At 38.5% G+C, this 63,865-nt stretch overlaps 2 protein-coding genes across 4 annotated transcripts; both read left to right on the plus strand.

The window, feature by feature from the left end:
• The first annotated feature begins 3,527 nt into the window (after positions 1-3,527).
• sall3b (spalt-like transcription factor 3b) lies at positions 3,528-12,615 on the plus strand. Its single transcript, XM_062436500.1, has 4 exons — positions 3,528-3,609; positions 8,081-11,089; positions 11,213-11,550; positions 12,223-12,615. Exons 1-4 carry the CDS (start codon positions 3,528-3,530, stop codon positions 12,613-12,615), a joined length of 3,822 nt encoding a protein of 1,273 aa, XP_062292484.1.
• Positions 12,616-14,380: 1,765 nt separating this feature from the next.
• atp9b (ATPase phospholipid transporting 9B) lies at positions 14,381-58,192 on the plus strand. Of its 3 annotated transcripts, XM_062435690.1 has the most exons (30): positions 14,408-14,470; positions 14,913-14,984; positions 20,774-20,947; positions 24,298-24,448; positions 25,569-25,682; positions 26,183-26,291; positions 26,992-27,050; positions 27,842-27,893; positions 29,319-29,413; positions 31,115-31,195; positions 33,266-33,341; positions 34,727-34,803; positions 38,119-38,279; positions 38,630-38,772; positions 40,351-40,463; positions 42,755-43,006; positions 46,351-46,512; positions 46,805-46,897; positions 48,707-48,790; positions 50,482-50,652; positions 50,927-51,025; positions 51,144-51,233; positions 51,626-51,770; positions 52,192-52,256; positions 52,610-52,765; positions 53,041-53,105; positions 53,365-53,473; positions 53,591-53,648; positions 55,104-55,307; positions 56,251-58,192. In XM_062435690.1, exons 2-30 carry the CDS (start codon positions 14,977-14,979, stop codon positions 56,385-56,387), a joined length of 3,303 nt encoding a protein of 1,100 aa, XP_062291674.1. In that variant the 5' UTR covers positions 14,408-14,470; positions 14,913-14,976; the 3' UTR covers positions 56,388-58,192. The 3 variants fall into 3 exon arrangements, with proteins under 3 accessions (XP_062291673.1, XP_062291674.1, XP_062291675.1); XM_062435689.1 differs by lacking the exon at positions 14,913-14,984 and having other exon boundaries at positions 14,381-14,470; XM_062435691.1 differs by lacking the exons at positions 14,408-14,470; positions 14,913-14,984 and adding an exon at positions 14,497-14,524.
• Positions 58,193-63,865: the final 5,673 nt, after the last annotated feature.

The raw sequence follows: 63,865 nt of genomic DNA on the forward strand, positions 1-63,865 counted from the left end.
AAACTTCCCAAACTTTCTAATTAATCTATGCAGATACTTACAAAATAGACGTCCATTTGAAATGAGTTTTCCCTCTTACTTGCTAAATCCCTCAATTTGAATGGATAAGAGTCTAAGTCTTCAGCAGTCTAAGTCTTGTCATGTCTTTTGTCTGACACATCTCTGCAGAGCACTACATTTTTCCTGTGGCTGATCTGTGTCTGTCTGAGCAGGCGGGTCAGGGGCCATTAGCTTGTCATATCTCCATCTGAGGCCTCATGCTCGGTACAGGAGCTCTCACATTCCTCAGCTGGCACAGGCTGACAGCACGCGGCTGTATCTGCTCCTCCGTTCAGCTGCTAGTAAATCAAAGCCTATACTGTAATTTTCACATGGACAGAAAGTGGTCGCAGGGAATTTTCTCAATTCTGCAGACTCAATTTTCAGTTTTATATGGACAGTATATCATCCTTGATGACAACCATGTCACTCAAAAATGACTCACTACAAGGTTGTGTACTTACAGAGAGGAATTTAGAAGTTACTTAATAAATATTTAGCTGCTATTTTTTCTTACGTTTTTAAATGAGTTGGCTCTAGAAAGTGAAATATTATTTTACAATGAAGGAGTAAGGCTAGATTTGTATTATATTTGCATTTACTTTGAGCATTTCAGAGTACTTCATTAGTGTTAAGGAAGTCCAAGAGAGTGGACAGAATACCATGTACACTACACAGTGTTCTTTTATGTATTATTTCAAACAAATGTTGGTTGAACTTTTAGGTGATTCTGTGGTGCTGTTGTATTGGACTATATTATGTTGTATATTATCATTATGTTACATTATTATTATTATTATTATTATTATTATTATTATTATTATTATTATTATTATTATTATTATGTCTAGAGGGTGGACAAAATAAGAGAAACAATTTGAAGTGTAATGAACTATTGCTGTTCTGTGCATCCCCTGGACAAATTAATTTATTCAAGGCTGTAGCTTCCACTGTGGCCACTGACATCATGTCCTCAGTATTTCAGGGGAATGAGGGAAAGTTTTCACTTTTTAGTGAAATCAGGTGTGGAAACAGTCAGCCACTGACTACATCATCTCATATTTTAAAGCTTCCTCCTCTATTATGTCAGATCCCATTGTGTATACAGCTTTATATAATCATGTAATTTTGTGAGATTAAAATGAACAGTGTCAGTGTACCTGCTAACCCTAACCCTTTTTTGCAACATTTATATATAAAAAAGAAGATATTTAGTCACTTAATAAGACATTCTACAACGTGATCAAAGACTCTTATCTATAAGAGCCTCATCCAAGATTTATGAGTTTTTTCTAAAATCCTATGGCCCTGCTTAGATTGCAATCTAGTACAGCAACTCCACTGACCACTGCCTCAAAATTCAGAGAGTTGAATCAACATGTCTCTTCCACACTGTCTCCAGTTAAACCTTCATAGTGGTAATATGTGTTACATGACTATTTATTCAGATACATATCATTTTAAATGTCTAGATTTTGTGTAATTTCATGTATTCACAGACTTCATGTAGTACTTTGATAAATCTAAAAGTTATTCAAATGACTTGAGTCAACCCCTGCATATACAAAAGCCCGCACCTTCTATTCACTTCTGTTGTAAGAGATAGATAGAAGATAAATTTCCATAGCTCGTCATGCTAAACAATACAAATGAATGTATTTGTTCCTCTCACTAACAGATGTACACAATCATTTAATTCAAGTGGTGCTTTAGGCTGTGAGCATTGAGTCTACGTTGGTGCAGGCCAAGTTAGAATCTGGAAGAGATCATGGTCAAGTAGTTGCTAGTTTGATTTTGTGTGCCGACGCTGGTTACAAAGAATCAATATCGAATCAAGGAGGGTTGAGTTTCTAGATAAGCGCTCTTGGCCACTCTGGCTATTCATCATAAGTCTGTAGAAACCTGATAGGTCAGAAGAAATTATATTCCAGCAGGAGTGGGGCCTCCTTATCTCTCCATAGCAGGGGAATAGGAGACATGCCGATCAATACCAGGCTGTTGTGTAGTACTTGCAATTATCAACAGCTGATTCTGTCCTCCCCCTGCTGCATCTTTTAATACCACATAATTACAAGTTTTGGGACAATGCCTGATGAAAAGGGATTACAGCTCCAGAGAAGTATGCTTCGTTCTTCGCACAGCTTTGAAATAGCTACAGTCTGTGGAAGAGGAGGATCAAACAATAACATTAAAACAGATTCTGTTATACACTTCATACTCGTATTTGGCTTTATCTATCATTTTGACTTTTTGGTGATATCTTTAGTGCTAAATAATCAAAGTTTTAGGCCTATTTTAAAACATTGACTTGTAGTTGGTGAGTGTAAGTCACCCAACAACCAAAACTTAGCCTATATAAAACTACAAAAATGAAAGTCTGGTAGGCCTAGTTTTTGTCTTTTATATTCACATAAAACTTAAGATTATAAACTGAGTTCACTGAAATCTTTCATCACTCACAGTAAGATGTCTTTTACAGCATAGAAACATTTTTCACCCTCTTATGGCGCCAAATTGTGGGAGGTCGTAACAAATGAAGCAAGGGCTCCAACACCTCCTGTGGTATCCTGGCAGTAGCCTATCGCAGTCGGCTGAAGGGCATTTAATGATGGACCGGAGGCGGAGGCAACAAGGAGAGCGCCGGTGCCTCGGACAAACCAGGGAGTCGGGCACTTCCGACAGTCACCAGTTTGAGGTCGGACCTCTCTGCGACCTGAGTGAGCTTTTAAAGCACAAAGTTTGACTTTACGCACGTATTTAATCCGCCGACTACTGGTTTGAGAGGCTTTTCATCTTTTTACGCAAGAATCACCTCTTCTGCCTCGTCGCTTCGGGACTTTACGCTTCTTCTTTTTTTGAAGACGCGACATACAGCCTGTCCTCCTGTGGAAGGATAACTGCTTCTGCTAGGTGGCTCTGCTGTCTTAACTGTGTGTGTGTAAGGCGAGAGATTCAACCGGGACATCTTCCCATCCACAGCCCAAGAAGCCAGCTCAAACTAGAGCGTCTCTTTTGATATAAACGCACCTAAAAAAGCTCAGGTGGAGGCAAGGGAAAAAAAGTACATCTTAAACATTTATGGACTATACCAAGATGCACCATTTGAGCACAAAGTTAAAGCCAAGACTGCTCCAAAACGCATGAGACGCCTCAGGACTATACCATGATGGAGCTGCTCGGAGTTGTGCGTAAAAGCAGCTGCTCACCGGACAGGAAGTGAACTAATTATTATTAAACCCCATCCCTCATTTCCATATCTAGTGTGAGTTGGCTGGACCGCAGCCAATCACCCACTGAAGGGCAGCAAGAGTCGTAAAAGCATTATCCTTCCTCCATCATAATTACACTGACATGCGCAATCTGCACACGGGCATCAACACCAGACACTGTTCGCTTATTTCACCGACCCCGCTCCCTCTAAAGGGTCCCATTCGCTGGTTGTAGATGATCCGGCGAAAGGCAGCAGCCACTCGCAGAGAAAGATCAACATGTCCCGCCGCAAGCAAGCCAAGCCGCAGCACCTCAAGTCAGACGAAGAAGCGCCACAGACCGGACTGCTGCGTAAAAATGGTATGTGTCCGGGAGTCTTTAAGCGACTATTTTTACCTCAGCTGCTGTTTGACACAGCTGAATATCTGTTTGGATCACCAGCATAAAGAAAAACAAGAAATGCTTCATTCAAAGGATTATACTACACAGAACACGTTTAGGTATAGGAATAGACTAAGACAAAACGGTGTTTAGAAAATGTAAAAAAAAAAAAAAAAAAAAAAGTCGGCAAAACTCCATGTCGCCAGTCAGACGAACGATAGAGTGATTCAACTTGCTAAACTTTTCAGTTTCTGTCTGACTTTTAAACGTTTAATTTGATATTTTTTAACATAATTTAGTTTCCACAAGTAAGATTTCAGTTTTAAAGTGTGCCAAATGAATCTCTGCCAGACTAAAAAAAAGTTTATGATCAGGTCAGGAAAAGAGAATTGACTGACTTATATTTTAATCAGTTTTCAACGTGTTTTTAAAAAAAAAAACATCCAGATTTATTAACTCGTGGAGAGGTACAAACAAGCAGCTGTGAAGATGATGGCACTTCTGAGGAATAACACCAAATAAAACCATCATCGTGTTTTAATTTAATTTACGTTCAACAGTCTTAGGGGCGGTGGAAACAGGGCCTAATGTGAAACGCACTGTACCGCCAAAAACATCAAAATACACAATGAACCCACATAAATAGCCACTAACAATCAATGACATATATCTAATGTTATTTAATGTTTTAATTCTGCAGATTATGTCCAAAGTTATCCTATGTTTTGGCTCGAGGCCTTCCTGACAATTTATTAAACTTAAATTGAAATGAAAGACATTGACATTATAAACCAGGAAAAAAATTACATGAACATGTAACATTAAGAAAAGCAGAATCAGTTTGAAATGGTTTTTTTATGTTCACAACAGTGTATTTACATGCCTGGGGACTCTTGTATTTTAATATAATGCCTTATTAACATTGCTTATATATTGAGTGAAAATAATTTCATAAATAATATAAAAAACTAAAGATTCAATGGTTCACAGCATCTATTGTTTATAATCTTAATGTTTTGTAAGGAGACAATACTGATAAAATGATTATCAGTAATTATCAGCATTTTTAATATTATTTGTAACCAGACCTCACTTACTCAATCATATTAGCAGCCTGTGTTATGAAACACCAGAAGCCTTACATAATTTCTAATATTTTAATATTTAATCAAACAATTGTATTTTCTCTTCGTGTACCTGCAGGAAAGCCTGGATGTTATTTGAACCTTTTAATCAGCTCTAACAGCTGAGGATATCATATCTGCAAGAACATTTTAACCATAAATTGACCTTTAAACCACTGAGTTGATTTCAAATGTTTATCCAAAACTGACTGAATTGTAAAATTGAATTTGGCCTGAGATCTTTTCCTTTGGTGCAAAATCTATGAGACCACGGTTTTGCATCCTAGCAAACTATAACTGGCAGTATATACATTTAAATTAATCTAAATTAATATAATGTAATATGATTCATTTCGCATCTGTGTATTAATTTATATTATTGTCGACTTTGTTCATATTTATGGCGACATTGTCTGTTTATTCTCAAAAGCAAAAGGCCTGTAAAACAAGAAACCATTATAACACGTTAATTCAATTCACACTCACAGTTCTTCTTATGTGTCTTTATTTACAGTTTTATGTCACTTTCTTATTATTTGTAGCTGTGCAAAGGTGTCGAGTGTGAGAGGCCCTCCTCACTCATGCCCTCCCACAGTCCTGCAGCCAGGCGGGGGGCTCCGCCACTCTGAGATGGGCTTTGATAGAGCCTGCTGACTTAACCTTTGTCAGCCTCACCCTGTGAGGGGCAAGTGCTCCGTGTCTGGATCATAATACAATTAGTACATCTGAACCATCGACCTCTGAAGCCCAGAGGTCACACAGAGAAGCAAAGAGGCATTATCGCTGGGCTGAGAGTGTGTTTGCTTTGCAGCTGCAGCTTGATCTTTTTTTTTTTTCTCTCATTGCCAAACCACACAGCAAGAAACAGACATAAATCTGTTTTCTGCTCCCAAAATTATGGATAGAGTGAATTACGAGAGTGAAATTTTTAAATAAATTTCTGTCATTGTTATTATATTTGGACATATAGTCAACGCTTTAAATCAAAGCTGATCTTTTCTTTGTTTTCTCTGGAAGTAAATCTTACAAAGTGCAGACAAAATGCCGAGCTAAAACACGGAAAGCGTTTTCGCTCCTGTGTTTGCTGAATCGCCTTGGTGATCTTCAGACCACCCACTTGGTTAGCCAACGACTGATTATTTACTTCTGACAGGTCGTACTTTCAAATAGATTTTGTTCAGTCCACACTCATTGCACTCTGCTTTTCTGAGCTGAAAAGAGTGTAAATCAGGTTTTATGATCTCAGTTAATGCAGGCATTGCACAGTGTGTTTGAATGAAGATTTGGTATAATTGTTAATGTACCTAATATGTTTGGCTTGAGCACACTGGGACTCATTGTTTCAGGTGGTAAAACCTGGTGGTAATTGGAGTGCATTGACTACAACTGCAAACACACATGAAGACAGACATATATATTCATCTTCACTCCAACACAAACATATACATATGTTTAAATAGTTTTTTTGCCCAAATTTACTGTGTTTAAGATATATCACATACACACACACACACACACACACACACACACACACACACACACACACACACACACACACACACACACACACACATACACACACTGCAGTGTCATAAATTATTTTGTTATTAAGAAGTGGCAGAAAAAATTCTTTCAATGGATTTTTATCTTTAAAATAAGTATTTAATGTCATGGTGCAACAAAAATGTTTGCAAAGTGATTTAATTCTAAAATCCAATTGCATAGTCAAACCTCCACAATCTCATAAGATCCATCCCACTCCTTTACTCGTTATGAAATGGTTATTCATTAATTGGTGTGGGGAAGCCCGAGTGTATGTAACAATGATTTACTATTGATTTCCCCCAAAATCTTTCCATCTGCTATCGCTGTCTGTTTCCTAATGGGGCAGAGCCTGAGCAGATGCAACAGTGATTGTAAAGTCAAAAATCTTTTCAAGAAAAATGTCACGTATCAGCTACTGTACCACAAGAGGAGAAAGCAAGCTAAGATGTCAAAAGTTCACTGTAAAACTGAAAGAAAAAGAGTTTTCTGAAACTGTGTTGTAAGATTTAGACATAACCAAATGTAATAATCTGATTAAAAAAACAGTGGGCTAACATAACAATACTAAAATACACATTGCATAATAAAAAAATGTAGTTAGGAAGAAATCACGTATGCTTATTTGTCCATTTAGTGGCTTTATCTTGTTTTTCTTGCTTTAAATGTAGATTTTGTTCCAGTAAAACATGTTAACTTTACAAATAAACTTTAGGTATTCAGATGTAGTGAAGAATAGAAATAACCCCACTTTCAATTAAAGGAGTCAAATAATAAAAATAGTATAATATTAAGAATATTACATTATTTGTTGCCTGCTGCTGCTTGTCTTACAATCATTTGATACAAAAAGTTGTGTTCTTCTGGAAATGGAAAAAGACAAGTAAGTTAATCAGAGCTTCGAGTACGATCAATAATTAAACAACAAACCTCAGTCACAGGAAAGTGTGAATCAAAATAGTGATTGTCAACTGGCTTCACATTATTTGATTAAACTTCTGGATCCCTAATCAGGGTAAAATGAAGACAAAATGTTGTGAGCGCACTTTTTGTTTTTTTTGGATGACAAGTTACTAAATTATATAAATGTTCACAAAATCAATACACGGTATGAAATTTCATTATCTGTCTGAATGCACAATTGCGATTTATTGATTTTTCTAAAAGATTTTAACATTTAAAAACAGCCAGTGTGATTTAAAAACTGTTAATACTTTAAAGAAATGTTCTTATAGAGCCTGTTGAATTTTAAGTTTTACTGTGGTATCATGTAATAAAAATTAACTGTCATGCAGCTGCACAAGCTATAAACTTTAAGTGCTTGGGAAAACATTTACTTTTCCAATTCCGCATATAAATTCAGAAAAATAAAGTGGCTACTCTTTGCAATTAAAACTTTTTAAGTGGCTTCAAAGATTTTAAAAAAGAACGCTGTGTAAAAATACTGTACGTACAGTATACTCTCCCACACTCCCTATGTATATGTTTGTATTAGTAGAAACACAGATGTTTTTGTCATTGTAGCAGCATTACATCAAATGATCTGTTCCAAGTTGTGCTTTGCATCATTTTATAGAAACCTCCTTTTAATTCAGCTTGACATGTTTGTTATCTTTGGGATCTCTGGTGGAATTTACAGTTCTGTGTGTTTTAACAATGTTTGGAAAGATGGACTCGCTGGTGGGTCTGTGGGGATTAATTACAGTGTGGTAAAGGATATTTGTCTATGCAATTAATGATCAATTTTATATTCTTAATATTTCTTTTTTTCCCCCTGGTTTCAGGCCTCACAGAAAGTGTTGAGAGAGAGGAGACTAGTGGAGTTGAGGGTCACCACAGCAGTGAGGAAACACACATTTGTGACAAATGCTGTGCTGAGTTCTTCACTTGGACTGAACTGAGGGAACATCAGAAAGTCTGCACTGAGGATCCCTTGGTGCTGATAGTGAAGGACAATGAGGGGATGCATGTTCCTGAGGAATCTTCTATCGGACCCTCTCCGGTCCCTAGCATGGCATCCAGTGACTCGTCTGCAGTCGAGTCAACAGACGCTGGCTTTGAGCTGGGAGAGACACTGGTGAATGACAATGACAGCCTGGATAATTTAGAGGAAGGGAGAGAGCGGGAAGAAGCCATGGAGCTCGAGCATTGCCCGCAGGACAAACACACTACAACCTCCAGCCCTCAGCCTACAGATTCAGCTGAGCCCACATCACCCCAGATGTCAGCTGCTGGCAGCTACAGCCGGCCGAGTACAAATGTGACGTTGGAGATCCTTCATAGCACCAGGGTGGCTGTTGCCCAGTTCTCCCAGGGGATCAACAGCAGTGGCACTGGAGGAAAGGCAGCTTCAGCAGCCATCCCAGTGATCCTGGAGCACCTGCTAGCTCTGCAGCAACAACAGGTCCACCAGCTGCAGCTTATTGAGCAGATCTGCAGCCAGGTAGCCATCATGAACAGACAACCAACCCAGGCAGCGTTAAACCCAATGTCCAGATCCCTGTCTCTAGCACCTATCCCTTTCCCATCCCAAGGCATCATCCCTCCTCCTATCCTGCCACTGTCAGGAACGATGCCCTCAACCATCAATGGACAGGCTGCTGTTTCTTTGTCTTCTGCGCTTGAAAAGTCACAAAGTCTCCCCTCACAAACTGTATGTAGGCATTCCACCTTTAGAGACGTTACATGTACCTCAGCCTCCTCAGAAAAATCAGCCCCACCTCTTTCCAGCTGCAGCAGCAGCAGCAGCATCTCCACATTATTGCCTCCATATCCAGGCTCACACACGTCCAGCATTAGCTGTACTCAGACACTGAGCTCCTCCAGCCCACTCTCCCTGGGGCAGAGCAGTCTCCTCAGCTCATCCTCTAGCCTGCCATTTCTACCTCAGAGCCCCCCAAGCAGTGTCATTTTTCCCAATCCCTTGGCTAGCATTGCCGCCACAGCTAATGCACTTGACCCTCTTGCAGCCCTGATGAAGCACAGGAAAGGAAAACTGCCTAGCGTGTCCTTGTTCGAAACGAAGCCCAGCCCAGAGGATCCCTTCTTCAAGCATAAATGCAGGTTCTGTGCCAAAGTGTTTGGCAGCGACAGTGCTCTGCAGATCCACCTGCGCTCCCATACAGGAGAGCGGCCCTTCAAATGCAACATCTGTGGCAATCGCTTTTCCACAAAAGGGAACTTAAAGGTGCACTTCCAGAGGCATAAAGAGAAGTATCCTCATGTCCAGATGAACCCATACCCTGTGCCAGAATATCTAGACAATGTGCCAACAAGTTCTGGGGTTCCCTATGGGATGTCCATCCCCCCAGAAAAACCTGTCTCCTCATGGCTGGATAACAAACCTGTTGTAGCAACTCTGTCAGGCTCAATAGGTCTTCCGCTTTCCTCCAGTGTTACCAGTACTGGAGGCTCAAATTACCCTGTAAGTGTAACACCATCCATTAAATCTCCCTACCAGTCAGCTACTGGTGAATGTGTATCTTTGTCACCTAACCACAGAGGCAGTGAGGCTCATTTCTCTCCTGTTTCAGAGTCTCCGCAGTCTAACCGTGAGACAGAAGCATCCAATATACTGAAAACCGAGGGGGTACACCTGCCTCAAAACTGCACCCTGAGACTGAGAGCCAACCCAGTAACAGAGGCAACCAGCACCACAATCCCATCTGTGGCCACCACACCTGAACCTGTCACTTCAGCATCACCTGTCTCCAACTCTCCACCTCTCTCATTAAACTCAGAAGAAAGTACATTCACAGCAGGTGGCCTCATGGACTCTATGCAAACATCTGAAACCTCAAAGCTTCAGCAACTGGTGGAGAATATTGATAAAAAGATAACAGACCCCAACCAGTGCGTCCTCTGTCACCGTGTCCTTAGCTGTCAGAGTGCGCTGAAGATGCACTACCGCATTCACACTGGCGAGAGGCCCTTTAAATGTAAGGTTTGTGGCAGGGCTTTCACCACCAAAGGCAATCTAAAGACTCACATTGGCGTTCACAGAGAAAATCCTCCAGTTCAAGTGCAACATTCATGTCCCATATGCCAGAAGAAGTTCACCAACGCTGTTGTTCTTCAGCAGCATATCCGTATGCACATGGTCGGGCAGATTCCAGACTCAACTCTGTTGGACGGGCTGCAGGAGATGGATGGTGACGTCTGTATCAATGAGAGGAACTTTGACAGTCTCAGCAGCAATGGAAATGACCTCAATGATGATATTTCCATGGAGGATGATAATGAAGATGATGATGAGGAGGAGGAGGAGGTAGAAAATATGGAGGAAGGTGTCAGTCTGTTTAAACCAGTGAGCTTTGTTTGCGTTTCGCCTCCTAAGTCCTCTGCAGTTGTTTCAAGTATAGCAGCCCTGGAGAACCAAATGAGGATGATTGACTCTACAGTAAGCCTAAATCACTCCTTTGGTATTCAATCTCTGACAAATGGTTTTAATGACAGCCGCCAACTTAATACTAAAGGCTCTTTATCGGAGAAAAGGGTGGAGAGTTTTAGTGCAAACAGCCCAAATGTGTCCGAATCCTCCTATTCACCTGGTGTATCAGCGTCTCCTATTCAAAGCAACTCAGAAGGCATGATGGTGAGATCACCTGCAGTGAACAACAGGCCAGAATCTCAAGAGTCTTTGGCAGTCTCAGTGAAGAGAGAACAACCTGAGTCTCCAACCTCTGCATCAGCAGCTTCAACCGCCCAAGAGCTGAGAGGAATACAGCCGGGCAAACTATGTGTGAAAGAAGAGACTCCTTATAGTACGTCACTCCAACTGAGCAGAGAAAGAGGTACATTGAAATGTCTTGTTTCCTTTTAGTGAAATTGTCAGCACTTGTGAAAGTTCAGTTTGGTGTTTAAAACATTTTAATATCTGTTGAAAGTTTGAATAATGTTACATTTTATTACTGCAGGTCAAACCATTCCCAGTCTGGTTACCAGCACATCATCAAGCATGATAAAAACGGAGGTGAACGGTCACAGTCAGTCAAACAACCCGACCGAAGGGCAGCACCCACCTTTCAGTGTCCACATCCCTGCAGCTTATCCATCAGTCGCCAGCCCAGGAATGACCTCCCTGCTCGGCACTGCGCCTCCTCGCCGAACACCGAAGCAGCACAACTGCAACGCCTGTGGAAAGAACTTCTCGTCAGCCAGCGCCCTTCAGATCCACGAGCGCACACACACCGGCGAAAAACCGTTTGTCTGCTCCATCTGCGGCAGAGCTTTCACAACTAAAGGCAATCTGAAGGTAGATTTGAATTAATTACTACATTCTAAAACTAAATCCTTCAAGTGTTTCCACTGCACGTTTCAAACTATGTGGTGTTGTATAGTGGACCATACTTTCATCACAGGGCAAGGCAGCATAGAGTACAGTACATGGCAACAGTGTAACCTCTCTGCAGCTGTAGAGAAACAAAGCATTCACAGGGTTTCTCTTGCATAAATGGGCTGTGTACCTTGCCAGGGAAAAGTGCAGAACAAAAAAAGAGAAAGTAAAGCCAGTTCATAAAGCAAGTCATTAAACTGTTAAAACATAAAACATTCCTGGATACATATTCTACATTGCATACTCACATACTTATTCTCAAAAAATACATGCTTTTATATTTACAAAAATTATCACAATCATTACAATTTCTCAGAAAAAATAAAAAAATGACCAGTTATCAAAACAGTTTAACTCTATATCAGAAAAGCTATAGGCATTCAAAAACCCATTAGTTTAAATTTTTTTAAGTAGGCATACCAATATATCAATAGAAAGTGTGACTATTAAGTAGTTTAATGGAGAGAATAAAGTACTAACTGTTCCATTGGAGCTGGCCTGATTACTGGGGCCATCCATGCTTAATGTTTTTTGTATTTTGGGGGGGAAAAAACATCCACCACATGTAACATGTTCTGATTAAATCTGCAGGTTCATATGGGAACTCACATGTGGAACAATGCACCGGCCAGGAGAGGCCGTAGGCTGTCGGTGGAGAACCCCATGGCCCTGCTGGGTGGAGAGGCAATGAAGTTTGGAGAGATGTTTCAGAAGGACCTGGCAGCTCGAGCAATGAATGTAGACCCTGGATTTTGGAACCGGTACGCGACAGCTATCACCAACAGCCTGGCCATGAAGAACAATGAGATCTCAGTGATTCAGAATAGAGGCATCTCTCAGCTTCACCCTATAACTGCAGGCATGGACAGAGTGAGCACCGCAGGAAGTCCAATAACGAACCTAAACAAGACTGGCATGGACCTGGGAAATAATAGGCATTTTTCTATGCTGATTGATGACAGTAAAGAAATTGGAATCAATTGAATAAAGCTAAATGGTGATGAAATACTTATGCAAACTATTATGGACATTAAAATATTTGTAAAACATATTGTTTGTTCTTATATATTATATATAGACTTAAAAAAGAACTTTTTATCAATTGACAGAGAACAGTAGGGTATTCACATTTTGCTATTTTACTTTACAGTCATTTGTGAATGTTTTTCTTTTCTATACAGTACATAAGTTGTTTAACTTGTACCTGAGAATTCCTACGGTGCTTTGACGTATGGTTGCTCTGAAGAAGGGAACATATGTTCAGATCAATAATGCAAAGAGTCTGCTCTCTTCTGGACAGCTGCCCAATGCTGCTAGCTGGTGCAAAGCACAAAAATATGCTCATAAATATGATCCACAATTACAAACTGCAATGATCTGTTGTCAATGGTATGGTGAAAATTTGTCATTCTTGAACAACAGCTGAACAGAATAAAAACTAGAACAAACAGTCTGTATGTTCAATTCACAACCTCACACTGTTTAAATACTGAATTTTTTTTTTTTACTTGTCTTTGTCATTTAACACACTACTTCAAAGACACTGGAGTAAAAAGTCCAACATGAACAGAGCTCTTGCATTCATTTAATTTCATGTAGCTTGACATGCATAACTAATTACTACTTTTACTTCTCTACTGGACCTCATGCATTGTGCAATCCCTTAAAGTCTTCAAGACAAAAAATGTCTTCAAAAATCTGTATAAGGACAAACAGAAGAGGCTCAAGATTGTTCCGATTCAACTCAGACTAAATGCATTTGCAAACATGTTATTCCTGTATTCTTATTTATCTAAATGTTTTGATAGTAGCCCTACAGTGAACTGTACCTTTCTCAAGCATACTACAAAACACAGCACTCTGGATAACAACAACAACAACAATATACATAATATATAATAACAATAATAATTATAATTTAAATAAACCATTTTATCATTTTGGTGCAATAAATACGTTTTGTATCATTTGAAATGGTCTCTTTTGAAATTAAACCTACTGATGTAAACAGATGCACGTTCCTGCAGTCCATCTCGACTGTGAACGGTGAAATGAAAAAGTTTATTTTTTTCCTAAGAGCAACTCTTCATTTATCAGAAGCACATCAGAAAATAAAATTCTGTGGGGGGGGGGGGGGGGGGAGATTTCGTTGGAAATGGCGGTTACAAAGTCTGATGGGAAACACGGGCCGATTAAAAACTCATTAAACCATATATGGAATATAACATGATGGGCTATGAAAAATAAACAAAGTAAGATAAAGTTGATAGCTTTAAACTTTAAACTAAAACAAACCGGATGGAAAAGGCGGACAAGTTGAAACCACTTGTTAAAAGTCTCCTAAACGCTCCAATGTTTCACATCCTCATTTTATTAGAAACTAAATTGATTAAATAGTGACTGACCAAAGTGAATTTAAGCAAGGGATCGTGCATGGCGCTTTCACTGTCTTCTGGAAAGCTCAAACTCCTCTCTTGTTGCCGTCTCCTACGCCAGATTTTCAGTGATTAAAAACATTTCTATAAATACTCATTATTAGCTCTCATCAGTTGACTAAGAGCTACATTGTGCTAAGGCAACAGAAAAAGACATAGACATAATTCAATAAAATATACCTAGCAGATAGCCTATTATTACATCCTGGTACTTCTTTGTTCGAGAGTTGTCACAGTTACGCCATGTCTGCTCAGTCAGTGAACGCAGCATAATTCCTGAACGTTTTTTCTGTGTGACGTAATGACGTGTCCTGCCCAGCCAAGATGGCTGACAGCATCCCGTTAAATCCAGTGCGGAAGAACTCGAAGAGAATCACGTATTACAACTCAGCCAGATCTTCAAGGTATGGAGGGCCCAGTGTTTCCTGTTCCATCGGTCGAGTACTGAAGAAACAGACGTTTGTCAAAATAACTTGTTTATGTTTCGCTGCGTCGCTTTGCTCCCAGGGTCCGTGTTTGTGTTTATGTGTGTGTGCGTGCGGGTATTGGCTGTTAGCTTGTGTTGCTAGCACTGCCTTCGCATTTTCTGCTCTGTTTTGTTATCTCTCCATCGTCCTCAAGGCTAAAATGTCAAATGTTGAATCTGACTTGAATAGACAAATAGGTATACTACTTAAGTTAAAGGTAGTGACATGTCTTTTGAAGGCTGCACCGCTCATTCCCCCACTCTGGTATTTTAATTCAAAGTCAATGACAGCTGCTGTTTGTTAAACTAAGTTCGTCATGTGCTGTAGAAACTTGTGCTGTATGCTGTGGTCGACATTTACCAGCCTGTTCATTTTTCAGACTGGACGAGAATGAGCTAATAAAGCCATCAGGGTGAGGAATGAACAGGAAGTGAAGTAGGCGCATGACCAGGTACTTTTAAACCAAATAGGAAGCTGTTGAAATCTATAATAGTGAGTTAATATGTGTATTTAGTTGCCCTGAGTGGTGAAATAAGTATTTAGACACTTTATTAAAGTAAAAGTACCAATGAAGCTATGTAAAAGTCTGGCATGAAAAATCCCACTAACGTAAAAGTACATAAGTATTAACAGCAAAATGTAGTTATGGTAGTAGAATAAACATACTCATTTAATCCCTGTGACTGATATGTTATTATATATGACATCATTTGATTATTAATGTTGAAGCATCCGTGTTAGAGCAGCATGTGACTGTTGTAGCTGCTGGAGGGTAGTCATGTGACCACATTGTGGACAATTCAATTCCTAATTGACAGTAGTACAACAAGTACTCAAATCCTTTACTTAAGTAAAACCACTCCATTATAAGAAAAATCCTACTTAAGTAAAAGTACAGTATTATGTATGTAAGTATAATGAGCTTGATGTAGTTAAAGTATTACAGTAAAAGTAGTGGTTTCATCCCTCTGACTGATATATTATTATATATGACATAATTTGATTATTAATATTGAAGCGTCTGTCTTAGAGCAGCATGTTACTGTTGTAGCTGCTGGAGGTGGAGCTAGTTTACACTACTTTATATACAGTTAGCTAGTTTAGTCCAGTGGTTCCCAACCTAGGGGTGGGGCCCTTCAAAGTATCAGTAGGTAAATCTGAGGGGTCTTGAGATGCTTGATGGGAGAGGAGAGAAGAAACAAACTTCTGATTTAGAAAACTTTTCAGTTTTTGGACTTTTTCTCTAAATTTTAGATTTTTGGTGAAATATTGGATCATTTGAACATTTATTGAAATGAAACGATGTGAGAAGTATAGAGGGGAAAAATCACTATTTGATGGAGCTGTTAACAACTCATAGACATCTGAAATGTGACCCTGACTACACTTGGTTTGTACTTGGTGACTTGGTTTTTATAAGACATTACAAGACAAAAAGTTTGGAAACCACTTGTTTAATCTTTAATGTGTTGTATTTTAAAAACTTGTTATATTATCCATTGTGTCAAATCTTCATCTGAAACGTAACTAAAGCTGTCAAATAAATGTAGTGGAGTAGAAAGTACAATATTTACCCCTGAAATGTAGTGGAGTGGAAGTAAAAGGTAGCATCAAATGGAAATACTCAAAGTAGAAGCACCTCAAATTGTACTTAAACACAGTACTTGAGTAAATGTACTTTTTTACTTTCCACCACTGGCTGCCCACCACGAAAGTATCTGCCACGACTGGCTTTGCATGTGAGCATCTCCTCCTGAGTTATGATTATGTTTGTGTACCTTTCCTCTCTGCCAACATCACACTTGATCTCAGATTATGAGGGAAACACCTCTGCCATGCATGCTGTTTTCCTTTCTCTTGCTCTCGGTTATAAAATTCACATGACAGTTTATTGGGCCCCGTGGAGAACTTGTCAAGCCTCATTGTGGAGGTCAGACTTAAATGAAATGTCACAAATGAAGCTTTTCCATGTATGGTTTGCAACAGTGCTGATGCTGCACAGGACAGCTAGCAACACTATGTTTTACAACCAGCCCACGTTAACACTTGTTTGAAAGTTGAATAGTTATGTAATCAATTGTGGGCGTTGTGTGGCAAGGAACACGGTGGCTCACGCAACTTGTTTGCAAGTTTCCACACAACTCTCTCTAAGATCTTCTTTGTTGGTTGCTGGTGACTCCCATGTTGGCTCAAGTGCAACGGTAGCTGAGTCCAAAACCTCAAGACTTGATTTGCAAGTTTACGTCCTAATGTCGAAATTTACTCAGTGCTTGTGTTTACCCAGAGGCGCTGATGTAAGTGTTTTATTTTAACAGTCTGGTTTGGAATCGCTTTTTATATCCTACAGTTTTTTTTGAGGGGGGGATCTTCAGATTTATTTAATTTTTTAATTTTATTACATTTTTTTATTTAAGTCACTTTATTGATCCCAATGGGAAATTTGGGTTTCCAGCAGCTCAATGTAAGCATGAAAGTAATAAAGCAACAAACAACAGACAATAAAAAAGACAAGACGTGTAAGAGTAAATAAAACCAACAGCAAAAACATGTAATGTCTAAAAATAGCCCTTTCACTCCTGAGTAGGGCTAGGCGATATGGGAAGAATCAAATATCACAATATTTTAGTCCAAATACCTCAATATTGATATTTTGACAGTGGATAAAGGCAGATAATAAAACAGCCTGTTAAGCTCAAACTTACATTTTTATTGTAATGCAGCCTTTAAAAGCAGGAAAAGACAACACTTATCATCTCATGATATTACAATATTTAAAATCTAAGACGATATCAATAAAATATCACAGTATTGATATAATATCGATTTATTGCCCAGCCCTACTCCTGAGCACAGTCGAAAAGCTTTTTGCCTCTGACTGTCAGCGCATCCGTGATGACTGGCAAGACCTTAAATAATCCTGTGCCTCTCTTGCCTTTACCATGTCCCCCCTAGTGTTTGGGAGGAACCATTTAACCAAATCAAATACATAGTTCCTACAGTCGGTCTTAACATGTGTCACTTGAGAGTGCCTCAGTAAGGAAGATACTTGAATGTCACATGGTTTTAAACTCTGCTGCTCTTTTAGGCCACTATTTAGAGCAGGATCAGCTAACATGTTGTCTAGCAAGCCTTCATACCCAATTAAAGCAGACATTAAACCAACATCACAGGAGGTTTATTTAGTACTTTAGTGCCTTTTTGGCTGATGTTGTTACAGTAAGTTGTTTTGCATTAGTGGCATGTATTCACTCACTTTATGCATGAATGCAGTGTTTGTATGAGTGTATGTTGTGTGTGTGATTATCTTTCAAAAATTAAAGCACATGATCGTCTTATTCCCAATAAAGTTACATTAGGTGGGGAAGTTTTACAGACAGCTTCACAAATCAGGATTTGATGTTCCAGATTTAGAAATGTATCATCTCAGCACCCAAAGCTTTTTTTTGTTGGTGCCATATTGTCAGATGTAAAAAAAAAAAAAAAAAAAAAAAAAAAAAATCCCTTTGTAAGACTTGTAACACAGCTTTGGGGAAAGTTTAATGTGTATGGGTCAGTGACAAATAAGGGTTGGCAAGATGAGCAATTCAAAAATATCTTAAAAATAGTTTTAACAGCAGCATCAGGTTTGTTAAAATGTACATTTTGTATTTTTGTTGGGTTTATTGCATTTGAAATGACAAAAGAATGATACATATTTTATCCACCTACAGTGTATTTAAGTGTACTTATACAAATAGTTATTTCATTTAAAAACCCCAAATGAAAAGGAAAAATGTATAGTATTTATACATTTAATTTTTCAAGTATTATGTCAATATTGAGATTGACATATCCTAAAAACAACCATTTTCAAGTTTTGACAAATGATGTAAAATTTGTTTAAATATAATTGTAATGTTGGGTTGCACAAGTGAATTATATTTAGTCCACATTTTAGCTCACATAAATTTTCCTATATATAATCAGATTTTTATCATAAAGTTACCGCCACTGGAGCGCCGTGACAGCCACAGATGAAAGACAGGCGCTGCAGCCGGGGTAGCTTTGTAGTATCGACTGGTGACCTGTGAGGATTGTCAGAGAGAAAGGAGACAGATGAAAACTCCGCTCTTCAGCACCACTTTGACAGGGAAACAAAGTCAGGTTTAACAAAGCTCCACAGAGTATAACATCAAGCTTTAACTCTGAATACAGAGCAGCGATTGCGTTGTGTTACCTGTACGTGAACTTCTGCTTGAGCACAATCAAGGATCCAGTTCCTTATTGTCAAACATAGGTAAAAGAAACTGTGTTTGGTTGCAGTTTTTTACCTCTTTATCCTTGATTGTTTCCCAAATTTAACTCAAATGGAGACGGCAGACTCTGAGGTGTTTTGACTTTCTGTGGGCAGCTCTGCCTTGTGTGCAGCCGTGCGGCTCTCTCAGTTCGCAATGATCGAAATGAATGAATTAATGATCCTTGTATACCGGTATGATGTATACCCAGACTCGATAAGGAAGAACGTTTTATAAATGAAAATAAGCCTCAGTAAAGAGATAAAACGCTGCTCAGTCTTTGATAAACAACCGCTCTGCTGGTGTCAAATTCGTCAGTAGTCATTAGACAGGACGTGCGCAGTGCTTTCTGGTTGTTGTAGGATTCCCCTTTAAGAGTGACAGGGCAATCTACAGCCTTTTTTCCCCCAGATTGCTCTAGTCAAAGAGCACCAAGGTAAAAAATAATAGCACTTTTCTACTTTGTAGGTAAGAAACCATCATATTCACAGTGGGCAATTTCCCCTTTTAATACCTAATTTTGTTTTTCTGCATCATAATTAATTGGCAATACATATTTATTGAAAGGATGAATATCTACCAAAGTGAAATCAGTCAGTGTCATTAGATTCAGCAGATTCAGAGGGTACTGAAAGAGTTACAATTGCTTTAATTAATTTAATACATTCAGAAAAACCAGTATAATGTTTTAATGCACTTTTAAAGCTCAAAAAAAGATGAGATTTTGTGAAATTCTGAACAGCATAGGCACTGCTGCATGTCAACAGAAAGAAAGCTGCTTTGACTTTATAGTAACCAAGAGAGCAGCTCTGCTTATAGTGAACCTGATATCCCCTCTGCTACTCAATACTCACTGCGGTCTGCAGTAGAAGATCTGTCACATTTAGCTGTGTTTCAGTAGAGGATTATTGATTTATTCTCATTTAAATATCAAGTTTATTAGGAAAGACTTTCATTTAAGATTCTGTTTTAGATTTTAGACGCATCGTTCTTTATCATCCTCCTATTATGACCAGTTTGTTTTGTTATAAGTTGCTGTGGTTTGTTTTTTTGTTTATTTTTCTCTTTGTGTGTTTCATTGTTTGACAGAGTAACATATGAATTCCTCCTGTGTGTTCTCAGTGAACATATAGCCTGGGTTTATAGTGACTTAGCCCTCATTGTGAGCTCGTGTAGGCTTCTCCCGATGAACAGACGTTCTCAAGTCTTTAGAGGGGCCTCATGAATAAGACATTATCTGCTCCTCAAGAGTGTTTCCAATGTCTTTTTAAAATGTGAATAGGAGGTGTGCTATACAGTACTTAGCCATAGAGGAACTGAGCCAACTGTGCTGACTAGCTTTAATCCGTGCTATTCTTCAGTCTTTCACCACATTTTTCACATCTGGTGGTGTGAAAAGAATTCAACCAGCTACAAAATTTGGCAGGCGTTGTTCACACAGCCTGTGTGTAGATGTGTATATATATTTGTATACTTCATAATCCTTGTAGATCAAGAGAGGATATTAATGTTAAAAAATGCATCATATAATTCTCTGTGCAACTAAGTGTTCATTTAATTTTTAAATAGAAAATCATAATTATTTGAATGTACAGTATATCTTTTTTGCTGTGCTGTTACCTTCATTCATCTCAAGGGAATATTGCTTGTTGTGTTCTTGATTAATGGATGTATTGGTTGGTCTGTGAACCCCTGAAAAACTGGAAAAATACCACTTACCATTTCTTAGATCCCACATTCATACCCTTTGACTCAAGAGTTGTTGATATTTTTGTTTGAAAAATAACTGAAACAATTAATTCTCTGTTGATCGACTAATAGTTGCAGCTCTACATCTAATATTTACATGGCTGGAGAACAGTATGTGTAATTGTACTCCAGCCAAAACATTTTGTCAGTCCTCACTTTCACAACTCTGTCTTAATATTTTATTTTATTTGATCTTACTGTTCCTCTGTCATCACAGATACTCTCTAGAAGATGAGCCCTCTAACCTGGATGAGATGCCTCTGATGATGTCGGAGGAAGGCTTTGAGAATGACGAGAGCGACTACCAGACGCTGCCCCGTGCCAGAGTCAATCAGAGACAGAGAGGACTCGGCTGGTTCCTCCTAGGAGGATGGAAAGTCCTCTGTGGCAGGTATTTATAGATCCATCACATTATTGTTTGTCATATGATTTTTAATGACTTTACTCAAAGAAATTAGGCGCAGATCAACAGCATAATCTTGTATAGCTCTTCGTTTTCCCCTTCTCAGGAGAGATCCCATTTTTAGACAAACAAGCAGATATAATTTCTTAAGAGATTTGCTATTTCTGTTACATAGTTTTATCACCTAAGTACAGTGTCCTTGAGAGCTTTGGATATTCATGTTAATGTAAGATAGTGAACGTATTACTATTATTACACAAAATTATCAAGATTTTAAAAATTGAAACCTATCCATCATATTGATTTCCAGATATAAAGGGCACAGGATATTATGTGAAGTTTTACTTAAAAACTGAAGTTCAGCATAGTCCAAGAATGGTTGCCAGGTCGGGGATTTTAAGAGGAAAATACAGATGAGCAATGCTTTTATCCTCAATAAATTACTCTACTCCTCCCATTCGGACCTTTACTGACTCTGAAAGTTGAGTTTTGTCATTCTGTAAATTTATGTGTAGTGTATATTGTCAGTAAGTATGCTTGTGATGATCAGTTTGGATTTCAAACGCACTGGTAGTTGTGCATGAAGTGCAAAGAGAGGATAAGGGCATGTTTTTGGTCGAGTTCCTCGATGCGCATCAGCAGTCCAAAAAGATTTTCAGGTCAAACAGAACGGTGTGGTTTATTTAGCTAATGATTAATTTGACAGATTTTGCCCTCTAAAGATGCTCCTTTCTGGCTAAGAGAGGAGTGTTTGTTTACGCCAGAACAATAAAGTGTAACATTTGTAAACAAATGTTTGTGCAGCACTTCATTGGCCAAAAAAAAAGGGAATATTTGCTTTTGCAGAATATTGCGTATTCATCGTCATTTTGTTGTTAGTAGTGCATCTCCAGTTGAAGCAGCATATTGATCCCCCCTCCCCATCCCCCCCACTAATGAACAAATCGGATTTTTCACAGCTGACCAGTTTGATGCTTTCCAGTAATTTTATGTGTGCTTTGTGTGGGATTATAAAACACAAATAATTCACACTGAATAAGCCCTGACTGTTCAAATGGCATATTATTTAAATAGCATTCATTTGCTCAAATAATCTCTCTTATGAATCTGGACTCAGAGTGCACAGAGACTGAGAACATTGAGGCCAATACAAACAAGACTTTTACCAAAGTTGATTTATTTAGTTTCATGTTTTGCCAACTTGCTTAAAAAGTGGAAAAGCCAAGTCGATCAGCATGACGGTATACACCGACACTCTCCCTTCTCTCCCCCCCAGGTGCCAGTTTAGGTCATGCTCACATCAGGCTGCTCTGATTGTAATTTCCCCCCACACTACAGCATGTTTGCATTTCATGGAGATATTCTAGATAAGCTCCAATGTAGTCATTAGCAGGTTGATAGAAAGTCAAATACTTTTTTAGAAAGTAAACCTCAATCTACAATCATCTCTCTAATCTCCTCATAGAACTTTGATGGTGTCACACTAATAATACAAGTACACAGAGGAACAAATGGTCCTTGCATGTAAGAAACAGTCAACTAAAGGTAAAACTAACAAGGAAGAAAGAACAAATGTTTTAAACATTATGCCATACAGTTTATTTGTCTGCATACATACAGCATGTGTGGTTCTTGACATTAACCGACTCATTCAGCTCTGAAATAAGTCAGTTAACGAGAGCATTAGCAAGGAAATTCCCTCCTGGAGAGATACTAACCTTTTCAGATCACTCAAAGCGGTAGAAATAAAGGACTTCTTTATAAAATTGTGTCAATAGAAGCCTTGAAGATCTAATTAACACGGACAAGCTGGGAGATATAAATAAAACCGGTACTGTAGGATGTAGCAGGGCACAGCTGTGGAGTTTATTGGCCACAATTAAGGAGAAAATTAAGATGAAATAAGATTGTTTCATTGCAAAGTCTTGATATTTGTTTGGTTGTGTGTGTCTGCAACAATATCACAAACTACTGGACCCATCAGCCTAATATTTTTTGTGCACGTTTACGACTGTATGCTCAAGGACCTCTCGTGGTTGCAGTGATTTCACAAATGTTGAAAAACCTATTTTATAACGTGTTTTATACCGCCATTAACTGCCCACTCTCACCCCTGAAACCAGCTGGTATGGGGCGAGAGTGATCAGCAACTGTGGCAGAAGGCACTTCTGTCAACCAACTAGGCTAAAAACAAATCTGCAGACTCACAAACTGACATATTGAAAATTGTGTTCTCATCTTGAAGTGGAGCGTCTGCAGATTAATTCCATACCTGATATGTTATGATCCGCTAGAGTTAAGCATGATACAAGATGAGTAAATCCTCATTTTCGTTAGCTTTGTCGCCATCTTGACTGTAAGGAAGTCAGGAGGGACAACTGAGTGAGATTCAACTTTTCATTGTTTGGGAGAGTAGAGGTTTTATTTTGCGTGGTGTGTTACAACAAAATGTTCTAAATAAATAATGTTTAAATTGAGAAATTCGGACTAATAATCCCATTTTTAAAATGTATTTATAGCTTATTAAGTGTATACAGTTAGATGGATCTAGGAGGATGCTCAATTACTGTATCATTACCAGACTATACTGTACATGCTCCCAGACACACCTGGTGGAGATCTGTACTTTAGTGAGTGCACTCTTCTTGTTAAAAATGTGCCCCATACTAAGAGGTCATTATTTCAATAATATAGTAAGAACAATCCAAGAATTTATTTATTTATTTATTTATTTGTATTTGAATATTATTAAAATAGATGGAAAAAATATGGATAAATAGAATAATAATATAAGATATAAATTAAAAAATATATAATTAACACAAACGTCTTTTTTTTCATTTCAACTGATTCTTTGGCTGATCTCTGCTTTTCTATCACTAGAAGCATATTTTGAGTTGTCCTCCCCATCATAGGACATGTGGAGAACAGGGCCAACAGGGCACCCTGAGTACAATCATTTTGAAAGAGTGAATGTTGAACCCATGTAAGAATCAACCTATACACTCTTAAAAAAGTGTATGTATTATTCAGTGATACGATGTAATCAGTATATTTCTTTTTATTATATCAGCTAACCATATAATTTATTGCTTGAGTTTCCTAATTTGTGCAATGTACCTCTCCTTCCCTCCCTAATTCTGCTGTAGCTATCAGGTGAAAAATCAGTCTTTGGCTGCAGCTGCATGAATCAAATTCAATCAAAATTCACATGCAGTCAGTATCTCTCATTATCAAGTGTCTGAGAATGTATGCAACCAAACTAAACACAACCTTAAATTTATCAGCATTTGGTTGGTGTTTTTGTATTTACCCTGGATAATGTTTTCCTGTTTCAGCTGCTGCGATTGTCTGGCACATGTATGTCGGAGGAAGAAGGAGCTGAAGGCCAGGACGGTTTGGCTCGGCTGCCCGGAGAAGTGTGAAGAGAAATACCCCAAAAACGCCATCAAAAACCAGAAGTACAACATCATCACCTTTGTGCCTGGGGTGAGTTGGCTTCTAGAGAACAGCGTAGACCTGTGGCCTGTTTTTAAGTGTGTCCATCTTTCCTCATGTTATACAATGCACATTTTAACCTTTAATCTTTGGTTCTAAGTACAGCATTTATGGCTCTTGTTGAGTTCTGGCTTTTATAGTCCCCATAGTGGCAATTCATGCTTCCAGTTAAAATATGTTGATCTTTACAGCTGAACTGTATGTAAAGCACAGGAGCATTCATTGCATCTATTCTAATGTTAACTGTTCTGACATTAAGTTAAGGGTTTACACTGTAGGGGACATTAGAGGTCCATCAGACTTACTTATTAAAAAGCAAATGGTTCCATGATTAAGAGGGTTGCCTTTTTTCCCAAGCTATAAAATGTCAACTGTCTATTAGAGACGTAGATATTCTCATCAGCGGTGAACAAAACGGCTGTTTTTCCTCCCTCCACTTTGAATTATTAAATACACACAAATTGAGTTTAGCAGTGTGCATTTTTCCCTAAAGGTCAGGGGGTTCATTAACTGTAGAGCATCGTCCATTGATCCCATTGTCTCTGCTAATCTGTGACTAGATGCTAGGCTCTCATTATTGCAAACATTATTCAAAATTTGACCTTAGATAAATAGAGTAGTAAGGGATCCTTGCTGATGGATAGCCCATTAGCAAGGAAACCTTAATAAGTCACAGTTGGGACTCTGGTATGTGTGAGTTTAGAAATTCTCTGGTAAATTCCACCTGACACGATATCTGATGCCATAAAACTCACCCAGGTTTTATCAAAGGAAAGGCCCTTTTTCATTTCCGTTATTGTGGTCGTCTGTCACGTAGACTTTTTTCTGCAAAGCAATTGAACCAACATTGTACCAAGTTACCCGACCATGTGAAATCTGTACCCTGAGTGCCAATTGAAACAGAAGTGTCAGAGTTTCCATTAGGTTAATGTAAACTTAACAGCATTAACATGTATCTTATTCCACCTTGGAACTTGTACAGTAACCCATCCTACCTGCTTTGCTGTCGCTGCATCCTCTTTGTCTTCTCCGGCAGCTGTCTTCGTCTTTGACTCACATCGCTGACGTGTTCACTCACCTCACTGAATCCATGTCTTCCGTCCCCTCTCAGGTTCTCTACCAGCAGTTCAAGTTCTTCCTTAATCTCTACTTTCTGGTGGTGGCCTGTTCCCAGTTTGTGCCATCGCTGAAAATCGGATATTTGTATACATACTGGGCACCTCTGGTAAATAAATGTGTTTTTACTCTGATTTGTATGAAAAATTATTTTCAAGAATCATGATTGTAAATTAAATATTTTGGGGGTTTGAGCTGTTGGCCAGGCAAAACAAGTTGTGATGTGCTATTTTTTGACACTTCCTAGAGTGAACAATCAATCCATCAATTGAGAAAATAATGTACAGATGAATCAATAGTGAAAATAATTAACACAGTTCAGAAGATATTGGACTAATCTGTTTACCTCATGGCCACAGTTTAAATTAAATTCCTGTGTCGTACTGATGATCAATATGTTTAAAAGAGGAAAAAACGTTTGTGTTGTTGTGGCATCATTAGAGAATAAACTTTAAAATATATTTTCCCGAAGTTTTCGATTACAATTTTTTTAATCAACATTTAAAACTAAGCTGTATATGTTATGATAAGGTATTCTGTTGTCAATGTAGCTTTGTTAGTGATCCTGATGTGGTGGATCTGTTTCTGAAATCCTCTCTTGTCGCTCAGGGTTTTGTGTTAGCCGTCACAATGGTGCGAGAGGCTGTGGATGAAGTGCGACGCTACCAACGGGACAAAGAGATGAACTCTCAACTCTACAGCAAGCTCACAGTGCGAGGTGAGCGAAGGACGTGAATGAAACCTGTCCGCAATCCTCACGGCTGTCACTGTTTGCTGACATTACGATAACGGATATTCCAGTGAATAGTCAAGCTTTCCCCATGCAATTAAGAGACGCACTCTGGATCTACACTTGTAACAGAAGTCATTCTTCTCGCTGTAATTGCATTGATTTTCCTCTCTCGATTTCTCAAGACTGTATGAGCTAATATCTGTCCCTTTGTTGAATGTGTGGTAAATCCCCTCGTGTGATATCTGTGACCCATGCTGAGGATGTAGCTTTCACACCCTGTGTGTGTGCTCATGTGCATGTACACACTTATGTGTGCTTGTGGTCATGGCAGAAGAAAAAGGGTCGCTTAGGATGTTGAGGCAATATAATTGAGAATGACCCTATGTGCCGTTGTTTTTGTCTATGGCTCAGACCAGAGATGAAAACAGAAGGGTATTACATTATCATGCTGGAGGTAATCAATCTGTTAGAAGGTGAGAGAGAAAGAAGAGCAAGAGCAAAAACTGGGTTGTGGTTTTAAGAGTCAGCGTCATTTTCAAGGGTCAGAAATCAATACCCTCTTTTAATTTCACAGCTATTAAAAAATTTACAGCACATCTTAAAAAAAGTGGAGTTATGTTGGCTCTCTGCTGCTGTCAGTAGTCTTTCACATATCTCTACATCTAACCTTTTTCTTTTTCTTCAGGTAAAATACAAGTGAAGAGTTCGGACATACAAGTTGGAGACCTGATTATTGTTGAGAAGGTAAGGCTCCTGTATATGTCTTTGCATGCAATATTATAGAGTTTCCTACCACAAATGTTTACCCCCTGACATACAGTATGTACTCACATGTAGTCTGCCACTTGTTTAACCTATATATTGCGGAAGCTTACTTTTATGCCTCCAGGTTAGATTTTATCGTTAGTTTTGGGGTTAAACACAAAAGACTCAAGAGGCAGAATTTTATCAAGTAAAATTTGATTCTATTTTTAGAGTCTGTTTTATATACTGCTTTTGAAGTTTTCTAACTTTAATTAAGCAGGATGGAAGCTCCTCGGCTTTGAGCTCATATAAAGAGCACTTGCCTCTTTCCCAAATTATTTTCTGCATTTTTTGAGAGGTTTTTCAAGTAATTGTGTTCTCCATTCACATCAATGATTGAACACATCAGTTCACATTCTTCCCACCTCCAAAGAAGAAAAATGGGATTTTTTTTAATAGTCGACCACTTTGAAGTAGATAGAATAGCTATTCACTTTAAAGCAGGATTTGAATGAACAGCAGACTGTGTTAATCACATTTGTTTTGTGAATGTGAAACTGATGATTCCCTTTTCATACTCACCTGTTTAGCGTGTGATGAAATCTTGTTGCTGCTGTAAAGAGGAAAAAGTTAAATTCCCATTTCTGTTTGTCAGACTTTCAAAAACTGTTTCTCTGTCACTCTCTGGTCAAGGTATTGACCTTGTTTAATTATTCAGGAAGATTCTGAGGGCTTTTTGCCACAGTGCTCAATAACACACAACCATTTGCACTCTTCTTTTCTTTTTGTAGAACCAAAGGATTCCTGCAGACATGATATTCCTGAGAACATCAGAGAAAAATGGTGAGCAGGGGTAAAGTGTTGGTGTAACTTTATCAATGTGAAGCAGGACAGTGCTGGAAAAACATAGTCATGCTCAGCAAAAGACCATCTGGAATGATAAAGGTTTTAAAATAAAGAAAATATTCTCATAAACTTAAATTCTTTCCCACAGATGAGATAAGTTAGAAATAAGAAACGGACTGAATGCTATACAGTTGAACTGTGTCTGCCCTGTGTGGCACCTTAATGAACGGTGTCAAGATCATTTGGGTGAGAAATGTGACTTTTCCCTATACTTCCAGTCCTTTGACATCATCCGATCAAGGCAGCCATATGATTTATGTCACATTGTTCGAGTGACTGATGAAGCAAATTCCAATTAATCAATGAGCTGCGTCAGATCCTCGGTCTTTTCTAAGGGGCATCGGGAGGAAATGTTCTGAGGACATCATTTCCATCAATCTTTGATGTGCCAATATGCTTGGCAGGGAGTTGTTGATGTCTTTATGCCTCTAAGACACACACGCACACACAAACAAACACATCTTTGTCTTTCACACTCACAGTCTCATATACTTTGTCTTTTACACCCTCACACACACACACACACACACACACACACATATCTCGGTGGTGCTATATGACAAGCTGAACTGCCATTGCAGCGGAAGGAAAGAATGAATCATCCTCCTTGTGTTAATGTTTTCCATCATACTTAACTCTCCAGGGATGGTTTATAGCTGCCCTTTACCCTCTCTGTCAAATACTTGCTCTCATCCATCAGTTTCATATGTAATATTACCTCCGATCAATACAGGTCATGACTGCTCAACGTTTATCGGGCCTTGTTTTGTCCGCAGCAGCCACAGATGCTTTGTGTCGCGCTACAAGCTCTGAATGTATTATGCTGTTGCTGCCGCACATTGACATGCCAGTTTATTACAGTAAATTAATTTTACATGCTGAATGTATTTTATAATTTGTTAATTTATGATAATGTCTTATCAAGGTGTGTGCGTATTTAACATGATCTCTTATTTAACCCCTCCAATCAAGAAAATGCAAAACACTCTTTTGTCGGCTGAATATTGTTTAAACCAAAGATTTCCAGAGATGCCAATATTTATTTCTGAATTTCATTCAAATATGTATAAAATAATGCTAACATATGTATAGTTATTTGGATTTTGTGATGAAGCCAAATAGGATCTCTTCTTCTTCTTTGATTTAAATATTCCAGTTTATAAATGTGATATTACATTAGTGAAGCTTTGAAATAAGTAGATAATGTAACATTGGAAATGTTTATAAGTAGCACATTTACATAAACACATTAAGCACTGTATAATGACAACAAGACTCTTGTCACTCTCTGTCAGTGCAGACAGTGTCAAACATATATTGGACCCAATACATAACTTAACGTGTCTATCTCTGATATTCCAGGTTCATGTTTCATCAGAACAGATCAGCTGGATGGAGAAACAGACTGGAAACTGAAAGTTGCTGTCGGCTGCACGCAGCGGCTTCCAGCAGTTGGGGTATTGATAAACTATAATGTACTGAATTTCTTTAACTTTCTTCTGGCTCTGGTAATTGATGAAGTGACTGCTGTAAATGAGTGCTCTGTTGTCACTAAAAGCATTGGTCATCAAATGAAGTTGTCTGTGCCATGACGGAAATCTAATCACTGTTGACAGACAGCAGGAACAATCTAGACCTGACAGCAGCTTCCTTTAACTGGAGGCGATACTCATCACTTAAGATCTTAAGATTTAAGTTGAGTTGATGGGTTTTTTTTGTTGCCACTTAATGTGATCAGAGAATTAAAGTTTCAGCAAGTCATCTGATGACTGAGCTGTGGCATCCATATTGGGTTTCAAGAGACATGAAGAAAGCCACTGTTGTCTTTGCTTTTAGCCAGTATTCAAGCTTTTCATCCTGTTATCCATCAGTTTTTGGATTATTTCATACTAGATAATGGATTGATCGCTTTCCATTGTATTTGACAATTTCTCCCAAACTGATTTGTTTTGTCAGGAGTCAAAATGAATCAGTTTGATGCTTTTGTAAGATTGTTTTCACACACAAAAATGTGTTTGAGAACACATCATAAGCAGCACATGACTTCAGATTATTAGTCAGATTCTGCAGACTTTGAATACCAAATGACTAAAGGTCGTAACAGTATTGGGTAACAACTGATTTTAATAATAATGTTGCAATTTCTGCAAAAGTATGAGATTTTTTTTGTTTGTTTAGTTTTAAAACCAAACCAAAGCAATTGAAGTGTCTGCTCTTAACTAATAAGTCTACATTGTTAAAGTCTATATATTCATCAGCCACCTTGATGCCTATGAAGGTGTTTTGGTCCTTCAGAGTCTCTGTAGTCCCTTTGTCTGTAAAATGCTGTAGCAACTCTACTCTCCATCGGGGGTTGAGTAAAATAATCTTCCCTGCTCCTCTTTTAACTGCTCTGCCCATGTTCTCACCAGGAGAACACTATCTGAGCATGACTGAGAGTTCCCGGGCCGCTGCAGAGGCTGCATGCCTGCCTGCCTGTCTGCCTGAATAATTTAAGGGGGCGGGGGGGGGGGATGTGTGAGGTGCTTGACAGGGTTTAGACTACAATCCTACTTGTCGGGATGACTTGAGAGAAAAAGATTTTTATTTTGTGTCTTCTTCTCTGTTCATATTCAAACCTCTTTCACATGTTTGTCATTTCTGTTGTGTTACTTATAATAATACTCAGGATTTATTTTAAAATGAGGATACCGGGATTTATAAACACCACACACACATTGTAGTTTACATATTTCTCTTTTTTACAATATAATCTTAACTCAAGCTCCCCTAATAGCTTTTTCGGAAAGAGTTGTCTTGATTTTCTCCATTAACAGACTAAACTCCATCTGACTATAACTGTAAAAGGTGGTTGAATTATCATTTTAGGCATTGCTTTACATTTACAGTGGTTTAAAGTGATTGTAGCAGTAGAATGATTGAAAATTGTACAAACAGCAGTCATGACGACACTAAAAGGTGTAAAAATCATACCTAGCATCCAGTCAAAATTTTAATCATGAAGAATTATTTACATATGAAACTGAAAGAAAAAAAATCTTGTTTGGTAAAGGAATAACTAATTGTGGTAATTTAATTCAATAAAGCCCGTGTTTGACACTGTGTACATTAGCTAAAGACTTTATCTCCTCTCTGTGTGTCATTTCTCTTCATCTCAGGACCTCTTCTCCATCAGCGCTTACGTCTACGCCCAGAAGCCTCAGCTGGACATCCACAGTTTCGAGGGAAACTTTACAAGGGTACAGTAGCTCGCTGACGTATTTATGACCTGTAAAACCAATCTTAAACGCATGCAGATTTTTTCTATAGAATTTAGATTGACACAGAAGATGTGTATCACTGCTATGTGTTGACAAGTGGCAACAATGAGGGCTTGTGTGTCCATCTGGGCCTGTTGTTATCTCCAGCAGGCATGCCTCTTACATCACAGGCAGGTCCTCCTAACTTCAGCTCCATCCATCCCATCTTGCTTGTTGCTCAGTGATTTTTTTTTTTTTTTTTTTATTAATAGCAGATTAGCGCAGCCCCCACAGAGAGGAGAGCTGCAGTACAAAGGGAGGCTTTGTGGCCCGTCTTCACTCTTGGCCACACACCAGGCTTAGTGAGCGAGCACTTCCTCCGCTCATTCATCCTCCGCAGCCTTCCTTTGCATAGCGTGTGCTTTTAGTCTGAGCAGGATGGGAAAAAAATGGGTTCCCACAGATCCACAGCAAATGAACTTACCTATTTATGAGGGTTTCTTTTTTCTTTCTTTTTTTTCTCCCCCCCTTAAGACGGATATGGTGGCTTTGTTTCTGTGGTCTTTATTGAGACCCTCTGCAGTTATGAACACCGTAGTACGATGCCAATGTCAGAGCGGTCAAGCATTCTGCAACCTGCCATTTATTTTTCATGCACCTCTTCCCATGTCTGAGTGGATTGACAGGATGTGGGTGCTTAGGTATCATAATTATCATATCAGTCGGGCAATTTGAGACGAAACTGGAGCCTTTACTCTGCACTCTTGACTCGAGCCACTTTCAGCATTCGTCTTTATTTAAAAGAGAGGGGTTAAAAAAAAAAAAAAAAGGAGGAGGAGGAGGGTGAAACAAGAGGCTCTCAAGGGACTTATTTATCACTGAAATCTCATCTACGTGCTCTCTCTATACTGTCTTTAAAAGGAGCCTCTATCAACATGCCAAATCTAGTGAACATATTGATAAAGAAGCTACTGTATTGCTATAGTCTGCACAACTGTGTCAGGTGCTTGTGAAAATTAATGGCACAATAGAGCCTGGCCATTCTGGTCCGACTGTATAAACTCACTTGAATTAATTTACATCAGTTGTATGCAACTACTAACAATCTTATTTCAGGTCAATTTAGTTTGCACTAAAAAAGGCTTTTTGTCCATAATGGTGAATAAAATGACCACCAAAAAATAGTGTACAGATGTTCTTTTTTTGTAAAGTTTGGTTTCAAATAGGGTTTAAAATCATCATTTTTACATCCATAACAATAAGTCATTTCCATAATATTTTAGAGAGGTCACTATGAATATTGAAATCCATCAATACCATCACAAAACATGTACCTGATGTCCTCTCCTATGGGCACAGCTAAAGCACAGAGCAGTTCAGTAGTGGAAGACACTCTAACTTAATCAGTATATGAGCCCTCAGAATTGAATTAAATAAAGAAGTGGAAGCCTAAAATAAGTTCAGCTTCAAGTCGACTTTGATTTTTGCAGATAATTTATTGTTAAACCACATTGATTTTCTTTTACTGTGTAAGAGCAAAATTCATGTCTGTCTGGTCTTAGTTTTGTTCCTCTGAGGCTACACTGGAGGACATAATACAATACTAATTAGAAGTCGCCTAATTGCAGGAATAAATTCTCAACATCAAGGTATTTCCTTTAAACAGGTAACCCTCCTCTGCCACTCTGCTTTTGGTAAGGCTTTTTTTTGCACAACAAGTGCTCCAACAAGGGACGTGTTGAGTTATTAAGTATTCAAATGTAAAGGCAGTTTTAAAGTAAGCACATTTTACATCTTCAAAAAGCACTAAATATTCTTGACTTGTCCTTTGACAGCAGCTAACTTATTTTAGAGTTATATATTGATGTTACTAGAGTGTCCAACTTCAGAGAATTAGCAGCCACCCATAAAAAAATCTACATCCACTTGAACTACATTAGGCGAAATTATTGGAGCATGAAAATGGCGGTGACTAGCTGCACTTTCATACCGCCACAACCATACCAGCAGGTCAATTTATGCCTACGTCACACAAATTGTTAAGTTATCAATTTCTTTTTTCTCACGTAGGAAGACACAGACCCCCAAATCCACGAGAGTCTGAGCATTGAAAACACTCTGTGGGCCAGCACAGTTGTAGCATCTGGTAAGTGAATGACATTTTCATTTTGAAATCTGATGATGATTTTCTAGACAATGCCACATAGACACATTTACTTTGCTGCCCACTACTGCCATAGAATGTGTTTATGTATAGTTTACATGTATAGTTTGCATGTATAGCTGGCATGATGAAAGAGGGGGTTTCTTCTTGTCACATCCTCTTAAACACACTGACTCACATTTTATTTCAATGAAATTTGCATAGAACAAATATGTAATGGAAACAAAACTAGTCAACAGCACAAATTCATGTGCACCATCCTGATTAAAATGATTCTGATTGATGTACTGAAGTTGTGTTGAATACAAAGGATTTATGTCACTGTACCTTCGAGAGGTTTGATTCGATACTGCGATATAGTGCCTGTTTGTAGAAGTCTCAGAGATCCACAGTTGAGGTAATCCTCCCTTGATCCAACTGAGCGACTCCCCACAGAAAACGGTTGTGTCAGTTGAGAGTGTTTGTGACGCTCCCAGCGATGGGCATACCATTGATTTGCGGTGTTGCTCTCCCCCCTGGCCTGACCTTGACCAGAAGAACAAACACACTCACACACACTCGCACAAAAAAGCCTGACTTAGACCCCTTACATCATCTTTGCTTGGGAATGTCATTGTTCCCCCCACAAGCCTCTCCTTGACAGACACTTCATTGCTTCTACAGTGGCGTTCTGGGCACTTGAACCGGCCCAGATCACCGTGTATTCACTCTGTTACAGGCCCCAGTCCAGCTGTGACAAGAGAATTAGTCATTCGCATATTCAAATTGAAGCCCCTCTGCATGCTGAGCCACAGACTATTTGTCACATTGTTCAATATTTCTGAAGTTAGAAGTCAACGAGAGCAATTCATCATCTTGCTCCTTGGGTCCTGTAACCTTTGCTCCCTTTTCTTGCTCTCTGTCTGTCTGAACATCACTTTGCTAGTTTTGTTTTCTCCTCATTTTTTTAAAACTTTCTTGCCATTTTTTATAGTTTGGGGATTTGAGGGGCAGTATTAAGGTTTATTAGTGCCTTTGCACTCCCATTAAGCTCATTTAATATTAACGACTCATTAATCCTTTGTAATAAGGCCACCGTAATGAATTGGCAAATAAAGATGGCAGCGTATTGATCAGGTTTTATGAGCTTCCATAGGGTGTCTGAAGGCCCTGAGAGTCTAAGCGTATTAAACTCATGGCTGTTGGGTTGAGTGGCAATGAGACAAAACTGCCTCAGCTCAGCCTTATTGTGTTTCCTCTCATGCAGTTCATCTTACTTGACCAAGATGAGTGTGTGCATGTGTGTGTGTGCGTGTGGGTGTGTGAGATGGTGGGGGTGAGGTTCAGTTAATGAGCAGCATTACTTTCCTTGTCTCTCTCTTTGGCAGGCACGGTGATAGGGGTGGTGATCTACACAGGCAAAGAGACCAGAAGCGTACTGAACACATCTTATGCCAAAAACAAGGTGAATACTTTGTTGTTTTTGTAATCCTGCAGGAAATACTGCAAGTTCTGCGATCCGTTCAAGAGTTTTTGTTTGCAGATAACTTCCCTGAAAGGATGTTTTTTCAATTTTTTTCAATAATAGGATTTGTGATTAGGGTTAATATGTCAAATGTATATCTGAAGTGTCTCATTGCTGACAGCACTCAGTTGCTCCTGAGTTAATGTGATTTTTTTGTACCCTAACAGTTTTATACTGATTTGAAATGATGAAATTAATATATATACATTTTAAATGAAGATATGTTAATTTGACATCTTCTGCAAACTTGGAAAAATTCAATATTTTTTCCCCAAAGCATCAACATGACTCAAGCATAAACATACATGTTTTGTAAAAGCTGCAGAGGGTGAAACACCTCACACAAAGTAACATCTGTTCTAAGTACCCCTCATGCCATCTTTTTTTCCCCTGCCTCTAATCACTAATCAATCACTATGGCAAGGTGGTTTTTTAACCTTGACTTTCTAGATAAAGTTGGACCTGTCAATGCAAAAGGTCAGAGCCAGTTGCTAATTAACCTGAAGGGAAATTAACTAACAGAGGATTTAAATGACATTTTCAGCAGAAAGTTAATCCTACAGAATCCCCATTGAGCGTTTTGTCCCCAGATTGAGGAGATTAATGAAAATTTGATTCTAAATATAAGATTTTACCTGGAAGATGGTTGAAGTAGATAGACACGGGTCAACTGATAGAGACGAGCATCAGCAGGATCTCAGAGGCAATGTTTTGGCTGCGGTGCATTTGCCACGCGATGACTTTTACACACAAAGTTATCACCTACAACTGTTTGCTCCTCTAAAACACAGCAAAACAGAGCCCCTTCCTGCTGCAGCACAGTTTTGACACCAGTGTCTTTTATTAAGAACGCTGATGTGGCCGGTCGAACGGTGGGGGCCGGTGTTTTGTGTAAGCTCGACAGCTGAGTGGAATTCAATATTTCAAGGAGATGATGTCAGAAGTGCCAATATGGAGACTGGAGATTGGCGGAGAAAGTCGATACAATGCGGCTAAAGTCGCAAGAACGTTTTGGCCACATATAATCTGTTGTGACACCAGCCAGGACAATGCCTGCACTTGATCAATCTGACAGGACGTCAGACATGGACTCACTCTTTGTCTCAGTATTGTTAGACAGAGGTCTGTCTGAGTAAAGAGACAGAACAATGTCATTTGACAAGGAGCTGTTCGCCAATAAAGATTGTTTATTTGGAGTACATTTCCACGTTTCAATACTCTGCTCTTTCCACATGTCTCTCAAACTCTTACAGTGAGGAACCGAAAATATAAAGTTGTTTACTAAGGTTTTGAGAATCTGGACTTTCTTTATTTGCTGGTGCCACGAGCACTAAACAACACACTACTTTCTGACTGAAGTCCAGATATTCTTTAGTTTTAACTTGATGAATATTCATGTCCCTGGATTGTAATTCTTCTTCAGACTTCACACACATGTTAAAATACAAACCACACAGGCAGATCGAATCATTCCTTTTACTTTTAATGGCCAGGAGATGAATGGAGTAAAATATGCACTTTTATTCATTGATAGCATCTTTCGGGTTGAGGTAATTGAGTCCTTTTTCCCCCCTTGACTGAATGAATAATGACTTCATCTGATCCCCGGCAAGGCTTGGAAAATTTAGACTAGCCATTGTTCAAGCAGAAGGGGATCCTTTGCTTTTCAGGCATGCACTGTGGTCTCTGTCTTAATTTTTCTTCATTTTAATCCACCCAAACCCCCTATTTTTCTCAATAGCTCAACCATGAACCATGTAGTGAGGCACTGGGGTGGGGTGATACCCACCCGCTCACTCCCCTTACCCTACCCTTCTCCGCACTCTGCTACTGGGAGTTTAACAGCGACTGATAAATCAGTCACACTGGTCTCCCAGCTCTCCCCAGTCCTCAGGGGAATGGGCTTGGTGGGGGTTTAGGCAGTGGAGGAATTTTCCTGCTTTTTATATGTGCTTGCCCCCTCCCCTCCCCTCCTTTTCAGACCAGTTCCTTTATTTGAGGGAGGAGAGATGTTATGTTCTGCTGTTTTTGTAAGCATGGTGCGTCAGATGAAAGCCCTCTGTGTACAGGGCTTTGCTGTGAATGCTGCCAGAAAGGGGAAGGCACTTCTTTATTTGACATCTTTTTCCCACATGCTCCATTGGCTGGGAGATACACTCGAAAAATAAAAGACAACTCTGACCCCTTTTTTTTTAATTTTTTTTAAGCCATCTCAATACGGGAACTCTCTCTATCTTTGAGACCTTTTGACCTTCTGTTGCATTCAGGGACAATACTTGAGCATGATAATATGCAGTTCGTAGTTTGTCACAAAATAATGCCACCTCTAAACTTATTTATGCTTTACACACAGTCTGCATGAGAAAAGCCTGCAGCTAAGAATGTCTTTCATTGGCTTTGTTTTTCTTCCCCGTGTAGCATATTGTAAGGTTTTGGGAGCAGATGGGGAAGTAACAAACAGTCTTCTCTAGTATAGGTTGTCAGAAATGGATTAAGATGTTCACTCTTAATCTCCAGTCTGTACCCAGTCTGTAGTAGGGGTGCAATGGATCCCAAAACACACGGTTCAAATTGTAACGTGATTTTTTTTTTCTGATAAGCAAAGAAAAGAAAAAAAAAGGAGACAAATACAAATATAACTTTGCTTTCCATTTATTATGTAAGCATGCAAACAACTTTTGCCCATGATCTTAAATGAAAACAACATTCAAGATGTCCACTTATTGAAATAATATCTTAAAATATTCAGTACTCAGTTGTTGAATCAAAGTGAAGTGCAGTATGAGGGCTGATACCTTCTTCCATTAAACATGATAATGAATTAAAAAAAATAACCTGTGTCAACATCATCAAAACTTGATGCACCTTACTTTAACAAGCCACCAAATAAATATTCACTGGGTAAAAACGCACCAGTAACTGAAGTTAGCAGCTAGATAAATTCATTAGCTGTTCAGCTGCAGCACATTAAACAGCATGTAAATATACCCCACGACATACACAGACATCTATGGTTCACATGCATGCCGAACCGTGGGGGGCAATCCATATGGATCACAGATCAGCGACACTCTGTCACACAACCACCCAGTATTAATAAGATTTTAAAGAGTCTGTGATTCCTGATCATGTAAAATGCATCAGATTTGACTTAATTTGCCTTTTATAAATAATAACATGTTCTAACCTGCTTCAAAGAAATGAGAAGGACCATTATTTGTATCCTTTTTGACCTCTGACCTCTTGTCCTCATAGGTTGGCCTACTGGACCTGGAGCTGAACCGCCTCACCAAGGCCCTGTTCTTGGCCCAGGTGGTTCTGTCTGTGGTCATGATAGCACTGCAAGGGTTCGTGGGTCCTTGGTTTCGCAACCTCTTCCGATTTGTTGTGCTTTTCTCTTACATCATTCCCATCAGGTAATTGTTCTCAGTGACTTTCTAAATCCTTTCAAATCATGTTGTTGTTATTTCTTTGCTATTCTGTGACCACAACCAAATAACCATGGCCGTGCAGTGATGTTTTTTTCCAAGAAGAACATATTTTCTCAAAATGGAAAAAATTAAAAGTACGGGAAGGAAAATGATTAAAATAATTGAACGTCTACCATCCCTGCATTGAAACATAAGCTGTTCATGTGTTTCTTTTTCAGCTCTGTACATTGTACAAAGACACTGTTCTGACATTTTTCAGTGTTTGTTACACTTTGGCTTCTGTTTTACTGTTATTTTGTCTGTGATGGATTACAATTTTATTGTTCCTTGTGAAGCTTGCGTGTGAATCTGGACATGGGAAAGTCGGCCTACGGCTGGATGATCATGAAAGATGAAAATATCCCAGGCACTGTTGTGAGAACCAGCACCATCCCTGAAGAACTGGGCCGGCTGGTCTATCTCCTGACAGACAAAACGGGTAAGAGTACAAACTTGGTGAATAAAGATTACATTAACAGTTGATTTTTGGCACTTAAGTTAAAGCTTTTATTCAAGTTGACATTCTGTGCAATATTATATTTCACTTTAAAAAGGTATGAAGGATGTGTTTTTAATTGCATAGGGTGACAGTAGGTTTTATATTTCAGTTGTTTCTACGGTGAACTCAAAGAAACTACAAAACCCTTTGCCCGGTTTTATGCTCGGCTGCTCTACTCATGAAGCGTAGCACACATTCAATCCTCGATCATGACTGTATTTGCAAGCATACGCAACACGTTACTCTGTACAAGCCATGAATGCATATCAGGTGTTCTGTGGAATTCACTCTCTTAGAAAAGTTGAACCACAGTAACATTCATAAGAGTCATACAAAGTGGAACCTGATGTTCCTCTGACACAGTGTATTAAAACGGAGCGCATGATAAAACAAAATAATTTAATAAACCCAATAAAAAGCACAATAAATCCTCAGAGTTTCCAGGTGCTATTTAGGCCTCCTTTGACTTCTCTCATTTCACTATCGTGGCCGGATTCTCTAATAACAAATAGCTGCTCTTTACAAATGCTAGACATCGTGTCAGAGTGACAAACTCCTGCGGTGGTCCTAACATGCCTCTTTGTCTTACCCCACTGATCTAGGTAGGAATAGATTAACTTGAGCGCCTATTTATCCAGGTTGATAGTTAAAGCACATGGAAAGAAGAACGATCAATCCATTAGAATTGGTTAACCCTGTGGCTCTTAATGTTTTTGGAAGTTAGATGCCCTCTAATCAGCTTTACACTCTATCAGCACACATTCTGGCAACAGGCATCCATTAAACAACACCATTGCCCTCGTTTTCAAAGTTTTTGTTTTTTTTCTTTTAGTTCTGAACATTCACTCAGTCTTTTTTGTATGCAATGTTGTGTCTTGTGTGTTAGTTAGAGAGGACATGCAGTCCATATTGGTAATGAGATTAGGTCAATGAGAAGGCAGTCACACCACCCTGCAGGTCCCATGATGCATTGTAGGCAGTCCTGTGAGGACAAACATTGTGTTTTCTCTGTGTGTATGTGCATGTGTAAGCTTTGAGGAAATTTGCTGAATACCTCGGAATATATATATTTTTTATTTACATGACACTATCTTAATTAAGGCATCTGTCATGTATTTTTACCCTCACTAAATTTTCATAGAATTAACTGTATCTCACTTCACATGTTTAAGCTTAAGCTTTGAGTGAACAGAACAGATACATTAACTGTTTGATTTGATTTTCTTATATCTAAAATTATATTTAAATGAGGAATTGAATTAGGAATTAAAATGTTATGATCTTAAAATGTTACTAGCTAGTGTGGCGGACTCGCCTTAATACTGTAGGTGTATTCTTGAAAGACACATTTTGTTAGCTTTTGGTGGTTGATGGGCCCCAAGAGTTGGGCTCTGATGAGAACACAAATCATTAAATACTCATTAAGTGACACAAGTAATTCAGATACAGTTTTTTTATGATGTCATTTCTTTATGATTTGTTGGTTTGTAAAGTCTCAATTTGTCTTTTGACCTGCAGGAACTCTGACACAGAATGAAATGATCTTCAAGCGGCTGCACCTGGGGACAGTGTCCTATGGCATTGATACTATGGATGAAATACAGAGTCATATAGTTCAGTCATATGCACTGGTGAGTCGTTTTACTGTCACAGAAAAAACGTATTTACACTACACTAGGAATTCAGATTGTTCCGTCTTAATGGGGACGTGTGTGATTTTGGCTATCTTTGTCAAACATGGTCAAAGTTCCTAATCATGAACTGAACATATGTAAAACAGTTCGCTGCAAGTCAAAGATCAGGGCTTCAGCCTGCTCTGAACTCTTAGTTTGATACATTACCTCTATTTCCTACTCATGGTGACATCAGATTGTTTCTGTATGTCTACAAATGGTCGTCTCTTCTGTAGCCTTTGTCTCATCGGCAGGGGGGGGGTTAAAGAGACATGAGCTCTACTAGTCTATTTAAAACAGAGGCTGAACTGAGGAGTTGACAAGGGCCAGTATAAGATAAATGAGGAGTTTTTTGAACTGTAAATCATGCAAAGCTACTCTAGTGGAGTCCAAAAAAGAAATATAAAGCTGGAAATGAGCATAATGGGTCCCCTTTTAAATGTTCCAGTAGAGCCCCACAATGTAAATATAGAACAGGAAATGTTCATGATACGCCCCCTTCAAATGTTATAAAATATAGATGACAAGCTATGTAACACTGGCCAGAACCAACCAGAACAAAGCAAAACTTGTCACTTACAATATGACGATATGTTTCCAGTTGGAGGATGAATCCCTGGAATAGAATACCAATATGCACCATATTTCACTATATGATGTTCCTGCCTATTCCCTCCTCTCCTTGTACATTGGTTTAATCAATTTTTATATTTAGCTAAGGATAAGTTTTCCAGGAAAGAAGCCCATATTGTTCATTCATCATGTGGTGTCCCTGAGCGACTCCCTGTACTGTAAGCAAGTGTTTTCCTCACTGGGTGGCTCAGATCTGGCTGCGGTCTTGACAGAATGATATTGTTTGCTCTCAGCCAGCTCCAAACAGCTGGTCGGTACTGAAACCATCTGCCCCACACCCTTATGTGTAATCTCAGCTAATGAAAAATGACTAGTCCTTTTTAGCGCTACGCAGCCAAAGCAGGACTAAGCAGCAATGCATCTGTCCAGCTGAGTTTTACTATGATGCTTTTTTTTTTTTAAACTTTTCTTTTTTTCTTTACTATTGATATATTTCAAGTCTGCTCTCACAGTGACATGTAAAATATACACGCGCATACACATAGTGGGGCTACATTTAACATTTATATGCTGTATTAAATGGTTTGTTGCACATTATAACACTGTTGTAATCAGGTATTTGGGTGGATATAATTGGTTATTCATGTATATAAATATAACTCATATGAAACATCCATAAGAAATGTTTTAATACTTAATGTTTGATAACATGATTAATGATCAGTTAAAACACCTCTATAAAGAATTTGAAACTGGTTATTTGTGCATGCGTAAAATATTGCCGCATATGCATATTATTACATAATAAGTATCTAAAAGTTGACAAGGTGCTATTTTTTCCCTAAAAAAAACATTTAATTTAACAGTGTTGTTGGACTAGTTGATAACCTCTAATCACACTAATATAAAAAAATAAAAAAAAACCTGTGTTGTGCCTTGTTGTAACATCTTTCTCTCATTGGACAATAACTTGTCTGACAACATAACTTAATGATCTCTGCATATGTCTCTCATTTGCTCTTGATGAAGGTTGTCATTTTGTGTCCTTACTGTACTCCCCCCGCCATCCCATTGCCCCTCCTTTCCTGCCTGGCAGCACTGAAGGTTAATAATATGCCAAAATCAAATGCTTCAGTAGAGCGCGTCGCCTCTGTCAAATGCAGCTGGCACAGTGGGCTGTCTGCCTGCTCGCAAGTTACCGCACAGTTAAATTGATGGTTGATGTCAAAACAGCGGAGCACATAAAAGGCCCTCAAGCCAGATATGACACGATAAAGACGGTGATACACCACTTCCCCTCGCTGTGTCATTTAGTGTGTCATTTAGGGTGTCAGAGTGAATTGGCTGCAAGTGTGGGATTAAATTAAATCTTCGTCTATCATGTGCAAGTATCCCATAGCTTTTAATGTGAAATACAATATCTGGGTCTGAAGAGATTAAGTAATATTGTTCATATCCAATGTTTAGAAATTGATACTGCTGGAAATGTTATTTATTGGTAGTTTATTTAATCAAGTTTGGTTTTTTGACTGTTTCTCTTATTCCTCTTAATCTTGTATAGAATTGATGTGTAAGCATTTAGGCAACAATAAAATGTAACTTAATGATTAGAGTCAAATACACTCAATTCATATAAATCATAGATGAATTTATGACATTATTTATTTTGATGTCAGGTGACCTCCCAGCCCTCCAATGGTAGCACCAGTGGCTCAACACCATCCCGAAAGACCCAGACGTCGTGCCCGAAGGTCCGCAAGAGTGTCAGCAGCCGCATCCACGAGGCTGTGAAGGCGATCGCCTTGTGTCACAATGTCACACCTGTCTACGAGTCACACGCTGGCGTGAACGGAGAGACGGAGTCTGCCGAAGCCGATCAGGACTTCAGTGATGACAACCGCACCTACCAGGCCTCCAGTCCTGATGAGGTAATTATGAGCTAAAATGAACCATTTTTCAGCATTTTCAGTCGAATTTTACTGCTTGGAATTTTTAAAAATGCTGATTTTAATTCAAAACATTATTCTTATTGCTCGCTGTTATTTTCAAAGTACTTTTTTAGCAAAGCACTGAACGCCAAACTTGCTGCTACACTCAAATTGATAAAATATTTGCAACCTGTCACTGTGTGTATACTGTATCTCTGAATATGCTGTAAGAGAGAATTCACTTTTCACATGATGTAACATATTGAAAAAGGTTTCCAGTCAGGTTTTGTTGAGGGTTTGTGGACACGATTGGTACTTGGATCAGTTGTTAAGACTTAACTTCATCCAGATCTAGTATTTCTTTTTTATCAGTGTTTTTTTATTTCCAGCCATATGCTATTTTCAAACCAAAGAGACAAACCAGAGCCTGTAATGAAGGTCACACCTTTGCAAGTTTTTGACAGCTGTTAAATATTAATAGTTTTACTTTTATGTTCCTTCCTCTGCCGCTCTGGCTGAAGAACGAACAGACCTCCTCGACATTTTCCTCCCGGTCTTAATGTTTTATTGGCGATGCTGCTAAATAACCCTTGTTGGTCATAATAGTCATTTCATGAAGAGAAAGTCAGAGGTCATGAACTCGTAGTAGAGGTTAAGCCATTTAACCATCTGTATTTGCTTCCTGAGAATTTACTGCTCGAACTGAAAGAAGAATGCAGCACAAAAACGATCCCCTAATGCAAATCCATAGCTTCCTTTCCTCTGGCTGTTTCTCTGTGTAAGCCAAGAGATGTAGTGTTTATGACTGAGGGTGCAGCTAAGCCTTTTATATATAGACCTTGATTTTATTAATAGAGAAGTATAATTAGAATACTGTTGATAATTGAATGCGAGGATCACATGGAAAGATTTTTGATCCAGAGTAGTTTGACAGCTATTTAAAGAGGTGTTTAACGTATATTGAAGGGGAGCTAACCTCCCATTCACACACACACAGGTAAAAACCATTGGCATGTTTATTACCCATCACATGTGAGGCTTCGTAAAGCCTTTGTGGGACTTGCATACTTTGTGTCGTATCCTCAGCCAAGTCCAGCAATCAAAATGAAGATAAAAAGGCGGCGAAAGATAAATCTCAGTTTTCCATTTTGCCTGTGTGTCCTCCCGGAGTTGATGTATATATTTATTTATATCCCTGCTCACTCCCTGCTCTATCTATCCCCCTCTCCATTGTCTCACACTGCTTGGATTGATCAATATTTAATTTTCTCTCAGAGACGATGAGAGGTGGAGGTCTGTGATTGTTGGTGGAGCTCTCCCTTCCCCTTCTACTATAGTCTTTTGTTCTTCCCCTGTCCTTTTATTTACCTCTCTCTTCCTCTCCCTCTCCCTCTCTCTCTTTCTCTTGTCTCCTCGGTCTCATTGACTACAGCATCAGATCTTGGCCACTGAACCTCTGTTAGCGACAGTTTGTTTGGCCCTGGCTCTGTGCTCGGCCTGTCTAATATAATGAGGCGTCATTAAGGAGATGAAGTGGGCTGGCCACCGAGGTCAGAACGGGGGTCATCTGACCTGCTGGTCAGCCATGCTATGAACAGCGTCCTCGTTTGACCTTTGACCCTTGTAATATCAGACAAGAGCATTTTACTGTGTTGTTTAATGACTGCCATGTCCCAGAAAGTGGGTGCTTCATCATTTTCAGCTGGATGTAACTGGCAGCTTCAGTGACTGTATGAGACATATGAACCATAAGGGAGGAAAACTGTCTCTTGTATATGCAAATAAAGTGGTTGGACCTGACAGTTACCTTTTTAAAAGTGATCGCAAAGCTAGCAGCCAGGAGGTTTATGATTGCCCAAACTGACAAAAATAGTGTCATGTTTTAATCATTTATAATGGACTGATAATCATCCTGTGCATATAGAGCCCATATGTTGATAATGATGGTTCGATGTGAAAAATTCTTAAAGACGTGATCATATGGGCAATGTGCCACACTGTCATAGAATTGATTTCACTAAGATGTGACTAAGCTTCCCATATTAAATGATTAGGATTTGAGTATTTACAAAGTAATCTATTAGTACAGCTAATTAAAGTAAGTTTTGATTTAGAGGGGTAGAAAATGGCTGAGAAGGATTCTTTCAAGAAGAAGTGTTTAATAGTGTTGGAAATTAGGGATAGAGAAACTATTAAAAAGAAAAATCCAAACAAAAATGTGTCAAAATATCCCAATATTAAGGCTCTTGAGTGTTTCCCCTTATATTATCTGTGACATCAGAGGAGGAGATTTTTACTGTTAAGGGTCCGTTTTCATCATGACATGCTTTAGCTGCTGTTAATTTTAAAGGCAGTCTGCCATTGTGATTTACATGATCACTAGAACATTGTGAACACAGTTGAAATGATTGATCAGGTTGTTTAATCCAGTCTGCCATTGTCGTAAAGTAGTCAGCAGCAGTCTTTTCTATTACTGTCGTAACACATGATTCACATGCAGTTTGTATCAAAGTTGACAAAGCTTTAAATAGTTTTTGTAGAGCTGATAAAATAGATTGAAGAGCTAAGGTTAGGTTCCTCAGCACATGCTGTGTGTTCCAGTGTATGTGTAGCTATGTACACACACACACACACACACACACACACACACACACACACACACACACACACACAGGATAATGACACACAGATGTGTGTTAAGTAAATATAGGCAGCCCTTTTTACGGAGCTCAAAGGGGGAGCAGGAGAAATGATAGGGTATTAACAGGAAGTTCCAATTTGTAGGTCAGAGTATAATAACAACCTTTGAGTGAGCAAATTGAAAATGAACCCATTGAGAATTGAGTCGTGTGCAGCTGAACGCTCACTCGGGGGCCGCAGTTCCTGCTGAGGAGAAAAAGAGGAAAGAGAAACAGAAAAACACTTATCTAGAGCTGAATGAGAAGAGCCCTGCCGCTCTGAAGATACCCAAACTCTCTGATGCCTTGTCTTTCCACTGCAAGTGAAAGTAGATGATCAGCTGATGGTCGTCCTTATATATAAGTCAGATGGGTTTTTTTAATAGTTCTTTGGTAGAGACTGATTTCAACATAATTGAAAAAAAAAAAATATAGTTTTACATCCCACAATTTTGTTGAATCCATTCTCTCAATCTAAGACTGTGCTTTTTGTCACTAAATCACACTAATTGCAAAGCCAGACTAATAAGCATGAATACCCGAATACTGTGCAAAAATGCATTTAAATGTGTAGAGAATGCATTTTTTTCTATCTTCTCAATAGGACCAATAAGTTTAACACTAAATAAAATATAAATCTTAATGCTCATCTACACTTCTCCTCAGGTGGCGCTGGTGCGGTGGACCGAGAGCGTCGGCCTGACCCTGGTGAACAGAGACCTGGCCTCCCTGCAGCTGAAGACTCCTTCAGGACAGATTCTCTCTTTCTACATCCTGCAGATCTTTCCTTTCACCTCAGAGAGCAAAAGGATGGGCATCATCGTCAGGGTGTGGACCTTTTAGATAACAAAATGATGCGTTAATTCTGTGTGGTCTCATGTTTCTTTGGTTTTGTGGTTATTTCTGTCAGTCGTATAGATGCAATACATTTTTCTACCTTATATTCTTTTACCTGAAATATCCAGACTTTTTTTACTTTAGTGGATTTAATGTCATAAAGATTGATTGATCTTTATTAGGCAGTAATATCTGCTTGTGTACATTAAACTGATCAGTAAACTATTAAATCTACTTTTAATAGTTCAGGAGTACTAATTGTCTTTTTTGTCATTTGATTTAGGAGGAGTCAACGGGAGACATCACTTTCTACATGAAAGGCGCTGATGTTGCTATGGCTAGCATTGTACAATATAACGATTGGTTGGAGGAAGAGGTAAAGACTCCATCCTGAGAATAACAAATTAACCTCACATGTTTGAAGCATGCAGCCAACTCGTCCATCAGCGATCATGTCTTCTCTTAAATTTATAATTACTTAGATTTCAGTCCTGGCTATTTTGGTGAAAACTGTGGTTACTGATGATGACAGTGAGCATGGTTTAAAAAGACTACAAATCCCAGATTTCTGGGCACAGCAAAAACTCCTCGAGCAGCTGCCTTTTTTCAGAAATACAACAGTAGAGCAACTGATGTATCTAATAGCTACAGAGAAAGTGATTAACATCTTTTAAATAATTATTCATTTATTTTCCATACCATTTATCCTCTAAATGGTTGTAGGGGGTCTGTAGCCAATCCCAGCTGACATTGGGCAAGAGACCCTTGTCCATCAAAGGGCTAACATATAGTAGGCAAACAACCATTCACAATTATGGGCAATTTAGAGTGACCAATTAACCTAAAATGCATGTTCTTGGTTTGTGGGAGGAAGCTGAAGTACCCGAGAGAACCCACGCAGGCAGGAGGAGAACATAAAACTCCACACAGATAATTATGTCAGCCAATAATTGCACATGATGTAAGTACAAAAATGGAACACAATAAAAACTTGTTCCAATACTGCCCGCAATATTTAAATCTCATCTGCTGTCAAAAATGCCCCAAAACTTTTTTGAAAATCATCATGTTTTGTTTTGTAGACACATTTTCATAATATAGGCCACCCAGTGTTTAATGAAGCAGCAGCAGTAGGAAATAAGGCTGAGGGAGAGTGAACTGTAAACAGTGAGGCTGATATCAATGAGGTAAAATTGCAAACTGTAATGCTGGATGTTGTTTCATGGGAACCCCTCATGTCGATCCCACACAGGAACGGCAGACTCCACTAGTAACAATGACAGCAACTAAATATAGATGTAATTACAGAATATAAATATATTGAGTGGCTACTGCTTGAAAAATGCTGACCTAAATCGTGTCAAGTACAGGGTTTGGTATTATAAAAAATCTTCGGGTTTATAATTTAAATAATCTTTTAGTAACACTATTAATGCTTATTTGCTCACTTGAAATGAACCAAGGGTTAACAACATATTAATATAGGAGTAGTTGCTCATAGCAGTAGACTTCTAGTACGATAACCTTCGGTAATGAGGACATTCATCAGGAGATCAACAGGCTGTGGCTACACCAGTTTGGTGGTCGAAGGTCTTGTGTGCATATGTTCATAATTATATTGGCATTATTGAGTCATTTACCACCGGGGGCAGCTTTTGATTTAATTAGTGACCTAGATAAAGTTGAAGTAATTACAGTATGTCATATTCTCGAACAATGGTGCTAATGATGTCCTGTTGGCTGTAATATCCCGCTGTCAAATCAGTCGGCGCTACAGTTACTCTGCTTGTCAATAACCAATCAACTGGGCAGAATCGCCCCATTGGTGTTTCATATCAAAAATGAACTGCCATCCATCCCTTTGTTTTAATGTGTCCTCTAAATTTCACCACAGGCTATGTTATTCACTATTGATTTATTTTGGTGTTGGTAACAATATGCATCTATTGACTGTACTGTACACAGTGTACTTAAACAGCAGCTGCTCTGAAAGAATAGATGATCTGTCCTATATTTAATTAAGATTTTAGATTTAGATTTGTCCTAGAAAAACATATCGCTTTGATTGTTTGGTTATTCTAACCAAAATGTTTAAATTAGGACCACAAATAAAGCTTTAGAAAAAAATGGAATACAAAATTCTCCTGAAAAATCAACGTAAACATTGTTCTCTCCTTTCTCTCAGTGTGGGAACATGGCCAGAGAGGGTCTGAGAACGCTGGTGGTGGCCAAGAAGAGTCTGTCCGAGGAGCAGTATCAGGACTTTGAGGTATGGATGAACCCTACTGTATGTACTGTACATGCCTTACATCCTTTACTTCATTCTCCTAAAATTAATCTCTCTGTTTTTATTTTTGAATTGGAACTAGAGCTGATAAATCAATATTAGGACTACTAATACTGTGGGATTATATCTTTAATGTAGTCTTTTTACATACTTTCCAAAATGAAAAAAATAGAAGGCACATATTGTATATCTGCAAGAAACACAACATAGGCTTCACAAAAATATTATTTATCTTTCAAATCTGAGCGTAAGCAGGGGGTTAGCCATCCTGATTCCCAATAAAATTGCTTTTGAACAGACATATGAACAGAACGATAAAGAGGGCAGATTTATCCTGTTTAGTGGAACAATAAATGGAACTGAAATCACCCTACTTAACGTTTATGCTCCTCAAGGAAGTGACCCAAAAATCCAGTAATTCAGTCTTTATATGTTGAGGAGATCTGAACATACATCTGCAACCCAAACTGGCTGTATCAAATCATACACACACCTCTAATATAAATATACATTTCATATGGATATATGGAGAGAAATGCAAGGCAGCACACATACTACCCCAGAATTGACTGCCTCATTATTTTTAGTAAAGATAGGTCAAGGATCAGGGACTCGGGTATTGGAACAATAGATCTAAGTGACCATGCTCCGATATATATTACAATCAATTTAGAGAACTGCCGAAGAAACAACATGGAGATTTAATTTGGGCCTTCTTAATGAGCCTTCATTTAAAAAAGCAAATGAATAATGAAATTCAAATGTACATAATAGAAAAGGATAATAGAGAGATTTCACCGCCTATGATATGGATGCAGCAACGGTTGTCCTAAGAGGCTGAATATCAAAAAAAGGGTCTTGAGTGCAGAAATAACTAAAAGAATTGAAATAAACAACTAATAGACTAAAAGCTAACATATCACCAGGAACAGACTGCCCTTACTTGGAAAGAGGCTATCGTATCTCTTACACCTAAAGAGGGAAAAGATAAGACTGAATGTGGGTCATACAGGTTGATTTCGATCCTTAATGTTAATTAGAGATGAGAGGATTTATACATGTGTCACACACAAGATAATATAAGAAACACTTTACATATTATGGATCAAATACAACAACATAAGGAAGAGGTGATGATACAAATAAAGTTTAGACACAAAAAGTATTTGACTCTGTCAGCTGGAAATATCTTTACATATTTCCAAATAAATATATGTATCTTTCTATCTTTGATGACAAAATATCTCACTGTAACATGTATGCAACTGTGTGAAACCAAACTGCTACAAGCATTTTTATTTATTTTTCCATTTACCTCTCCCTCTCTGGATCATGTATAGTTATTTCTATTTCTTCATCGCTATTTTATCTCATTACATACTCTCTGTGTAAGTAATAACAAGGCACTTTAAAATAAAAAAAATTAAAAAAAAAAAAAAAAAAAAGAAAGATTGGGCTGGCATCACTATTACCAGCCCAATTTAAAACATTACTCTCCCTTTCTTGTTTCCTCCCTCAGGATAGAAACAGTTTTGTTGACAGCATTATTCAACATTTCTCTTCAATATTCCCTGTCTTATTCATTTTTTGCTGTCTTTGACAAATTAAATTCTCTACTTCTCCGCTTCTTCACTCCCCAATCTCCCCTATCTTCCTTCTTCGTCTGTGTGCAGAACCGCTACAACCAGGCGAAGCTGAGTATCCACGACCGAGGCCTGAAAGTCGCAGCGGTCGTTGAGAGCCTTGAGAGGGAGATGGAGCTTCTGTGTCTGACTGGTGTAGAAGACCAGCTACAAGCAGATGTCAGGCCCACGCTGGAGCTGCTGAGGAACGCTGGCATCAAGGTCAGCAAGCAAATGGAACACTGGTGTATTCAGATTTTTGGCTGGTTATCTACCACCACTGAGACTTTGAAATATACTGTAACCAGCAACAAACAAAAGGATGAGATGGTAATCTTTCTTTGACACTTAATAGTAATCATCTGTCCATAAAGCAAACAGTATTAATAATGCCAGTAGATTTAAAATATTAGTAAAGGTAAGGAAGCATTGAGAACATACTTAAATCCATGGAACTGCGCTCTTAAATGCTTCATCTCACATGTTTTCTGTTTAGATCTGGATGTTGACCGGGGACAAGCTTGAGACGGCTACATGCATCGCCAAAAGCTCCCATTTGGTCTCAAGAAGCCAAGACATCCACGTTTTCAGACCAGTACGCTGTTTCACTTCCTCTCCGTCCCAGAGCTTTGTAATCATGATGCGCCTACTTAATGGGAGATAAAAAGCCTAAATGTTCTCATGGCTAATTGTATTGTGTGGCTCTCGAGCAGGTCTCAAACCGAGGAGAGGCCCATCTGGAGCTCAACGCCTTCAGAAGGAAACATGACTGTGCTCTGGTCATCTCTGGAGACTCCTTAGAGGTACTACAACACAGTGCAGCACACAGGGACGGTTCCCTTCACAACAGATGATGCTGTGGATGCAGCCAAATAGGCAAACAGAGAATAAAAACGTCATCCTCAGCCAAAACTAACACTTTGGAGTTCAACCAAGGCCTTGAGGATGAGTAGAGGGAATAGAATCACACAAAAAAAACATCAGTATTTTGTTATGAGACAGAACAATCTGAAGCTTTGCAACAAGGGCTAAGAATTTATAACACCTCTGCAGGATTTGCATATGTATTTTTACTTGGACTTAAACAATGAGCTTCTCTAACTCAGCAATGTATAGAAAGAAAACATATAAATAATCCAGAACTTTTAGTATACAGTAAACTATATTGTGTGTCTTTATTTCTGTGGTGTTGCAGGTGTGTTTGAAGTATTACGAGCATGAATTTGTGGAGCTGGCCTGTCAGTGTCCAGCGGTGGTCTGCTGTCGCTGCTCCCCGACTCAGAAGGCCCAGATCGTCACGCTCCTCCAGCAGCACACAGCCAACAGGACTTGTGCCATAGGTGAGTGTTGACAGGAAGTTTGTTTGGCTCCAGTCCACAGACAGCGTGGGAAATTCTGTCGTTCCTCCAGGGAGGAAAAAGTTAGACAATGTGTAACACAATCTATCAGACAGCTTAATTTAATAGGAAGTCCAATGGATGGTGGATTGGTTAATGCTGATGAAGTGCCTCTGAGGTAGACACAGTATTATCCTGTTGCTAAATTGCAGTTGTAATTATTTAACTGAACTGACCATTTATATTAACACATGCACAAAAACTGCAGCATATTACTTCCTGTAGCCACAAGATGGCAGTCAAAGCTTGCTAAGAATAGCACTTACAGTCCCTCCATCTGCTACTTGTGTAACTACATGCATACATTGTAAAACATCATGTTGCTGTTTTTATTATTTTAATGTATGTTTCTGTTCTCTGACAGGTGATGGGGGAAATGATGTTAGTATGATCCAGGCTGCAGACTGTGGTATTGGAATAGAAGGAAAGGTAAAGACTTTCATAAGTGAACCAGTGACCACAAAGCTTCATTATGACCTCAAGTGTTTTCCTGTATTAGGTCTCGTTACGTGATGTAGGCTAGGGAACTCTTATATGTCTTGAATAAACATATTAAGTGCTTAGTTCATTAAGTAGTGAAATTTAAGTACTTGAAAACCTTTTTTATTGGAGATACTTTTCTCTGAGAGCCTCATGTCTTTTTAAACTGTAAAGAGCTTTATTGACACTGAAATGACATTTAAGAGCTTGAACGGATGTTTACACATATTGTATCTTCCTTTAGTGCTGTTCAACAAAGCAGTAACATTTCTTCATCTTTATATTCCTGGTTTTTCAAACAGGAAGGGAAGCAGGCATCGCTGGCCGCAGACTTTTCCATCACTCAGTTTAAGCACATTGGCCGTCTGCTTATGGTTCACGGCAGGAACAGCTACAAGCGCTCTGCAGCGTTGGGTCAGTTTGTCATGCACAGAGGCATGATCATCTCCACCATGCAGGTACAGTGACAGTAAACCACTGATGATGACATTTTTATTTATTTATTTATTTTTTGACAGAACTTTTGCTGGATTTTAATGATTTTTTTCTGAACTGCTTCTTCTCTTTTGAAGTCATGTTTGCTGATGTTTTGTTCTGGATGTCTGTTCTTAATTAGTTGTTTTGTTTTTAATATGTGCTGTGTGGTGAAGCCAAAGACAACTTTCCACATTGTGGACAATAAAGTTCCCCGACTAACTAACTTTATAACACTGTTTTTCTTTTCCATCCTCAGGCTGTCTTCTCTTCCATATTCTTCTTTGCCTCTGTTCCTTTGTACCAGGGTTTCCTCATGGTTGGGTATGAACATTTTCCAAATGTCTTATGATAAACATATTGACTTATTTTATTGTTCCTACCACCTCCATACATAGACCTAGTTGAGAGGCTGACTGTACTGTTGCCTGTAAGCATTGTGAACACTTGTATGGTTTATATAATTACAGCTTCACACCAGCAGGAAACAAATGTGTGGATAAATGATCATCTAACCTTTTAGTTTGAGCCTCTCCATCTTAATATTGTTCATTTTCATGTACTCTGCTGCTCTTTCCTGCAGATATGCCACCATCTACACCATGTTTCCTGTGTTCTCCTTGGTTCTGGACCAGGATGTAAAGCCAGAGATGGCTCTGCTTTACCCAGAGCTTTACAAAGACCTCACTAAGGTACTTTACCCTTATTTAGAATAAAGTCACTTCATCCTCATCTTTCCACTAACTGCTCCTGTTGGTTGTACCAGATGAAAGTATATTGAACTCATAGATGATGTTTCTCTCTTTCAGGGGCGTTCATTATCTTTCAAGACTTTCCTCATTTGGGTTTTGATCAGTGTGTATCAAGGTAAGGTGTACACCATATTCTAAGTCAAAACATTAGCTTCATAAAAAACAAGTACAAATAACTTACTAGAAATAGGTTTTTAACAGAACCTACCATATAAAAGCTTCTGTTACAAAAGACCAGTGTGGCTTTACATACTGTCAAAGCAACTCTTCACCTACCATATCATCAATTTTACTGTGCCTAATTCCAGGGTCCCCTGGCCCCTCCAAACTCTGTTTCTCAGTATCTTAGGTTTCCAACCGCCATCCGCTTTTACATGCAGGCTTTTGTCTGACCAGTAAATCGATATTTCTGTAATCGCTAAGCCATGCAGCGTGTGAGAAAGATCTATGTTCCTGCTCAAGCATGACTTCCTGACAGCTCAAGGTTTTTAATTAAAGGCCAATACCAGGTCTGTGGAGAAAAACGAGAGAAATGTGAAGACGATATGAGAGGACGACAGCGAAGGAGGAAAATATTAGGGACCAATCAAGCTTAATTCATTACAGTGTTTGACTCGCTGGAATGCACTGTATGAAGACTGTATGAAAAAGCAATTATGTGATCAGTTAGAGGCGATTAAGCTCAATTTGTGTTGTGTTATGATCAAATGAAAGGCTATCAAAATACAGTAGGCGCCCAAAGATGAGTGAGTGTCTGGACGCTTGAAGACATTAAACAGGGTGAAACACACTAGAGCACATTGTGCATCTTTCACCCTCATAAAATGTTATTGAATCAGTCCTTTTCCCCCAGACACAGTAATCCTTAACTCAATGTCCCAAGCAACTATTTGTGCTGACTAGAACAGACCTGGGCCGAATGGCTTTTTTAAAGTACTTTTTGTGATTTCTTATCAGCTACCTTTGTGTAATACTAGTCCCACATGGATAATCAGTAGAGCTGCAACGATTAGTAATTTGAAATTTATTAAAATAGTTGCAGATTAATTTTCTTTCAATCAAAAATGCTAGATATTTGTTGGTTGCACCTTATCAAATAAGGGGGTTTGCTGCTTGTTCTCATCATTCATGAGCGTTAATGAAATATCTTTTGGTTTTTGACTGTTAGTTGGATAAAAAAAACCCAACAAAAACAATTTAAGGACTTAAATTTGAGCTCTGGGAAGTTTTGATGGGTGTCTTTCACTTCTTTTTGACTTTTCATAAACTAAACAATTTATCAAGAAAATAATCAATTGACGTCAAAGTATTTTTAATTATTTTAGGGCATTTGTGTGTAACCAATTTTTTGTAATAAGTAATTCCAAACTTGTGATACGTTAACAAGTTTAAAACAAGCATTAACTATCTGGTTCAGAGCCACGTTTAAGATGCTGTGGAACATGAAACTGAAATCCTGCATGAAAATGCTTAACCACTTAAAACTGATCTGACTTGGCGATTTCTTCCTCCTCAAACGAACTATTCTGATGATTTCGTGTGGTCGATTTGTTTCCTTTGGCGCCACCAGGTGGCATCCTCATGTACGGCGGGTTGGTGCTGTTTGAGTCGGAGTTCGTGCACGTGGTTGCCATCTCATTCACAGCACTCATCGTGACGGAGCTGCTGATGGTGGCGCTGACGATTCGCACCTGGCACTGGCTCATGGTGGTGGCAGAGTTCTTCAGCCTGGGCTGCTACCTGGCCTCGCTCGCCTTCCTCAATGAGTACTTTGGTAGGTATCCATTATGTCAGAGGTTTTGCAGAAGTTGTATACAGTATAACCTTGTATCTTTGAAAAAGTTAAAGGTATGCATTAAAATTCTTGAAAGGAGACTCATGTATTCAAGCTTGATGAAAATTGTGCAAAATACTCATTAAATTCTGACAAGAATACACAAGTTTTGGCACAACAGCAGTTTACTTACTTTCATGAAGCATGCAGCTAAAATAGCTGCATGCTTGTCTCATGTTTGCTTACTACAAATACAGTAACTGTGCAAAGGATAACTTTACTCTTGGTTTTTTTAAGGCCAGTATTGACTGTACGGAGCACTTCAAGGAGATCACAATCTTCTTCTGCACCTCCTTTCTGTTCAGTTTGCTGTAACACAACCTGGCACCTAAGTGTTGAGCAGTAGCTCAGCTCTGTGCTTTTATTGCTTATCCCTCTTTTCTCTCAATGTCCTCCTTTGCTTTGCTGTTCACTGCTAACCTCTGTTTCTGCTGCACCTCTTTTGCTTCTGTATGTTGGCAACAGGCATAGGCAGGGTGTCCTTTGGAGCTTTCCTTGGTAGGTTTTGCAGCCTGTAAATTCATCTCATCCATCTCTCTGTATTTCTATTGTGTTCGATTGATGTTTTTAATGTGTCTTTTAAGATATTTGCAATGCATTTCTTTATTGTCTTGTGTCATTTCGGTCCTGCCATTCATTCCACTTTCCAGTTTTCATTTTAATGCTCTGACAAAAAACTTCAACTTTAACTGTGATTACATTCAACACATCAAAGACCAGCATCTGATTTTAAGTTTTCTAACCGTATCGCAACTGTTCATGGTCTATTTTCTAATCAAGTGATGTTGACTCTAGCATTACTTGATTAAATGCTCATCATCCTGTGCAATCACAATACTGAGACGTGTACTTGAGCTGTTCTCCACTCCTTTTGCTCCTCCAGACTTGTCGTTCATCACGACTTGGCCTTTCCTGTGGAAGGTGTCAGCCATCACGCTGGTCAGCTGTCTTCCTCTCTACATAATCAAATACCTGAAACGCAAGTTTTCACCGCCGAGCTACTCCAAACTATCCTCATGAGCCAAACGTGGATTACTTGTGTTATGTTTTGTAGTTCTGTGCTTCTCTGAGTTTTTCTATTTTCAGCACTTTTTTTACTCACTGACTCTCAGTGATGGACAGGCAACCCGTAGAGGTCAAGGAACCACTGGAACAATCGAAAATGAAGAGAAAATTAAATGATTAATTTTTGGACTTATGTCACTGAGACTTGGGATTACTTGAAAAGACAGAGCACATAAGAAAGACTTTATTATAAAGATGGATTTTGCCACACAACAAGATTGAAATGATGTAAGTGACTGCACTTAGAAGGCCTGAAACTCGTTGACCCCATTTTGTCAGAAAGGGTCGATCTGCCTTCTTTTCTTTTAAAGCATTTCAAACAAATCAGCTTCAAGTGTCATTTTATACAGTTCTGATGCATTACTTTCACCGTTTAAATTTTTATGTGGAATTCAGAATTTTTTTAAGTGTTATTTTTATTCTAGGTACTAATTACATTTGCTAGTGTGCGTCTTTGAACAGTGAGTTGCTGTAAGGGATAAAATAAAATATATATTATTTACTTTAATGTTTTCCTTTAATGTTACTGTAAATAAAGCCTTTACATGCAGCATTGATTACTACTGCGATTAATGTAAACCTCACTGCGTTTAACTCTACTTGTACAAATGTGCATTAACCAAAAATAAGAACATTTACGACGACATTCAGAAAGAAAATGCTGATTATTTGTCCAGGGAGGAAAAACAACCCTGAAACTGAATTTCTGTGCATTTTCTGCTGTATATCCTTTACATTTTTAAGACCGTGAATGACATAATCAGTCTATCATATACATAGTATAAAACCAGCACTCCATAATTACATTTAATGTTGTATTCTGCTTATTTGGCCTTGATTATTCTGCATTGCATTTATTTTACATTTATGATGTCTGTGGGTGATCACCAGTCCTCCTGTTAGGATATGGCAGCTCACGTTGTGCCTCATTATGATGTATGTCAATGTATTGAAGCTGCATTTAAGAGCGTTGGATGTTAAACAATCAGTCAGAGGTTTTCTTATTACCTCTGCAGCCACATCTGAACTTCCAGGAGCTTCAAAGCTGCTGCTCTTCTCAGAAAAGTTTTTTTTTCTGTATGGTTGAATACTCGAAAAGTCACAAAAAGGACCCTGAAACATGGAAAGATGTGTATTTTTAGGGCTTTACTGACGCTATATGATCCCTGGGTTTTTTTGTGACTTTGGCCTTTAGTGGACATTGACATTCAGCTCTTGTTGAGGAGGAATGAGTTTTATCATTCACTCCATGTACTTTAAGTGTTAAGCACAGTGGGGAAAATCACAATCGGGGAAATGTTCAAAATGTACAATTCAACTATATTAGGAAGTAGTTTAGCTATGTTTATTAGTTAGGTTGTCATGAATCATAATTGAGTTAAACTCAGGTTGATCGTTCCTAAAATACTTAAATCGTTGTATCATTTTGTTTAAATTGTGGCAACCATACTGTAAAATGTAGCTATTCTATAACAATGAAGACAAATAGTGGATGTAGTTATTTGGGAAAGAGGTGCGACTGTGACACTTCAATTCAAATTACATTCAGTGTTTTTAAATTTGTGATTTCCATTCTTACGAAGAGTAATTCCAGATGTCAATCACTGTGTTTTCTGTTGAGATACGTGTTTTATGTGTGTTGTTGTATAAACTTTTCTTTCTCGTGAACTTTCTGCGTTCCATGTCCTACACTGCAATTTCTAACAGTGTCTGTTATTTATAATATTGTTATTGATTAATGAATAATAAAAAGAAACAGATGCCAAAAAGTTTCCTGTTTTTATGTCTGACTGGAACCCAAGATTTTATCATGTGGCCACTAGATGGAGGTAGAGGCTCAATACTGGACAGAATGAGGATGTGGCACCATGTAAAGGAATATTACACTCAAAAGTACACAGTATTATTGAACTTTTAGAGAATTTGCTCCTTGTGCAATTGATGAAAACACTGTTGCTCCTCTGAGATTAAAAAATGTCAGATGTTGCTATTGTGGGGTGTATAACAGTATATGAAGATTTTAAAGTCCCCCTTGGTCACTGCTGTTCAATCCAATAATATGACATAAGTGCACATTATTAAACTTAAAGATTGACACATCATTAAGGTAATTTATTTGAAAAAGTATATTTAATTTGTAGAAGAAATGTATCTATTTCTTTGTAAAAATGTAAACCCAGTAAAAACAAATCAGGTCTGTCCTAAAACAATAGTTAGGTGAACAAATTCACATTAATACATGTTTTTCTTGTTGTAATGATTCCTTCTGTTCATACTGGCCATTAGGAGATCCTTTCATTAAGCACTTTCAATGTAAGTGATGGGGAACAAAATCAAAATCATGTTAGTCAAACAAAGTGCATATCTTTCAGAGTTACTGACTTTTTAGTACCTAATTGCGTCTCTTTGTTAAGACGTTTCCACTGCAGTTGAACAAGAAAACACTAATTTTATATATACTAAAAAGACTAACCTTGAAAGATACCCACTTTATTTGACTAACTCAGAAGTCTTTTCAACACATTTTTGCACATCATTAAGGTTGTGAATTTTTTCCCCCATCACTTACAGTATTAACACAATTTGAGGTGATCCTCTAATGGCCTGTATGAACAGGAGGAATGATTACAGCGAGGGAAAACCTATTCCAATGTAAATATGGGTGACTGACTGTTGGTTTAAGAAAAACTTTAAAAATTGCAAACCTATTCTTTAAGTATTATGTTCAATTTTAACAGGTAATACCTTTAACACCATGGTAAGCCCTCGAAGCACTTGCACACATGTATCACTGTCACATGCTGTAGGCCTCTAAATCAAAACATCTGAGTATACAGTAAAGTATAAGCAGAGCTGCATATAAACAGAGCCATAGTGAAGTAGTTTTTAAACAAAGCTCACTGTCCAATTACAGATTGTGCCTTTAAAGCACTATAGAGGAAGGTTTAATGTATACTTAAAAAGACGGATATGTTTAACCATGTAATCTAAGACAGTCACTGAGTAAACAGACAATGTGTTATCAATTTCTCCCCTAGAGGAGGAAGTACTTTGGATGGAGGGCGACCCAGTGATGAATGTGATGGTCTGATGGCTTTAACATGTTAAGAAATGATCTCTTTCATCTCCTCGTGTTCACTCTGTGGCTGCACATCGACAGTATGGGAGGGAAAGAAGGGCTGCACCATATAGGTTGTATTTAACTGTTCTGATGTGTGTCTTGGAAGGTTATTGTGGTGCGTTTTCCAAGCTGAGAGTTAATGTGCTGCATGAAGAGCAGTGATGGACCAGATAATGTTCATTTGAATAATGATTTATTGTGCTAACAGAAAACAGTTTGTCTGTGTTGGAACGATCTTCTTCTCATGTGGGTTTTAAGGATCAATCTACGGCTTTTTGATGAAACATTTTTATGTTAGATCAGTCTGGGGGCTTCCCTTTATGTACACATATTTTAGCACTTTGCAGTAAAAAGAGCAATAAAACTAGGAACATTTGAGCTGCTGATGTCAAGCTACTTTCAGGTTCATACCATGTTAAAAGATGTGTGTGTGTGTGTGTGTGTGTGTGTGTGTGTGTGTGTGTGTGTGTGTGTGTGTGTGTGTGTGTGTGTGTGTGTGTGTGTGTGTGTGTGTTTACGTATAAGTATAACTTAAAGGATAGGTTCACATTTTTTAAGTCTATATTAATGTAATACTCACAAGCCCATACATGTACAGTAAAAGATGAGGGAAAAATCCACAAAAACTATATTCTAAAGTTAACTTAATTAATTAATATCTTAATTAATCTGAACCTAAACTTTGAGATTTTATAAATTCCAAGCAGAAATTTTAATACAAGTGAGCACAGATTATTAGTCTTTAGGAGGTCTAAAAGAGGATGCAGAGTGGACCAATTAGAAATATTTGAATCCTGAGGATCACTTTGAGACATGGCTATGATAAATAAATCAAGACAGAGAGTATATCATTAATTTCATTAATTTAAGATGATGTAGCTTCTGTTTCAGTATTATAGACAAACTTACGTTTGTATTCCTTAACAAGACTATTTAGGTTTAATAGTGTTAGAAATGTTCAGATCATTACCTGGATTTCTCACCCAGGCAGTTTATTCCATGCAGCAGTTTGACAGTCAAATGTGTTTACACATATTCAGTGCATACTTTATGTAAAACCTGCACAGATGAGTGTCCAAACGTGCCCTGCAAAGACAACCACACTGAGCCTTTTTTCTGCACAATCTCCTGACAGATCTGTAGGCTTAGATTTAATTGTGTGCATGTAAAAACATGAGAGAGGAGCTATTACATTGTCAGAATGGATGTTAACAATCGGACGTTTCATCTCTTGTACAACAAATTATCTCCTGGAATAGAAAAAATGATTTCATAACTTAATTTGAAGCCCTGCAGAATGAGGCGTTTTTGCAAAACACTTCTCAACTAAATGAGATTTTATCCAGCCCAGAAGTGGGGTACAAAACACTTATGCTGCAGAAATTTCAGATGGAACATTTGTCAAATTAGTATTTTCTTTTTTCTTTTCTTTTTTACATTTGTGCTGTTTTTTTATATGCTGGAGGGAGACCTGCCATTATGCCATTATGCTATCTTGTTACTAAGCGGCTAAGTGGCTTCTCCCGCCATATTCCATCAGACTGGGCTTGTTTTAAAATTCCACAGCACCCCGTTTGAATTAAGAAACAACAACCAGTAGAGATAAAGTTACTGGTAATGATATTCCCCGACTGGCTTGGTGGGGGAGAGGAGTGTAGAAGTCTTAAGGAAGACGAAACTATTCCTCAATCCAGGGGTCCAAATGGGAAGCATTTCCAACATTCAGTTATTTATTCATACAAATATATCAGTTACTGTAATTTCCTAATTTCATGCAGTGTATCCATCTTTGTCAGAGACAACATTGTGTTATTTTGTAATGCTGCTGTGACTGTAGGTTTGCTGGTTTAAGTCCCATACTAGCAAACCAATAATATCACTGACGTGCCCTCAAGCAAGGCTCTGAACCCCCCAACTACCCCAGTGGAGCTGCATAGTGGCCAATAATATGAGACTGTGGTTGTTTAAAAAAAAATTATTGAACATCATAAACATACAGACCTATAGCATTTAAATCAAAAATTGCAATTCAAAATATTGTAGTGCAAAACATAATTCTATGTTAAGTAAATAAAATATAGGAGATATGTAAAATACAAGAAATTAAAAAAAATTAAAAAGTAATATTTGACACTTATAAGACCCTTATCCAATAACAACAAGACAATAATAACAATGGAGGACAGCATAAGTTAATCATGGGACACACAAAATATCTATGTGCAAATTAAATTCAACCAGGAAAATAATAGTCTGGGAAAGACTCAGAGAATCCTGCATTATGCATGTGGGATTTATCAATAACACGTTTAACATTCATTGTGTAACACAAAGGTTTATTATTACATTCACACTTAGTAATAATATCGCTAGCCACAATTGTTGTAGAATGCCCAGTTTTATTAAAAATAAACTTTGCTATGTCTTTCCTAAATGCAGATGTCAGACTGTGGTTGTACCATGGAGCAGTGCTTCTTAAAGTGGGGTCCTTGAGAGGTTTCCAACGGGTCCCCAGCAAAAAGGGGAACGATTTATTTTCACTATAATCCATCCATAACTAACACAATGCCAGAATGTATGATTATGTTGGTCATGGGTTTCATAAACTTTTTGTAGTGAAACATCTAAAGGGAAAAAATCAAATTATTGTCTGTGATCTAACTTGTGTCAGTTTAGGGGTCCTTGGTGTGAAAAGGTTTGAGAACTACTGCCATATAGACATAGTGAAGTGTGACGTCAACCACTGGTTTGCACAGGAGAAAGTTTGCAGCTTCTAGTCGGCACCATGTTTTCTGATTGGACCCAGGAGCTTCCAGACAAGGAGTGTGGTGTGTTGCCTTTCACACTCTGCCAACTCGCCCCGCTTCCTCTGACCGAATCTGGGAACACGAAGCGCTGCACACTTGGGCTAAGCTTTAGTTAAATTATGCTAACATCAAACTTTAACTTACATTTCGAGTGCTTCTTTTCTTCAACTCCACGCTTACTCATCAAGTGACACTTGAGCTGCTTTCATCTCTTTCTCTTCAGCCGACATTTCGCCTGTTTTCAGCTCTTACTCTTCAGCTATTTCAAGTAAAAACCAACATTTCAGCTGCCTACAGGGCATTAACTACAATGCTTTCAGTAATAGCACTTCAACCGATTTTTGCACTTACACACTCATGCAAAGAATGAACATTTTGTTGTATCTCAATGCTGCACTTACAATTGAGCCTTTTCTAGTTCATACCATACTAATCAGCATCATTCCTCCTGACATTTTTCTGCTCCCTCCTCCCACTGGATGATTGTTTATGGACTCATAGTGACTCATTTTCTCTGATTATAATAATATGTCTTGACCAAAAAATATTCTGTTTGTGAACTTGTTTTGGTCTCTTCTTAATAGTATTTGACTTCAGTCTTTGTTTATCACCAGAAGTAAGGAAATATATTCAAAATGCTGAACAGACACTGAGGATGTAACTGCATGTAATGATTAAAATCATGTAGGCACAAACTTCCAAATGTGCCAAAAGGCATCTTTTACAGGCCTACTTCTCAGTAACAAACTGGCCTATGGTAACCACACTTCTCTGCAGTTACACTAGCTCCATTCTTGATTTATGTAAACGACTTTGGACACGTAGAGCCTGTGCAACCATGACCAACAGCAGAGAGACAGTAAAGTGTTGTGTACCATGGGGAGCTGTTGCTTAGTGTTATGCCTGAATTTCATGCCGGCTCTGGGACCGTTAGGGAGAGAAAATGAACCTCCCGGCCCTCTGCAAGTGCTCCCTCGGCGCTGAAAACTCCTCCCCTGGCTGTAACCTAGCAACGGGCCTTCAAAACAGGAAACAGAGCAGGGGATTCCGTCACAGCAGCCGAGAAAAAAGGAGAACATTGATGGGAGACAGGAAGTCTGACTGTAAGGATGGCGGTGAGGTGTGGCAGGGGGGTCACCACTGCTTTGACTGCTGAATAACAACAAAACACTCAACCTGCCTACCCTATAACAAAATGACAGCCAATTTTAAAGGTGCAAAAAGAACAATATTTACTGCCTCCTACGCAGTGACAAAAGCAGCATTATTCATGCAGCATTTTGCATACGGATACACTATTTTGACTACACCACTTGCCTTTTTTTAATCTCTCGTGTCTTTTCAGGCCACTGTAACCTGTGCCAAAGATATTTTAAAGTCTTAGTCATAAGTAACTTAATGTCCCTTGAAGCCAGATATCTGATCATAGTTTGAGTTTAACTTGTTCTCATAGAAACTATATTTAATGTTTTATTATTCTACGTCAAGAAACACTTTATAAAATC

This window comes from Scomber scombrus, chromosome 16, assembly GCF_963691925.1.
Source record: "Scomber scombrus chromosome 16, fScoSco1.1, whole genome shotgun sequence".
NCBI lineage: Eukaryota > Metazoa > Chordata > Actinopteri > Scombriformes > Scombridae > Scomber > Scomber scombrus.

What these genes read in the sequence shown, in the direction of transcription:
- sall3b (XM_062436500.1), top strand. Translation starts at nt 3,528, where the DNA reads ATGTCCCGCCGCAAGCAAGCCAAGCCGCAGCACCTCAAGTCAGACGAA. An exon ending in CGGACTGCTGCGTAAAAATG is followed by an intron (nt 3,610 to 8,080) that starts GTATGTGTCCGG and finishes CCCTGGTTTCAG; the next exon opens with GCCTCACAGAAAGTGTTGAG. An exon ending in CAACTAAAGGCAATCTGAAG is followed by an intron (nt 11,551 to 12,222) that starts GTAGATTTGAAT and finishes TTAAATCTGCAG; the next exon opens with GTTCATATGGGAACTCACAT.
- atp9b (XM_062435689.1), top strand. Translation starts at nt 14,391, where the DNA reads ATGGCTGACAGCATCCCGTTAAATCCAGTGCGGAAGAACTCGAAGAGA. An exon ending in AGCGGCTTCCAGCAGTTGGG is followed by an intron (nt 29,414 to 31,114) that starts GTATTGATAAAC and finishes TCTTCATCTCAG; the next exon opens with GACCTCTTCTCCATCAGCGC. An exon ending in TCGAGGGAAACTTTACAAGG is followed by an intron (nt 31,196 to 33,265) that starts GTACAGTAGCTC and finishes TTTCTCACGTAG; the next exon opens with GAAGACACAGACCCCCAAAT.